We start from the raw sequence: 72089 nt of genomic DNA on the forward strand, positions 1-72089 counted from the left end.
TGTGCGATGACTCAGAGTTGACTTGTCATTGAGCAGTGAGTGCATGTTGGCCGCCTTCTTTACTGCCTGTTTGAACAATGGTACAGGAAGCTTGGTTTCCCAAAGTGCTGCTAATTCGGTCATTTCAAGTGAAAGTTTTAGGAATTTAGCGTACTGGGAATTGGGACTGTTATGGATTGCTTCCCACATGACACGATAGACCTCAATTTCCTGATTCATCCAGACATCATACCAGAATTTGACAGTCTCATACTTTTTCAGCAGTACTTGGGACTGCAGGCCAAATTCGAGTCGTACTTGTGCGGGTGATAAGTTGTTTGGCAAGCCAAATACACGCTTGTAGATTTTTGTTTGTATTTTATCTATAAGCTGTGCACTCTTACCATGATGTAGTACGCTCCCGTAAGCTATTGTTGGGAGTAACTTGGCTTTCATTACAGTTAGAAGAGGATTAAACATAGGTCCTTTGAGTTTGGTCGCTAAATTGCTGAAAGCATGTAGCAGGGCAGTGCCCTTCTTTTCGATGGCATTGAAATGTGTGGAGAAATTAAGGCGCTTGTCCAGTTGTATCCCCAGATACTAATAACTTTCCACTACTTCCAGTTTACTGTTGTCTATTGTGAAAGTTGGTGGTGCTTTGTGGCGACGTGTTATAACCATGATCTTTGTTTTCTTGCTATTTATTTCTAGCAAGTTCTGTTTTGTGTATCTGGTCAGTTCTTGCAGTAGACGTTGCTAGCCTATTTTCGTTTGGCTGAGTAGAACCACATCGTCAGCATAGGATAGATGTGTTACACGAAGGTTATCTAGCTGCGGTGGATGAGCGCATAACATTCACATACTGAACACAATCACTGTCAAGCTTCATAATTGCATTCACAATTACAGGCCTGTCCACAACAGGCACAGAGCTCCAATAACAATATTCAAAGAGGTATTGTAGCTCGGCATGTCCCTGCTAAACAGCACCCTTCAACGTTCACCCCCTTCTATTTATTTGGCTTTAGTTTGTCACTCTGTTCCTTTCCCTTGTGCTTGTGTTCATGATAAACCTCCTCCTCCAATCTCAAAACGTCCCATCTTCTCTCTGGTCCGTACTACACAAGGTTATATTTCTATGACGTCAGCAATGAGGACCTGTGTGCTGGTTGTGCATTTCCGCCCAAGATGCAGAGCCCTCCTCCCTCTACCAGGCTGGGCTGAGGAGAATAGATGGGAGGAAGTGGTATGTCTAGGATATATTTCCCAATGAATCAGAGACAGCACAGTGCACTCCAAGGAAGGCAGAGCATGATGCAAGATTAGAAGCTGTAATTAGGGTTGACACCTGGTTACATTTTTACCATCATGGCCTGTATTTTTTAAATCCAGGCCCGTAACAATATTGGGAAAAACAAAGAAATTCAGTTTTTTACTCAGTAATATAAGACATCGTTTAAAAATAGTGGGGTAGATTTACAAGCCCCTTGCATCACTTTTACGCTGCTGTTGCATCACTTTTGTGACACACCGACGGTGTAAAAAATGTGGCAAATGTACGACGTGACGCATCTAGGGAGATGCGTCACGTTGTAAGGCGATGCGTGACATTATACCTGCGTCAGGTATAATGTATGTAGCGTAGGCGTTCCCACGCAGGAAAGCCTCATAAAAGTGACACAGTGAAATCTACAAGATTTCAATGCATGACTTTTAGGACGCCACTGCATCAAAAGCTTACGCCTGCTTGAAGCAGGCGTAAGGAGTGACACAGTGTATTGGAAATAGGCCACAACCCGCATTGCTGAAGTTGTGTCTTGCTTGAGACACAACTCCAGGAATGCGTGACTTTTCCATCAACAGATGCATCAACATTTTGGACTTATCTGTCAATCCTTTCACCATAGTGCGCCGTATTGTAAATACGGCGCATCTATGGTGGCACAAGGGTGTTCCACTCAGGCGTAGAAAACTGACACATCTATAAAGATGCTTCAGTATGTTGTAAATCTGACCCTATATTTGCTTTTCTAAATCGTTTCAGAAGGATCGTTAGAGCGGGGCAGATTGCATAATAAAAAACACTGGGAATTTTACACAAATTCTGAACAACAGTATCAGTGAGTGTTCAGAGACAGCAGGAAAGGAATGCAATGAATTCATTAGGAAGCAGTCAAACCTGTTTCTTTACAAGTACTATTCTTTGTACACCAGGGGGAGCTGCAGCACAACGCAGCGCTAGTTTGAGCTCTCTTGTCTGCAGGTGCTCTGCAATATAACTGGGGCCTCATTTATGAAAAGTGACGCATCGCTGCGTGAAAACAGCGATGCGTCACTTTTCAATGCGCACTCCTTGCGACACCAATGATGCGTCATATTTAATGTATGACGCATCATGTCGCAAGGAGTTACAGATACGTCAGTATTTCTGACGTATCTGTAAGCGCAAAAGTGACTCATTGCTGGAGTGTGTCACAAAAGTGACGCAACTTCAGCAATGCTCCCTTTCACATGGGGCAAGCCCCATGTGAAAGGGCATGCGTCAGTCTTACGCCTGCTGTGAGGCAGGCGCAAGATTTTGATGCAACGGCGTCCTAAAAGTGACGCAGTGAAATCTCATAGATTTCACTGCGTCACTTCTACGACCCTTCCTTGCGTCAATATGCCCCCCTTGCATACATTATACCTGGCGCAGGTATAATGTGGCGCAGGGGTTTACAAAGTGACGCATCTACCTAGATGCGTCACGTTGTAAATATGGTGCAACAAGGCACATTATTTACGCTGCTGGTACGTCACAAAAAGTGATGCACCGGCGGCGTAAAAGTGACGCATGGCCTCATAAATGAGGCCCCAGGAATGTTAGGCAATCAGATGGAGGAGGAGGAAGCGGGCCCTGCTGCACAGACGCATTCACATCTTGGAGCACGTCCGCTGACCCCTGTTGACTCTTTTAGAAGCCACTGCATACATAACATCCTCGAATATGTAATCATGACTACGTCATTGCAGGAATAGATGTGGCAGCTGTTACAGTTACTTGTGTAAGCAATATTCCATAAGTCCATGCAATTTATGGAAAGACTGTTATCTTTGCACAAGGAGTGGATTTACAGTGGTAGGCGAGCGTACAAAGAGCAGCCAGTGCCTATCAAGGATCGACGGGTTGATGGAGCTGGGCAGTGTATGTCACTCTAGGCCCCTGACTCTAAGCCACGGCCTACGCAGGGAAGACCGGTGAGGCCGTGTGGGGGAGGATTTCGACGGACGATGATGAAAGAAAATTAAATAATTTATTTTCCCTCTTCATCGTCCTTCAATATCCCCCCTTCACCCGGCCCACCCGCCCCACTGATCTTACCTGCAGGGACTGTGGCTGCTGACTGTGCTCCTGTTCCATCTCCCTTTAATGGTCTGGCTGAAAAGAAGTTTATGACTAGCCCCGCCCACTAAATTTAACAGGCAGATAGACAGAGGGCCGGATTCACAAATGGCTTCTGCACTCATGCTGGAGTCCACCCTGTCGTTGCAGGGGGCCTGTACTCATAACAGGGCCCTACACTTGTCGCAGGACCTCTGCAGTGAATAACTGCAGTGTTGGCCCCCCTTACGACTGGGGTCCTCCGCCAAGAATGCAGAGGCCCTTTGTGAATAAGCCCCAGAGTCTTTTGTGCATCATGTTTGGTTGTGTCACGAAAGCTGTTTTCTGAGCCTCACCCAGACTTGTGTGTTCTGTGTTTAAAGGCAACGGATATATTGAGGAGGTCATCACTGGCTATAATAAGAATCATATGTGAAGCTGACAAAAGTGCAGAAAAGTAACCCTACCTCCCCTTATCTCAGAACTTGGGGGCATATTATCAACAACAAGCGATAAATATCGCTAAACACGTCCAGTGCGTTTCTCATTATGGCCATATATCGCCGGATTACATCACCATGTTAGCGACGATTTGCCAACGGGCGATGTGAAATCCGGTGATATACGTCGATTTCCATCAATATCGCATGAAAACCAGCGATGTGAGAACCGCGCTCAAGAAAAAGTTGTAAATAGGGAGAAGTGGATGTAACCTTATAATCCACCTCCCATTATGCACATGGCAAAGTCGAGAATTTTGCAGAGGTAAATTATCGGAGATACCTGCGGTTAGCAGGAGTTTTTATATCGCTCCTCAAGTCCAGGGCCACCTTGTAAATACAGCGTTGTTGCGGTGGTGCTCTCTTCTATGTTGTATATTCATGGGAACGCCTACTTTGCCTTTGAGAACACCTACTTTGCATCTCATTGGAGATGCGAGGCGAGGCGTTAAGAATCCGGCTGCTAACATGCGCTAATGCATGTTAGTGATGCCTAGTAAATAGGGCAATGTTATTTTTGCCACTTTTCTGCAAAGCGGTGAAATGGCCCTTAATAATGTGCCCCTTGGTGCTAGAGGGCAGACATTGATGCTTCTGTCTGATGGAAAGCTGCAGATCTGCTGTTTTACTCCGTGTAATGTGTTTCTTCTCCTTTGCTATCTTATTGTTTACTCCTTTCAGCTCTGCCTTTATGGTTCTGCTCCACTATAACTAATATTAGGTGTGGCTCTTAGGAACAGCCATTAACCATTAACATGAAATACGTGTTTTAGGTCTGGCCTTAGTCAGAACCCTATGATTTTACTATAATATGCATAATATTCTAATATAAAGGGACTTGCACTCACATCTCTTCATGCGTTGTTTTGGTGTGTCCTACACAGTTTGCTTCGGTCCACTACAGCACATAGCATGTGGCATGGGTCAGCCTACTTAAACCGCTGTTTGACTTCAGGTTGAGTGACTGAAGTCTGCTCTCTCACAAGGAGTAGATCTGAACACCAGCTAGTTCCCGCCAGTACCAGTGTTTTTTTTTAACTTTATTATTGCTTTAGTGTTCCCTTTCATTTATAACCTTATTACAGGATACCACATTCCAACTTTATCAGATCCCATCTCCTGCCAAGGCTATAGTAAATTCTTTTTGGGGTGTTTACCTTCTTCTTTCTTTCTTTCTTTCTTTTTTTCTTTCTTTCTTTCCTTCTTTCTTTCTTTCTTTCCTTCATTCTTCGTTTCTTCCTTTCTTATATTCTCATTTTTTGCCTACTTTCTTTCTTTTCTCTTATCAGAACAAATTTAGGGGCATATTTTCAAGCCCCTATCACCACAATGTCAATTTTTTTGTGACGTTGTGGTGGCGTTAGGAGCTTCACCTTATTTGCAATGCAGCGTTAAGCCACTTAACATGGCTTAATGCTGCCTTGTAAATAAGGCACCCTTTCACGTTAAGTGAAAGGGGTGGGCAATGTGTGTTGTGGTGGGCGTTCCAACACAACACACAATAATTTTGATGCGGCCCCTATTTACAAGAGCAGCGTAAATAGGAGACATGTTTTATTTCTCTTCGTTTTTGCAATCTCCATGTATGCTGCCCTTTCCCGCACATAAACAATCATTTAAAAAATGCGGTTTTGCAACTTTTATGTGTGCTGCACTAAGTAGCACACATAGAAGTTATACAACGGCATTTAAAGATTGTTTATGTGCAAGAAGGGGGATCTTCCTTCAAATAAATAATCTTCTCCTCAACACAGGCACCCTTGCACTATGGAACAAGGCTGCCTGCGTTGGAGCTAGGCAGCTAAATGTAGCACCAGAGCAGGGGGAAGCGCTGGGCTGCACCACATTTTGGTTAATATGGTGCAGCCCTGCGTTTCTAAAGTGATGAAGTGTGTCATTAGCCTTCTTTGCTTAACCACACGTTCGCCACTTTCTTGTGAATATGCCTCCAAAAGTCTGCTCTCAGCAGGTGGGGAGGAGATTTTGTGTTTTCTCATCTTTGGTGGGAGATTTGAAAATGCTCTAGCCAGGTGAGAGCAAACACAAGTTTCCCTGCTTGCAATGGTGCAGGCAGGAAAACTGCTGTGTCCTGGGGGTGGCCTCTCCAGGACACAGTATGTGAGCCAGCCCCAGGGATGGGGTGCCAGGGGTCAATATTGGATCAGGGAAAGGGACTTTTCCTCTTTTCTTAATAGTAGTGGCCCTGGGTGGTGGGGGGCAGATTTACAAGGAGTTAACCCTGCCACAGCATCACTTTATTGATGCTGCTGCAGGTTATTTTTTAGTGCCATATTTACAATGTTAGTGTCACTTTTACACTGCTAGTGCCCATATTATTCTGCACCAGTTCTGCTAGCTGCTTTTCAGAAAAAGAAAGGCATGGTAGGCATTCCCTCACTAAAAAACACTCCTAAAAGTGATGCCGCCATATCTATAAGGATTTTTAGAAATAGCGCTACTTTTCAAAAACTGTTGCTAAGTCCTATCAGCGTCAGTTTTTTACTGCTAAGGAAAATCTAGTTTTAAGAATGATGCAGCGCACTAGTAGAAAAGCAGAACAGACCCAAAGCATTTTGGCAAGCTCAACTACACCATGGATCTACTGCTATTGCAGCTAGGAGCACCACGGATAACACTACCACTACCACCACCCCAGAGGCTGCACAGGAGAAGGGAGCTGGCATACGGGCCGAGGGTAAGCCCCATTGACCTCAAGGAGGAGGAGGTCATAGCCCATTACAGGCTCAGACGAACGCTGATTGTACACCTTCTGCACCAGCTTGTGCTGAGACTGCTGCAAACATTGCAGCACTGCACCAACATCCCTGCAGGCCAAGCTTTTCAAGCCAGCATAGCCAGAGTGGCAGGATTAGCGAAGACATCCTTCTCCAGGTCCCTCTCGTCCTGGATGCCATCATAAGTCTCAGGCACCAGTACCTTCACTGCCCCAAAACATGGCAGGCTTCTATGTCATTGTAGGATTCCTACATGCACACACATGAAACTTGTGCCTCCAGCAGCAACATCCCATATCTACCGCAAAAGGAAGCACACCTATTCCATGAACGTGCAGACAATCGTGGACCATCTGGGTCTTTTCATCAACGTCCTTGCCAAGTACCTAGGCAGTGCGAAGGACTCAGTCTTCTTCTAGCATTCTGCCATCAATGAACGTTTCAAGAGTGGGACCTATGGGTATGGCCTTCTGGTTGGTAAATGCACCTCAAGCACATAGCGGGCCACATGGCAGTCAATTATGTAGGAATCCGTTGACATAACAGTTTTGGGTTGAATGAGACAGTGCACACGTAATTGGTGTGGGCATACATACTTACTCCATAGTACATGGCCTATGAGCAACATAGTCCTCCAAATCACACATGTAAACACCGCCTATGACACTGTAAGCCACAAGTATAAGAGAACTATGTTGATAGACAATCACTATTCATGAGGTTCTGGTGGAGCAGTTTCCCAAATCACATCAATGTGGCAATACAGAGTCTGTCTTCATGACATTGCATTGCTTCACTGGTATGCAATAAAGCAAGCCACCGCCGAGGTCCACACTTTCGTCCTGAAGAATACCTGTCTATCAACACCATATGGGCAGAAACATGTTGACCATGTACAGTGGGATGTAGCTGATCAATTTACCCAGTACACACATCCCTTGTTCTGTTTTTATTCATCTCAGATTGGCCACCTAATAAAAAGCATTTTTTAGAAACAATCTACACAGTTTTAATCCATTATACTTAGCACTTTCACCAATCACTCAAATAAAACCCACTCCACAGTATTCCCAGCGTTAAAGCACACCAGGGGGACATTCGGTCTTCCTGGTTGGAGCCAATGATGAAGCATGTCACCAACTAGGTTGGTGAGTGAGGGCTTTTTATAGAATCCAGTGTGATTCTTTATGCTTTTCAAGGAATCCAGTTTGATTCTTCATGCTTGCTCTTCACTAAGATAAAGCACTCTTTCGTTGTTATGATTAGTAAAGCAAGCCACACCAAAGTGTAACATTCATTCACCCTACATTAACCTGTTGCCTGCTAATGACGAGCTCAGCTCGTCATGAGGCACGGTTGAGCTGAACTCATGACGAGCTAAGCTCGTCGCGGCCGTAGGAACGTTCTCACGCAGGGATAATTTCCCTGCTGTGCTGAACGTTCGAAAAATGGGTGTGTCTGTGACGCGCGGTTTCCTCCCCCCAGCACCGGAAGTGAAAAACCCCCACAGGGAAGGGGTTAATGATGTCTACCATTGGCTTTGTTTTGGCCTGTCCCATCCAACACCAATGACTACTCACACATTTACACATAATCTAGGTTCAGGTACCCTGAGACAGAGTGCAAATAGTGTGCCTCCCTCAAGGAGGTGAAATGACGATACAGAATCACATGTCTCCTTGAATTGTCCAATAACTATGCGTTCAGCAGTCTACACAACATATAGATGGCGAGAATCACATAGAAGGTGTGTCATTGTTGCTGGAAGTGTCCGTTTAAGTATGACGTTATAATAGGACACTAAGCTAAAACATGCACTATGATGCAAGAGGGGCTGGTGGTAGCAAAAGTCACTATCATGTGATGTTGTGAATGTGGTAAAACTGTGGATGTGCTGTATGTAACCTGAAAGACAAAATCTACAAATTATCTTTGGATGTAGATCAGCTCATTAGTTCACAGCCATTGCTGCCATGAGGCGCTGTTTGTGCATTCACTAGTGTCAAACACCCTCACAAATGCAATAAGCAGTAAAATGATACTTGTAGAAGCAAGTGTCTAATCTGTGTTACACATGTAAATCCCATGGTGATGCTAGCCAAGTGTACAGCCTCATAGTTGTGGACGATAGTAGAGGCCACTCATAGTATGATGAATTTAAAGTTTTCCACATAGTATGTGAATGGAAAGACAGTCTCAAAATTACATATGCTACTACAACAACTGTATCCACATGCCAAATCCATTTGGGGATCACATCACGCATAGACAAATGCTACATACTATACTTTGCTTGTCCATTAGTGTTGCATTTGAACACTCACCCCTATGCACAAGCAACTCACTTTTTGATGCTTTGATGCTGCTCACTCTGATTTCTTTGGCTGCCTCCCCTTTTCCAGCCCTGCTTGGAACCGCAGAGTCAGCTACCTTTATTGATTTTTGTTTGATTCTGCATATCGTGCCATTTTGGGGTAATGCTATCGGCTTTTTCTGGGTCCTCCATCTTGTCTGTTTTGGCCTATCCTCTTTGCTGCTGGACTGCTCCTAGCTTGCCTGACTGATCTTTTCTTCTAGTCTACCCCCCCCTATGGTCTCCCACACCTGATGCAGGATTACGTTTTACCATCCGATATCCCAACAAAGCTTTTTGATGGACCTTAATAGAATGAAGGTCCTATATGGGCCCTGTTAGAGAAAATCGGAAAATATGCTAAATTTACCATTTTTTACCATACACAGCAAGTAAGTAACAGCCCACCCATTCCCTGATCCCCCTGCATATAGGCCTAGGCCAAAGGCCACCGCCTCATGTTGCCAGTTTTTGATAATAAAATTAACTAGGCCTTGATGATTTCAAACATGCATTTCTGTTGCACTGAACACAACAAGGTAGCTTGAGCAACCACAAAAGTACAGTAACTTTCCACAATTGCAAGACACCCACACACACACGTACACAGGACCAGCTGGTACAAGTTAGTACATCTTGGACCGTTGCTTCATTATTGTTTTGAAAGATCTCAAGCTTGCTCAAAAAAAAACACAGCCGTATCTTTCGATAGTAACACCTGTTTTAAGTTCTGCTCTCACATATATTTTTAGAGATATGTTCGTGACAAGATGTTCTTTGTTTAAATTTTGCGGTCAAGCTTGGCCAACCAGCCCCCCCAGCACCTGACCATTTCCGTGTCCTAGGACATGCGGTCAGCCACCTGCACCAGAAAGTGCGTCAGTGCAGTTGGATAGTTCTGCATTCAACAGGTATAATAGGTCTGACACCTCACTTAGAAGGCAGAACTCTCCTGCTGTGTCCAACACATGCGTAGGTTCTCCGGCTGGCCATTTATCTGATTTGGGACTTCAAAGCCTTTTTCTCAAGTGGTACCTCCCAATTTAGATAATCTATTTGCCTTTTTTAATCTTTGATTGTTCTCGGTATTTTTCATCCACACCCAATTACTTGCATTTATGATCTCTTGAAATGATAAACCTTGCATGGCTAGTTCTCTTTAGAATGGTTTGCCTCTAGGCACTAGAACTTCACAAAATGTGTTCTGTATCTTTGAATCTCTTACTGATTTTAGTTATGCCTTTTTAACAGATTCTTATTCCAGCCTGTCTTCTAGATTTTTGAGCATTATAAACATGATCATGTGATTTATTCCTGACGGAGTGAAGTCAGGTTCCTAATTGTTTTTGCTTAGTTATATGAAATAATATGCATTTACTGATATGCTTGTGATTTATCGAATAAAAGTGCCACTTCAACATGATTCTTCGTCATCTCATATCTTTCTTCCTTGTTCCTCAGTGAAGAGGTGTTTCGGTGGCTTGTGAACACAGGTGACCACATAAGAAGGGCATTTATTTCCCTTTGTCACACCCCTCCCTTCTTATACTTTCACCGATACTCGGGTCGGTTTTGTCTGTCTTTCACTTTGACTGCTTTGACTGCACTGTTCCCCCTGAAGTACTTTTCCCCCCCTTGCCAGTCTGCCTGGCTCTATCTGCATTCCTTTCCCCTGTTTACCATTTCCCCTCTACCTTTCATTTCCCATAAGACATGTGTCTTGGCTATGCTACGAGCTAACAACTCATATTATTGTGTAATCTCATGTTTTTCTCCTATGTCTATACTTTGCTCCTGTAATTGATGTAATTGTGTAACCTGTAACTCGCTGATCCTCATGTAAAGTGCACTGATACCTCCGGGTCTAGCCAGCGCTATATAAAACTTTGCAAATAAAATAAATAAATAAATGCAGAGTATAGTCATAATGTGATTCACGTAATCTTACTATCAGCCATATGTAGGAGATGACACCAAGGCATGCATGGTGAGCTACCATAGCACAATCCCCATTATTGTGGATAATGTTTGTCACAAATTATGACATTGTCACTTTCCTGTTGGGTATGTCCAATTGACATGGAATTGCTGCACACTCCCAAATTTCAACGCAGCCTTATACCTCCACTGTGGAACATGGCGGCACTGTTTGGCAGTAGGCTGAACAGTCGTAGATGTGGGTGCACTGACCCCATGGAAGTGGTAGGCTCTTGCATCCCTTGGGGAAGCTGATACAATGTCAATGGATGCAGTTAATAACTTAGCACACTTGCAATTTGGTTTTCTTGATTATGGGTGGGCCGACCGTTCAGAGAGCCACTCAACGAGCATCACAAGGGCGATTGGCCTTATTGTCTTAGTTATGGGGGAGGGTCACTGTTGAGGTGGGTGGGGGGTACTGCTGGGGGGAATGGGGTTGAGGGGGTCACTTTTGGGGTAATGGGTTGGGTGGTCATTGGGGTAAGGGTGAAAAGGGTAAAATGTCAGTTCATAGCATGTGCTGTAAGGATTTCGGAGTAATTCTGTTCCTTTTTTGTGTATGTCAACGATCAGCGATTTACTGGGTGTAATGGCTAATAACAGTTTGCGTATATGTTTGTTTAATGTATGTGGGCTGAAGAACATACTCAAGCGTAAACGGGTGATTGTGGAATTGCGGCTAATTAATCCTGATATCATTTGTTTACAGGAAACGCATGTACCTTGGGTGAACCGTAGGAAATTAACTGAGCTGGGATTTACATTACTAGTGGCATCCAGACAATCTACTATGAATAGAGGGATGGCAATTGTTGGGCGCCGAACGATAATTGCTACACGGAGAGAACGGGTGGATACCTTCGGGCGGTGGGCAATAATAGAATATATTATAGGTGGTACTAAGACAACCGTTTGCACTGTGTATGGATCTAATTTAGATGAGGCTGAGACTTTGGAGCTATTGAATGTTGAGCTTGCAACGTGGGGGACTCCCTTGTTATTGCTAGGGGATTTCAATATACATGGGGAACTTTTCACCTGGGACCCCCAATTTATGAATTATAAAGGTCGTAAGCCGAAAGTATTTAGAGCTCTATGTCAATTATTACTTCAACATGGCCTGGTGGATGGGTGGCCATTGGTGAATCAGGGTGACCCTGGGTATACGTTTTTCTCCGCTCCCCATAATAAGTTGGTTCGTCTAGCCTATATATTCTTACCTATATTTTGAACTATTGGGGCAAAAATGCAGGTAATGCCGCATATTACTTCGGACCATGGCCCAGTGGTCATAAATGTGCTCCCCTTTAAAATCATGTGGGAAAAGCTTATAATTGATGAGGAATATGTATGTCATATCCAATCATGGGCTAAGGTGTTTTTAGAACATAATAGAGGTACAGCTACCCAACCAATGGTCTGGGATTCTTTTAAGGCTCGGATAAGGGGCAAAACCTGTAGTGTTTGTTGGGCTAAACAGAGGAAACAGAAAGCCTTAATAGAGGAATTACTTGTAGAATTGAAAGAGGCCGAACATGAGCTTATTCTAGCAGTAAGTGCACAGAAGGATAGTCAAGCCGCCCAGATTAAGGTGCTGTAAGGCGAAGATTAATGGTGTTTGGAGTCAGGAAATAGCAATTCAGTATAAAATACACAAAACTGAGAGATATGAATACGGCCAAACAACTGGTAGATGCTTAGCCCAAAGACTTCGTGGTCAGCAATCATCCCAACAAATTGAGGCATTGGTGAACAATCAGGGAGGTATGGTTGAGACTATGGAAGGTATAATGGAGATATTTCACCTATAATATAAAGAATTATATACACAGGATTTTGTATCTCAGGACCAGACCGAGCAATATTTGCAAGAGCTTAACCTTTCAGAGGTTGGGCCCTCTGAAAGAGAAGAATTAGAAGCCCCAATCTCTATGCTAGAATTAGAGACAGCACTTGATGACTTGGCGTTTTGGGAAAGCAGCCGGGCCAGATAAACTTCCTTTTGAGGTTTACCAAATGCTGTTTTCTGTTATACAGGATGATATGCTTGCCACCTTTATAGGTGCTCATTCTGGAAATCCCCCGCCATCGTGGGATGATGCAAATATTGTGGTCTTTAAGAAGAAAGATAAGTCCCCTACACTCCCTGGGTCATATAGACCTATATCATTAATAAATGCAGACGCTAAAATATACTCAAAAATACTTGCTGCCCGATTAGTTCAAACTGCTCAATTTCTGGTATATCGTTATCAACATGGGTTTCTTCCTGGCAGAGGTACAGTTAATCACTTGCATAGGGTTATAGCGTCACTACATTGGTATAATATTTTTAGATGCTGAAAAAGCATTCGATTGTGTAGCATGGGCATTTCTTTGGTCTGTAATCCACAAAATGGGGTTTTTACCCCAGTTTTTGCTTGCCTTGCAGACTATGTATAAAGAACGAAGGGCTAAGATCTGTGCGATGGGGCAAGAATCAGCTTTTGTCTATATCACATAGGGTACAAGGCAAGGATGCCCATGCTCATCGTTATTATTTGCTATTTATATTGAACCACTTTTGCGAATGCTCGAGTTTACACAGGGTATACAATCAATAGTAGTAGGTGAACATCAAGTGCGAGTCTTAGCTTATGCTGTTGATATAGCGGTCGTAACATCTGATCCTGTGCAAGCACTCTCTGAGATTGAGAATTTGACGCAAGAGTTTGGGAAGTTTGCGGGCTATAAGTTGAATATTTTAAAAACCCAGGTTGTTTGTACTATGGGGCTTTGCCCTGGAGCGTCGAGAGTGGCGCACGAGGCTAAATATCTGGGGATCAAAATTAGGATGTCACTACAAGAGATCGTATCTGTGAATTGGGCCGACATATTAAGATCAGTTAAGAGACAGCTGGAAAGGGTAGAATGTCTCCATTTATCGATGGTAGGTCAAAGGAATGTTTTAAAGATGTGTGTATTACCCTGGGTGCTTTATTATTTTCGGACGGCAACGCTGGAGCTGACACGGGTACAATTATTGCAGCTTCAATCTGTTACTGATAGGTTCATTTGGGGATGGAAGAAGGCCCGGCGGGCTTCAAAATATATCACACTACCTTTGTCAAGAGGAGGATGGCGTGTGCCGAATTTTGTTTTTTACTATTTAGTTTGTCTTCTCCGAAATACGAAATTTCTGGTAACTGGTGAAGAGACAATGCTGTTTGAAACCCCGGATATTTTTTTGATGTTATTAGGATGCCAGTCTCGGCAAGCCCTGCTTAAATTTGTTGAATGAGCTATTTTAAAAGAACGAGATTTAAAATTGTATCTGCAGCATTTTGAGGGTGGAGATGGGTTCGGAAAATTATTGCCCTTAATCACATTAATTACTATACTCCTTTTGACTCCACAGAACTATTTCCCTCAATATTTTGGGATACTAAGATGCGAATGTGGGGGGAAAAAGAGATTTGTCGGTTAGGAGATGTATACAATGCAGGGGATATGGTTTTGTTTGCGGAATTAACTGAACAATATGCAATTTCCAAGAATGATTTCTTTTAATATTTGCAGCTACGGGTCTTTATTTTTAAGCATTGTCATAATTTCCCTATTGTAACTTATGAACTTCTCGAAGCGCTGATTAAAAGGGCCAAGATAGGGACTATGGTCAATATTCTATTGACTAAGCAGCGAGATGATATTGGGGCCCACGATTTGAAATGGAGCACTAGACTTGGCAAGTCTGGTTTGTTTATTCAAGAATCAATTAATATGGCTAGCAAAGTTATTGTGACTGCTAATTTACGTGCTCAACATTACAAAACTTTATTTAATTTATACTATACACCGGCTAAAATGATGAAGTGGGGTGATGTTCATGATGGGAAATGCTTTCGGTGTCAAACTGTGGCTGCTGACATCGTACATATATTTTTGATTGCACTGTGCTGGGACCTTTTCTCTTATCAATTGCAGAATTTGTGTCTCAAACAACAGGTGTTAAAGTCTTGATATCTAGAGAAATGATGTTATTTGGGATCTGTAAAGACAGAGATGTCATACAGCTTTATTATCCATATAGATTTTTTTTCTTTATGGCTTTGGCAGTCGCGCCATTATGCATAGCCACTATGTGGTTGAAACCAGAAGCACCATCGTACGAAATGTGGCGCGCCGAGTTCTATGATGTCTTTCATTTGGAATTGAACCTGTATCGTATTAAATCATTGAAGAAAAAACAGTTAGGGATTAAGATTTGGCAGCCCATGACACATAATATGGAGACTTCACATCTTGTTTAGTGTATATGCTTTGGTTGTTTTGATTTTTAGCCATGATATATTTATATTTGTATTGTTTTTTTTCCCTTTTTTTTCTTTTACAGCACAATGAATACTGAGTGATTTATGCATGACTTTTACTTGTTATATTTGCTATGAACTGAAAATAAAAAATAATATTAATAATAATAATAACTTAGCACACAGAGCAGCTCTGGTAATGTGCTCCATTGAGATACCACAGTGCTTGGGCACTATGCACAGTATGATCTCTGAACAGGATGAACCCACACATATGTTCACTTAATAACACTCATATGACACAAATGCGAAGACTGTAAACAGGTAAACTCAACTAATCACACACATCACTAAATTTACCGTTTATTTTTACATATATTGCAACATCTCAAAACATGAATATATGATTTAGACCTCTTGCTTCAAAAAGAAAATGACGCACCACCGTTCAGCATTGAATTTTTTAGCCACAGCGTCAGTGAAAAATGTACGCTTCACGACCAATGTGCGATATCAACAGCATTTACCATTGTCAGGCATTTTGTGAAATCGACGCACTGAGCGGTAGCAAAAAAAAATGGTGTATTGGCTGAAAACGTGTCACATCCACCCAGGAAGTGAAGTATTTGATAAACGGGATTGATGTAAGGGATTCTGCATGCTGGAAGCCAGGAACTGTGAAGTTGTTTTCACTTTCACAGTAGGTTACAGTTTTACTGTGTGAGCTTGGGAATTATAGTGTTGTGCTTGTGCTTGTGCTGGAGAGTTGTGTTGCTTTTCTTGGAGCTAGTGTGTTGTGTCTGCTGTCCCTATTGTGTACCTAATGCCATTTTTGTGTGTATTTGAGTTTAATATTGTTTATTGTCCTGTGTACAGTCGGGTGTGTTTCTTTTGGGGTATCATTGTTATTGGGGTAGTAGAGTGTCTAAGAGGCTTTTGTTTTGAGTTAGTTTTTGATAATTTTGGATGGGATCATGCCAAGGCATACTCGTTGTTGCCCCATGAATGAGCAGGAGTTTGGGACATTCCTGTGGTTGATCTGCCCAACATGTTAGCCAGTGGGCGCAGAGTCATGCAAGGCTCCTCTGTAAAGGTCTGCTAGCCTCAATGGGAACGCAGATGCTGCGGCTCTATGGAGTTTACAAGGACATCCCTGGGCAGATCTGATCACCCCTGAGTCAGACTTCCAAGAGGGCATTGAAGTTGGTGGGCAACATGTCAGTACACTTATTTTGTCTGCTATTCTATGTTTCTCATGTGCCCATTGAGGATTTTTGGAACCATTAAGTATGGCTCCCAAGAAAGATTGATTCAGATTAGCCATTTCCCCATGCAAAACTAACAGGTACATGACTCACGTTACTTAGGGAACAATTACACACAAAGTGTCCGATTCACAGAATGAACTTAAGACTCAATCCTAAACTTACTACTATTTTGGTATTCACAGAATGCACTTACTACTTTTGGCATTCACAGAATGAACTTACTACTTTTGGTATTCACAGAAGTTTAGGATTGAGTCTTAAGTTCATTCTGTGAATCGGGCCCGAATTGAGATGCATCTAGTGTACTCATTTACTGGTGTTAGCATTTAAGAGTTCCTCCATAAAGCACCGCCTTCCTGAGTATGGTATGTGAATTTTGGCATGGCATCCTCCTAGCGAACTACCTTTGTGCAATTTGGTAGGGATGAGGTTCATTACCTGGTTCTGCTTAGTGGCCAAGAGCTGCATGTTTAAGCCATTCAAATGTATGTTCCTCTCAGCCAGCCTTACCAATGTGTAGAATCAAGGTATGTCAACTGCGTCATGTGTTTACTTACAACCGAAAGGGTTGCATAGCCAATAGCCTTGCATGAGATCAAATTGAGAGCCCGGTTGTGTGTGTGAAACTCTGTTCCTTGCTTTTAAAAAAAACGAAATTTTTACTCGCTGGTTGCCTTTAAAAAAACGAATTTTCTTTTTTACTTACTGATCTTATTTTGCTATTTGCACTACTTATTTTTGCACTTTTTCACCATTTTTGTTAATTTTCACTTTCACGTCCCTAGGTTGGGGTGGGCCTTAGCGCGTCCATTTCCACCAGGGTTTATTTCACTAAAGTCCTGATGAATGCCAGGTAAAATTACACCGTTTCATGGCTGAAACATGTCGACTGATACCTAAGAAATTCCCACTCTATTAACTGTGGACGCAATTTCCAGACACATACTTTTAAGTCTCTCCCTAGTGATCATTCCAATAAAGTTATTATTTTTGATACACTACGGACTGTTTTTAACCATTCAACACTCACTAGTTACTTTTTCTTTTGCACAACACTGCCTGAACTCACTAATCCGCTCCGCAGTAGATCTGGCGTCGCAGCACACCGAAGAGACACTCGGTCTCTTTGGTGGGCCCAATGATGAAGCATGTCATCACTAGGTGGTGAGTGAGGGCTTTTTCAAAAACCACTGAAACGTCTCAATTGAAGCCGTTGGCCTGCTCCCTTTGTGTGGTCGTGCTTGAACTCATAGCATTTGACACTCTTCTATTGTTTATCTGTTACCACAGGGGTATAAGAGTGTCACTCTACGCTCCCCACCTCTCCTTTTGTTTAGCTATGCAGATGACACCCAGCTTGTGTTTTCCTTGGAAGAGTATGATTCCATTCCCCTGGAAGGATTTCACCAGTGTATGACTAGCACCACGAAGTGGCTTAAGAAGAACTGATTTCAATTTAACAGCTCTAAAACGGAAGTGGTCCTGTGTTCTTCCAGAAGATCTGATCAGCCTTTTTTACCCATCTTTCAGTTGTCCCCTACTGGGGCACCTATTACCCCTTCAAACACAGTACGCAATCTGGGGGTGATGGTGGATCAGGACCTCCAACTGAATTCTCAGGTTAACAAAACGATTGGCACTTGCTTCTCGCTAATCCGAGTGCTGAGAAAGATCCTCCCTTTTTTGCCTAACTCCGCTAGAACGCATGTTGTGAGATGCGTAATTCTCAGCAGACTTGATTACTGCAACTCTCTATATCTGGGTGCGCCTAACTACCCTTATTGGGAAGCTGTACAGAATACAAGCCATTGCAGCGAAACTCGCTGTAAATAGGCAGCGAGGGACCTCAACCACTTTAGCCTTGCGAGATTTGCATTGGCTGCCGATCCACCAGCAAATTCAATTTAAAGCTCTATGCACTGTCTTTAGGGCAGCTCATGGAATGGGCCCTAAAAACCTGCAAAGAAAATTCAGATGGTATTTTTCAACTAGAAACCTTCATTCTGCTTCTGCATTTCTGATGAATGTAGTCAGGTTCAGGCAGTCCAGAACAGGTGGCAGATCCTTCTCTGCCATTGCTTCTCGGCTATGGAACAAACTCCCTTTGGATCTACGCCAGGTCCAAAGTCTTATGGATTTCTGGAAAAAGTTGAAAAGTTTTTATTCCCTAGGCTGGAGTAATTTTTCCTTCTGATATCCTCTCTTTTTCTCAGTTTAGTTTAGTTTATTTTATTTATGTTTTGGAACTCATGACAGAGGTCCACATAAAATCATCAAACAATGATATTTATACAATTTTCAACAACTTACAAAGAACAAATCTAATATATATCCCAAAAACTTTTTAAAAAGTTAAAAATTGTACAACAAAACCTCTCATTTGGCGGATTACAGATAGCGTCTAAGAAAGCAGAGGCAGAGAAGATATTTAGTCCTAGGCAAGTAGGTCTCAACCATTTAAGACGGTGTTGTTTTAAGGCCGGACATACAAATAACACATGTTTAGCATCCTGTTTAAAATTGTTACAAAAATTGCACATCCCTGATGAGCCATACCATTTTGACAATAGGTTATTTAAAGGTAGTAAGTCCTGCCTCAGAAGAAACAAAAAACGACGTACCCCATGGGGGAGATTCCAGGAAACATAAGGTTGAGAAATCCTAATTTGATAGGAATTAATGACTGGTAGGGGATCTCTTTTTACAGTGAGGGCCTCCTTATCTATTTCAAAGCTTAGGTTCCATGAGGCCAATTTCAGAGTCAGTTTTAACTGATAAGCAGATAGAGAAAAAAGTGTCCATTCATCTAATTTTAAAAGTTTAACTGCTAGTCTAAAATTCTTTACAATTGAGGAGTACTCTTTTAGGGTTCCGAGAAGTTCTTTTTGAATGAAATATCTTAAGGTGCCAGGTTCACCCTTCGCTGAGCTGGAAACCCACTGTACTACCCCGGCAAGGCCCTGGACCCAAGCACTTCGCATGCCAAATTCCAGCCAAAGAGCCGCTATATTACAAGCGGTATTAACCATAAACAATTTCCGTAAAATTTTTCCTTCTGTGGTGTTTAGAAAACCCCATTTCCCCACTTCGAGTAATTCTATGCCATATAGTAAGGAGGCTGGAACTTTAGCTCTAAAAATCTCCAAAAGATAAGCAAAATGTCTCTGGCCAGTAGATCTATAGAGGGTGTTCAGACCCCTCTCATGAGCCATTGCCTTCCGAATATTATTAGCTATGTGGGCCTTATCACTTAGTGTGCTGGAAATTATTTTCTCTTTTTCTCCCTTCCTGTATCACACCTTGACTGCCCCTATTAACTTCTGGTGGGGACTCTCTTTTTTAAGCACCAGGATACCCGTCGGGTGATAGACCGCTATATAAGCACCTCATTACATTACATTACATTACATGTGCTGTTGTTTCATATCAAATATGTGTAGGAAGTTTACTGATGTGATTTAGATGTTAGGTCTTGTAGATGGACTCCCTTCATTCACAAAAACTGAGGTGGCTAACTAAAACCCCAACTTCACTGGTGAATGCCTTCATGAGTGCTAACTGCATAGTGCATAGTGCAAGGAGTATTTGTGATGTTAGATGATGTGAGAATTGGTAGATTCAATGTGCATCCTTTTCACAAATGAACTTTTGTAAGGGGATAAATAGTTAATGAAAAGTTGAGGTGATGTGCTGTATGTCTATCAGCATCTGACTACTGTCAAGGAGAACTATTTGCCAATCTGGGATGGTCCACATGATAGCTGCTTTAAAGGGGAGCCACGAGCCCAGTGGTAGACAATGCAAATGTATATGGTGATGGATACACATCTGAAAATGGATGTGGCTGTGAATAATACAGAATGCATGTCAGTTACACATTCTATCAATCAATCAATCATGGACATTTATATAGCGCACTACTCACTATGGTATTGTGAGCATATTTTGAGCAGTAGCATGGTCTACTATGGACTTACTACTGGTCAAATATGAGAAGTTTCATATGCCTCTGTATGATGTGAGGTACTAATCCTGCGACCATTGTTACATGTCATACGTGCCAAATTTTCCGTTTAGGTAGCAATGTGTCCTAAAATTGCTCCTTGCCTTATCAATTACAAAACATTATGAGACAATACATGTACTGTCAAAACATAGCACTTCTTAATGTCTCAAGTTCCTAAGGCATCAAGTTGTTTTCAGGATGCAGAAGGTACGCTAATATACAGTGAAGGTGAAACTGTGTACCATTCCATGGGAACCAAAGATCTTTGTTCCCAAGCATACTCAGTTCTGACATGGCCATACCTCCATGTGCCAATGGTGTTGCAATTGCATAGTATAATAATTGGCCTGCCTTTGTAATCAGGGCTGAGGACATCTAATATGAAAACACAGTATCAACCCCTGATTAGGGGATGTCCCCCGGTGCTCAGCTTTGAGCTTCGAACGAAGCTTGTCCACAAATTAATATAAATCTAAAATAGGTGTGTTTTAAACAAAAAGTCTTTTTAATGAGATTTTTGTATCCACCCCTTATCCAATCTGATAAACATCTCAGATGGTCAGGTTTTGAATGCACATCAATATTTTTACAGCGAAAACAACTCCCGATGCATTTCGGGCAGCTTCGTGCCCTTCTTCAGGGGATTTATCTGTGTACGAAACCAAAAAACATAGTATGCGCTAATCATCTAAAGCTCAATGTACATATTATACTCATGCAATTTAGCGAAATAATTCATATGAACACATGCATTAATTCACTGTTTGTCACATGTGAATGCTTTGCCAATTACAGTACGACTGATATAATGTAAAAAATAATAAACCTGGTGACCCTTAACTGAGATGAAAAATGTGTTTAGCCATATGAAAATTTGTGTGTGAAAAAGTGATAAGGTTAAGGTGAACCCGGGTAATGCCGAAGATAAAAGCAGGAGTGCAGACTGACAATCGAAAACCAACAAAAATGTACTGGAGTCACGGAAAATGTGCATACTGATAGACATTCTCAACGCGCAGTTGTTAATAGTGCATTCAAGTGAATACGAACAAAAAATTGATAGGATTCAACTCACGACGTAAACCAGATAATGATGTGTCTCTGTATTGAGTACAAGAGTGAAAAGTGAATACAGGTTTAACGTGACGCATTTGCAACGTTAATTACGATAGCTTGACTCACTAAGGATGACTTACGTGGGGTTACGAAAAAATCGTCACTCCAATAGGTGATAGCTCGTTATTGTTAATCCACTAGTCCCGGGGTAACAGAAAGCTGATTACCGGATGTCCCGGGGGACATCCCCTAATCAGGGGTTGCTACTGTGTTTTCTTTTTATCTACACTCAAAGGATTGGAGAGTGAAACCTTGGGAGAACGCAACAACATAACAAATGATTCAAATTGTACAGGTTGTGCGTGGCATAATTTAATTGACATCTACTATGATACATAGTACATATGCATATGGTCTGTCCAGGGTGCTAGGTGAATTTAGGCTGTAGGGGCTGCTACCTTAGATGTAATGCAAATAATGATATTTCATGATGTTGATACCTGTTCCTAGTCACTCTCTGAGTGACATTAATACTCATTGACAACCTTCAATAAACAATATGATCTCTAATGAGCTGAGGCAGTCCAACAAAAGAAAGAACTGCTTCTACCACTTTCGACAGGTCACCAAAGCACACACAGCAAGAGGAGATATGAGGAAGAAAAGGTCCAGGAGGACAGGTCTAGCTTTCCTATGGGACCACCAACCAATCCTCCCTGGACCCACACCTCAGGCCACAGGAGGGCCCACCAACTAAGAGAAGGACATTATCGGAGCAAAAGCTGCATGTGGCAGTCCTGGAAAATGAAATGGATCAGGCTTTATCCCTGCTGCAGGAGATTAAGCAGGCAGTGGTCAGACCGAGGAGCCCGTAAACACAGGACCCTTTCTTACATTCCCCCTGCTCATATGGTATTGTATTGTATATATTGTGTTTTCAAAATAGTTGAGGTTAGTGTAGTCAAATTTAAAGTATTGAGATGGAGATTTTCGGTTTTTGTTAAGATGTGGCGTATATTGATAGTGGGTAGGGGTAGTTTGGGTTATTTAAGGGTATGTGGTTGATGTGTTTTATATGTAGGTTTTTTAAAATAAAACTGTTTAGGTTTCTATATGTAGGTAGTTGAGGTTTAGGTGTAGTTTATGTTGTCCTTGTGTGAAGAACTATCTTAAGGGGGTGTGGGGATTGGTGTTTGTCATGTTGTGCCCAATGTGTAGAGTAAGCTGAGTTAAAGTATTTTTAGATAGTAGGTGGGCTAAGATAGTGTGGGATAGGTTTAGGATAGCTGGTTAGTATAGGGTAGGTAGTTATTTCTTATTTAACTTTTCTACTGACATTGTTTGCTACAAACAGGTCTACATCATGATTTACTGTGTGGGAGTAACAATGTGTGCTCAGGGATAGTATAGTACATACATATGTCTTTGCTAGCAGTTTAAGGCAACATGTGTGAGTAGGTGGCTTACCTATGGACAGGAATATGCCAGGCTAGCCATGACTCTACATCATCTTGCAATTAGACATTGTTGAGCAAGGGACCAGGCAATCATGATGGAATTTAGACACAGTGCTAATCATGTGCTCACATGCAATATCTGAGTGTGGGTTGATAATGCTGCATAAGTCAGAGGGATGTTATGGTCAATATCATATGCCCAATTAATCTGTTTTTGTACTCATACACTGAAGGCTTCCTCTTACCCACTCACACTTGCTCCATCAGGACTATGCTATATACTTACAGTAGTTATGGGAGGACCCGGTATTTGTAGGGTGACTTTATTCACCATTCACATTGACTGCATGAGTTGAACATATTGATTGTAACCTTGAATAAGCACTTGCCTGTCATCACACAACTAGTGATAACGAAATATGTTACACTGTCACTGCCTAGCAATTCCCCGGACTCCACAAAACATGTGTCTCTTTGGCAATTAGTTGGCTCTCATAAGGGCCAATGGTCATCCTGGTCCTGATTCTTAGACAGACAGGTTGTCATTTGCAAGGTGCAGATGTTTAAGGGGCTCACAGGTAAAATTAATTGGCCAACAACCCCAAAGGATGTTAGAACAAGTGGATGTGCAGAGTCCATGTGTGGCATGTCATGGGAAATGTTGAGGAGAGGAATGATTTAGTCAGGAGGATGACCAAAATGTTCTTAGGGAGGATAGGCCACATTGACAGTCCAGAAATGGTCATGGTGAAGAGAGAGAAGTCAAAATAAGGACAGTGAAAGTAGATGTTCCTTGGCATGTGAAACAGCGCTAAGGAGAGACTGGTTTTATGACACAGATGAATGCAACCTAACACTTCTTCACTGGAAAAAGGTACCGCCAACATCTTTCTCCTTGATGTGTGCAGTGGCTCCAGTGAGTGTGGTGTTGTAGATGTGGTAGCTGAGGGAGTAACACACATATCAGGGGTGAAAGATGTGGATCCCATGCCGGCAGCAGCATTCATCTGAGTCACACGAGACATCACTGCAGTGCGGAGGATCTGCTGATTTTGCAGCACAGTAGCAAAGTTGCAGTGGTAGACAGCCATGTGGGAGCCATACTCCATGGACACCAAGATGGTTCTAATTGCCCCCAGCTCTATGGGAAAATCGCTGATGCTACCATGTTAGGGCAGTTGTTGAGGCCTCTGCCGCATGACACTAGCAATAACATACAGAAGCAAAGAGTAGGTGCCTCAGATTGTGGCAGTGTTGCCCTTATTGGGACTGAAGCACCCACAGACTCCCTCTGGGGTGGCCACCACAGTCTCCATCCCCGCCCATGCCTGATCTGCCAACTTCTGCTGAACTCCTACCACAAAACTTTGGAAGGCTATCTGTGGGTCCTCAGAGTCCAGGGGTCTGAGTGGGGGGCATGTGGTGCCTGTTGGTTGTAAGCAGGGGGTGTGGAGAACCAACTATGCTGCTGACAATCCCAATGTCCAGGAATTGTGTAACAATGGAGTACAGGAGTTCTTGGAGTGGGCCATGGTCAATGGTAATTACATTGACATCATCACCATCATCACTAATGTCTTGGACAGGGTGCTGGCCATGAGGTGTGTTCATCCTCTTCAATGAGATGTGGGAATCCTACTACAGATGTCTTCTACGGTAAACTGACATTATTGCGAGTTTTTTACTTCACGATACCATTACAATGCATGCATTACCACGCATGCGTTGTACATCGCGAAGTAAATTACTACACATTTTTTTTATAATGCATGGTCATTTATCACGCATGCCTTTACAACGAATTCCATTGTAAAGGTATGTACAGTAAATGACCGTGCATTCTAAAAAAAATTAGACCACCAACGTCATTTTAAGGAAAGAGAGGCTGTTCCGTTTCCTGAGAATGACGTGCACTGCCCCTCAGAGAAGACGTGAAGTAGGAACAATGAGGAGAGGGGAACCACGAGGAGAGAGAGGTAAGGGCGTTTGGGCATGGGGTGGAGGTTACTTTTTAAGGATTTAGCGAGGTTGTGGGGGTTTAGTGGTTTAGGATTTAGGGAAGTCTAGTGCTGTTTGTGTAGTGTGGGGGGTCGTGCGGGGGTAGTGTTTTAGGGTTTAGGGTAGTGTAGAGGTATATGTGCAGTGTGGGGGGTTGTGCTGGGGTTAGTGTTTTAGGGTTTAGCGTAGTGTAATGGTGTTTGTGTAGTGTAGATGTCATGCTGGGGGTAGTGTTTTAGGGTTTATGGTAGTGTAATGGTGTATGTGTAGTGTAGGGGGTCGTGCTGGGGTAGTGTTTTAGGGTATAGGGTAGTGTAGTGGTGTGTTTGTGTAGTGTAGGGGGTCGTGCTGGGGGTAGTGTTTTAGAGTTTAGGGTGGTGTAGTTGTGTTTGTGTAGTGTATGGGTCGTGGTGGGGGTAGTGTTTAAGGGTAGTGTAGTGGTGTTTGTGTAGTGTAGGGGGTAGTTCTTGGGGTACTGTTTTAGGGTTTAGGGTAGTGTAGTGGTTTTTGTGTAGTGTAGGGGGTCGCATTGGGGGTAGTGTTTTAAGGTTTATGATGGTGTAGTGGTGTATGTGTAGTGTAGGGGGTCGTGCTGGGGGTAGTGTTTTAGGGTTTATGGTAGAGTAGTGGTGTATGTGTAGTGTAGTAGGTTGTGCTGGGTAGTATAAATATAGTGAGAGGAATGTCACTTACCTTAGAAACTTTTACCACTACTATACCTTTACCACGCATGTTTTTGTGTTGTAATGGCATGCGTGGTAGAGGCATAGTCGTTGTAAAAGTTTGAGTTGTAATGGCATCTCATTGTAATTGACAACGCGTACCAATACCCGTGTTGTAATGGATGGTGTTGTATAGGTACTCGTTGTAACGAGTGCTATTCATCTTCTACATGTTGACATAGTTAAAACAGTTAACAAAGTGCATTTCCTTACACTTTCAGTTTCTCATTGATGTGTAGGACAGCTGTCATGCAAGGGTGTGGATTGCCGATAGCACTGTATTTCCCTTTAAGATGACAATATCTCAGCTTTATCATCACTACCACTGTGCGCCTACTCTAAGTGGATGGGCCCTGTCATAGTAGTCAGATTCAAATCACAGAGGTTCATGCCATTTCCTCATGATCAGAGCTATCTGCAGGGTGTAACACATAATTTTTATAAGACGCATGCACTTGTATGTGTACAAGGTTGTTTCAAATGTGGTAGCCAACTTACTGCCACACAGTGATGGTACACGGATCATACATTTAAACATTTGTGCCTATGACATCCTCATTATGTGTTGCCATCTCCAATGGGCTGACATGGCAGGCTGTTACAGAGTGACTTGTCAGGCAGCGCCCCAGATGATAGTAGTGCCATGTACCTACTGAGGTGCATGTTCAAATAGAAATGGCACAACACAGCGGAGCTAGCACTTTAACTGTCATTCCACAAATACAGGAATGCACTGTATTCACAAGGATACGATTCACTCCATGTGTTTTCCTTGCGCTGGCACCGATAATAACAGTGAAGCACCAACACACAAACCATTGTAAATATAGCCCATCCATGCATTTGCAGGGCTGCTGGTTTGTTAGTATCAACACCCATATGTTTAGTTTTATTTGTATTTTATTTGGTTTGTTGTTTTATATATCCAGGTGACTTAATGATATGTTGACCTGCAACATGCATAACCATTACATGTATGAGTGCACATGATATTTGCATTTGGATACAGTGATTCAGCTATAGTTGCGATATGTGTATTTTAACATTGGCATGAGTTAATGTTAATGTTAATGCTATTTGTAAATCGCTCTGATACCCTCGGGTGCCCTGGCGCTGAAATCCGATGTCCTGCAGAGGCCTAAGCTAGGGTAAAGTAGCTGTTTAACTGGACTGGAAAAGCCACGTCTTCAGGGCCTTTCTGAAATCAATGTCATTAATTATACCTCCCAGCTGAATTGGTATGTCATTCCATGCCTTAATGGCTTCGACCACAAAACGTCTACCACCCCAGTTGGATTTCCTTACCAAGGGCACTGATACCTGTTTTGCTTCTGACGAGCACAGAGTTCTCCTAGGAACATACCACTGGAAGTTCTGTCTAAGGTGAAGGGCTCCATATCCATGAAGGGATGTATGGACCTGATGGAGCGAGATTTAGAAGTATATTTATTTCAACTCGCAAAGTTAAACTTCCATAATAGAAATAATTATATTCACGTGAATGGAGTGAATATTACTAACCAACCTAGATTACATTTCAGATCATGACACGTGGGAACTAATATATGTGCTCATATATGTGCTCTATGTTGTAAATGCTTGTTTGTGAAACAATAATAAACTAATCTTGTCTATTGCCTTTGTCAGAATTAAATGCGGCTGTTTTATTAATGGCATGTGCTTATTTCTGTGTGCTCATGTTTTGTCTTTTCGTCTTTATGTTGCACAAATCTGTTTGTTGCTTTATTTGCTTCTGCTAGGTAACATAGATTAATGGGATAATAATTAGCAAAGGTGGGTGGGTAACAGAATGAATTCGATTTCTTTCATTAATCGATGTCTTGTGTTTGTTTATATATTAGTTTTACGAATGGGCCTAAAGAAAATGTCTGGCAGTGCTTCAGTTTATGAAACTTGACGAGAGTGAAGCCTTCACTCATGCGCAGAGTATTTTGCTGAGCTGAAAACGTTTAATGCAGAAGTAATCGTGGTCGAGTTGAATGTGTTCTTGGTGACATTTCCAAGGACAGGATGCTGAATGGCCTGCCAAGATTAGGAAGTATAAAAGTTTCTCCCCTGGAAAAGTATTGTTTTGAGGTAGCAAAAAGGATGGTGAAACTAAGAACAATAAGGGCTATGATGAGGCCCTGGACTTGGTCAGGAGAGCATGACCTAATAGTGGACTGACATGGCTCAGCCAATGAGAAGTTTGGATTCTCGAAAAAATGTGCGATAAAGATACTTTAGTTAGTTAGAAAAGGTATAAAAACTGTCCCCATGGGAGGGAGGGGGCTCTTGCTGCTCATCTTCTCCCGATTCCTGTTAGGCGTGACATGCTGACGGACTCTTTGTATATATTTGTGAATAGGTTTTATTAATTAGGTCACGTAATTCAGTTGCTCAAAATATGTCACATTAGTTCATGGGCCTTGTGAGTGTTTTATGATTAATGGTGAGTATTGTGGATTTGGGTAGTGTTGCTATGACATATTGTTATATAGTTACTGCTTATCTATATACTGTGTTAAGTTAGCATGAGCTTATTAAATGTTTAAACACCATTTTTCCTTTTGCTGCTTCTGCACACGACACATAATTGTTTATTTAGCTTTCAACCTAGAAGAGCGTTGTGATTTACATGAGAATAATATGTTATTGCTCTGATATCAGCTTTGCTTAGTAAACTATGTCTGTACAGAGAGTGCTGAAGCTACAAGGATAACTCGACACAGAATTGTTGTGAGGTCTGATCTCCGCACCTTCATAGACATAACATAAGTGCAGCTCCTGCCAAATTCTGGCTTTAGGCGCGTTTTATATTGCTTTGCTTAGAGCACACATACACACTTGATGCGGTTTGCATGCAGAGAGCTGGTGGAAGCTGATGTGATCTCTTCATACTAGGATCTTGAGGTATGGGCCCGCCCTGCTAAAACCCAAAGAGACCTTCTTAGATATTAATATAATATGCTAGATAGGGAGGGTGAGAATTAGGTGTTGTTAACCCTTATTCATTACAGCATCTTAGCATGCTATCACCGTTTGCTTTCTATGGACTAGTAACTATGCTGATAACTTTGCTTCTGATAATATGTTTCCTTGTATTATCTAAGATACTGCGTTTGAGAAGACGGCATTAGTAAATAAATATTTCAAATGTGCACGTTTCCTCTTTTACTCCACGTTCTGGTTTGAAATGATTGTATAACGAAAGAGTGCTCATGTGTTCCACGTGACCTGAGGTATCGTAAGTTAATGTTCTGGTTTGTCTAAACATTGGGAGTTTGTTAAGACCAATGAGACATTGTAGCTAGCCTGGTGAGGGGATTTTGGGTACTGAGGTGAGTTTTGGGCCACCCTAATTCGCCGAGGTTCCAAATCTCTATGCACAGTTCTGTAGGAGAACAGAATTCCCACTACAATATTTTCTATAGGGGCGCTGGATCAGACCACACACAGGGCCTTGAACGAAACGCGTTTCTTCATGGGCAAGCAGTGAAGTTTTTTTACCTCCGCTGATATTGAAGCATGTTTGGGTGTTTTAGTGAGCATCCTGGCTGCCATGTTCTGTAATAGCTGATGTCTTTTCATGAGCCCTTTCTGGATGTTTAAGTATAAGCTGTTACAGTAGTCCAGTTTGGACATGACTAAGGCAGTTCAATCAAGACCAAAGAATTTGATCAGTGGCGCAAGTTCAGAGACATATACATTAAATAGAGTCGGACTAATGGAGGATCCCCGTGGTACTCCACATGGTAGCGTGAAGGGTTTTGCTGTAAACTTCCCAAGTGACATAGTCTGAACCCTGTCGGAAAGAAATGATTTGAGCAGCTACCAAGCTGTCCCCTTTACTCCGATCTCCAGCAGCCTGTCCATCAATATGTTATGATGGACAGTATCAAAAGCTGCTGAAAGGTTCAGCATGAGCATAGCCTCATTTCCCCCCGATCCAAAATGGTCCTAATCTCTTCGGTGGATTTGAGGAGAGCGGACTCAGTACTGTGTCCTCCCAGAAATCCATATTGAGTTGGATCCAATCTCTGGGAGTCTTCCAGAAATGCACTATGCTGTAAGTTCATGTTTTTTTTCGATTATTTTAGCAGGTAGAGGAAGTGTAGAGATTGGTCTGAAATTGTTGGAGTCCTTGGGATCTAAATGAGATTTCTTCAGGAGGAGTATTATAGATGCTCTTTTCCAAATCTTGGGGAAATAACCTTCCTCAAGCATTGCATTGATGATATATGTAAGAGTGAGTGCGACAGGTTCCACCACTAATTTGAGTATATATAATGAGCTTGGGTCGGATGGTGAGCCCGATTTAGCCAACATGATAATTTTCGAAATGTCCGTGACCTTCACCGGGACAAAGTTGTCGAGTTGGGCGAGGATGCAGGATGTCAGACCAAAGTCTGTTTCCGCCTTAGGTAAAATCTTTGTCTCGGGGCCTGACAGCGAGGAAAAGATACCATCAACTTTATATAAAATAATTCAGCTACACAGATCGTGGCTAGCAACAATGGGGGGGGACTGGATGAGCTAGAGCAACAGTTGTAAACAGTTCCTTGGTCGAATTGTTTGCTTGGTTGATTTTGTTTACAAAGAAGTCTTGCTTTGCTTTCGCCAGCAGCTGTTTGTATTGTGCCAGAATCTGTTTGTATTCTTTTTTAGCTATCTCATTACATTCCCTCGTCCATGCTCTTTCAGAGCTCTTACAGGCAAGTTTTCTGTCTTTGAGCTCCTGGGTGTACCATGGGGCGGATGGACGAGTTCTGTTGGGGTGGCTAACTTTATTTGGGGCTTGTTTATTACCAGCTGATTCAAGCCAGTTGTTATAGGTGGAAGTAGCCACATCAAGATTCGCGGGCACAGGAGGCAAAGAAGAAGGTAAAAGATCTTGGAGTTCATTAGTCTTTTTTTATTCCAGGCTCTACAGTACGTGGGCTTCATTGTTGATTTCATCACATCCCTGTGGGGTGGGGTCACTTTAAACAAGACAGTCTTGTGGTCTGACTAGACCACTCGTAGCAGATCGGTAAACTCCAGCTGTGTGTTATTGGTAAAGATCCCGTCTAATGAGTACCCAGCCTTGTGTATAGCCCTCTTGACTCGTTGCTTCAGGGCTACACTGTTCATAAGGTCCAGAAGGCTGGATGTGTCGGGTACTGTGGATCGGAATGGCGGCCCGGTTACACGTGAAGTTATAACGCGCATATGAGAAATGCTGTAATTTATTTACGACCGACACATTAAGAACAACAAGAAGCAAGGCTATCTCAGTTGTATTGACGCTGGCAGTCCGGATTGGTGGAAGCTTTGTAACAACAGACAGACTTGGAGCTGGAAGAGACATAGGATTCAATATGAAGATGGCGCCGGCGGGACCTTGAACGCCCCGGTCCTGATGAGGCCTGGAAATTAGAAAGGCTGAAACGCTTCGACACTTTTGTGGAAGGCACCATTTCAAAATTTTGAATATGTAAATTTAATTCAAAAGGAGTATAAGAATACTAGAGGCTAATGAGTGTACCTCCTAGGCTCCTATTTTCTTCATGGCGACCTTTTTTGTAAGGAATGTCTTTGGTTGTACATGATTTAGAATCATCCTTTGGTTAAAATAATAAGGGCGTGGACACTTAAAAAGGTTCAAGGATATATTTGTTGTACGTGTATTGATATATTGGGGTCGATTCCGATTCGGGAAAAAACACTCTGAATAGCCGTTCGGAGCGTTTTTCCCGTACGAATCGTACCGTGCAACGCCCCCCGTACATATGACACAGTAAGATTCGTACCAGGAGCCGTACTCCGTACGAGTCGTACAGAGACTGTACGACTCTAATCTCCGTACGATTCTCCCTCGGAACCCGCTGTACGCGACATCTGTACGGTTCGCGGCTGGTTTTTAAGACCCAGCAAGTATGATACGTGTCGGGTACGCACCGTACGACCCTTTTTCTACGGGAGCTGAAAACAGCCGTAAAAGCAGAATTTGCGCCGAAACAGGTACAGAACGCCCCCCCCCGGGTACGGTGCGTACCCCCCATGATCGCAGGGGTACTCACCGTACCCTTTGATGGGTGTACGAGCCATACCCCATCGCACAATGGGGGTACGGCTCGTACACCCCATGATCACAGGGGTACGGTGCGTACCCCTGCGATCATGGGGTGTACGGACTGTACGGTGTGTATGTGTTTGTGTGCTTTTCCGTACGACTCGCCCTTACCTGACGTGGACCGTACGAATCGCGTCCTCATACCCCGGTCTGGATCGTACTCGTCGGGTCGTACGGCATGTGTACAAGTCGTACGGTATGTGTACGAGTCGTACGGTTCACGGTTTCAGCCATGCAATACGTACGGATCGCGACGATTCGGATGGATTCACGGAATACGGATATTACTTCGCGACTTGGACGGACGGGTACGATTCGTACGGAGAGGGCTCCGGATACAAATCGTACGGACGTTTTTTTTCCCGAATCGGAATCGACCCCCTAGTGTTGTTTGTATATTGTATATATATGGGTATATGTATAATCTGTGTGTGTATATATATGTGTTTGAAAAACAGAAAAACAGCAAAAGATGACGTATTTTCAATTTTGCAAAAGATGGTCTATTAAATAGAAAAGAAAGTTGACTTTTTGAAGAAAAAAAATCTTTTCTGGGTTACTATTAGTTGAAGAGACTTAAAGAAGTTTTGATTTGTTCTGGAAGAGAGTAAACTCAAATAGGTAGAGATAATTAATTGTATCTTTATCCTTTAAATGCTCACACTATCTTTCCCTAGGTATCATATTTAGTATTTCCTGTATCACTACCCAGATGCCATGTGGTTAATTGGGGCCCCCCTGTAGTATATAGGATGTGTCAGGGTCGGCATCAATTTCCAAATGTAAATTAAAATCACCTCGCATGGTGTAGGAATCAGCACTTAATTTGATTTCCAGTAAATTGCATGCTTGAGTCAGGAATCGATTCCTAGGACTGGGGGGCCTGTAAATAGGGGTCCCTTTAAATGTGTATTGATGTGGGAGATGGAAGCAGAAGTCCAAAGCTTCACAGTCCTTCATAGAGGAGTTAACAAAAGATGCACTTAGTGACCGTAAATAAATAACAGCTAGTCCGCCTCCCTTTTTGTGAGTTCTATTTAAAGTATGAACCATATAATTGGGTGGTGTAGCTTTAACCAGGTCTGGGCCAGACGCTTGGTCCATCCAAGACTCTGTGATAAAAGCAATGCTGATTTATTCTTCCTCTATTAAGGAGGCGCAGTCAATGCTGTGTTTCACCAAGGATCTTGCATTTAGCATGACACATTTAAACTCTTTGGGACCGACTTGTTTCTGAGCTTTATGATTATTAAAAGCATTTATCCTTTGTTGGAAGAGGTATTCAGGTAGTATGGTTTTACATCCCTGGCCCACTATAACACCCCGATGGAGCTCTGTTCCGGGGATGATACATATACAGTTCTGCTTGGGCTTGGAAGTGTTAAGGCTATGTAGCTTACCCCTTGAATAGGGCTCCAATCTGGAGTGTCCTACATCTAAACGGGCAGGGGGGGCTGGCGCTGTGTGTGTGCCATGTGCGGACAGGCGCAGACGGGCTTGCCTTAGGCGCCCCTTTGGCGCGCCCGCTCCGTGCCTCCGCTGCGCGCTTGCGCAAGTTCTGCTTATAAGTGTAATTGGGGAGAGTGACTAGTACGCTAACCGTGCCTCCTCCTCAAAATGGTGGTCGCATGTGGAAAGCAGACCCAGGGGAGTCCGGCCCTAAGCACTGTGCAAATACACAAAGCAAATAGTTTTTAAAACCAGTGTCATGCTGGGAACAATGAATCAGTAAGTTAAAACAAATTTCACAGAATACCTAAAAATGGTGGTCTCTCCCGGCTAAACCTCAGGAGCACATCGATGTGCGCGCTCGCACCGGTTCTGATTTTAAGTGCTATTGGGGAGAGGGACTAGCGCTCTAACCCTGCCTCCTCCCCAAGATGGCGGTCGCCTGTGGAAAGCCGACCCCGTGGAGTCTGGCCCTAAGTGTGAGTGGGTCCAGGTGCGGGAAATTTTAAAATAAACATTGTACCTTTGCTTGATGTGCACACATTTTTTCTGTTTCAGTCACTGTCAACTTATTGTGTGAAGGTTATGATTGTTGCAATTAATCTGCCTGACAATCATTCTCAATACCTGCATAGGATGGGAAGCAGAGGAGCTGGATCCTCTTATGTGACATATCATGAAGGCAGCAATGATGGAAGAATCGGTCATTGTATTATCCATGAAAAGGGGGCTGAAACCAAGTACATCTAAAACACTAAGGGCCCGATTCACAGAACTAACTTAAGACAAATTCCTAAACTTACTACTTTTGGTATTCACAGAAGTTAGGATTTTGTCTTAAGACAGACTTAAGACAGACTTCAGACAGAATCCTAACTTAAGTCTGTCTTAAGTCTGTCTTAAGACAAAATCCTAACTTCTGTGAATACCAAAAGTAGTAAGTTTAGGATTTTGTCTTAAGTTAGTTCTGTGAATGGGGCCCTAAGGGCCCCATTCACAGAATGAACTTAAGACTCAATCCTAAACTTACTACTATTTTGGTATTCATAGAATGCACTTAATACTTTTGGCATTCACAGAATGAATGTACTACTTTTGGTATTCACAGAAGTTAGGATTTTGTCTTAAGTTTGTCTTAAGACAAACTTAAGACAGACTTAAGACAGACTTAAGACAACATCCTAACTTCTGTGAATACCAAAAGTAGTAAGTTCATACTGTGAATGCCAAAAGTAGTAAGTGCATTCTGTGAATACCAAAATAGTAGTAAGTTTAGGATTGAGTCTTACGTTCATTCTGTGAATCGGGCCCTAATTTTTTCGGGTTCTTAATATGGCGGGAACTGCGGAGATGTATCTTTCCTTGAATGTGATGATTTTTTTGTAGGCTTCGGTATTCGTTTTTCAGACTTTCCCCTGTCCACCTCAATTTCTCTATTGATACCCAATTATCCTTATATTTCTGCTAATAAACTTACTTTCTAGAGTAGGTACATTTTTTATTTACTTGGTTGGAACCTTCATTTGGTTCTATTTTTAACACCTACTGTTATAAATGCTCAGACTTACCCACAACCTTCACTTAGCATTAGGGACTTTGCCTCTATGGGAACTTATGGACATGTCCCTCTCTGCAGGGTCATCCCAAAAATGTTTGCCTTCACTCGCTTTACTAGGGCTTTACTAGGGCTAATCAGTACTAAAATATGTCTGCTCTCTCCCTAAACATGGTAACATTTGCCTATACCTGATTGCCATATTTGACTTACTAGTGAGTCCCTAGTTTATGTGACTACATGTACCTAGGGCCTCTAAGTTAAATGCTACTAGTGAGCCTGCAGCATTCATTGGGCCACCTACTTAAAATAGCAGTTTAAAACATATCTCAGGGCTTGGACGACAACCTGACATGCAGTTTTAAACTGCCATTTTAACATGGCATATTAAACCTTTTAAAAGGCCTGAACCTTCCTTTTTAATGCGTGTAAGTCACACCTAAGGTGAGACCTAAACAGCCATAAGGTAGGGTGCATTGTATTTAATAAGCAGGTAATGTTTTACGTTTCACATGTTCTGGCACTGAAAAACTCTTACATTTGTTTATCACTATTGCAAGGCCTATCTTTCCCATTAACTAACACTGGGTTACCTTATTACATTTAATAAGTGATATCTTTGGATGGGAAGTAGGTAAAGATATGGTGTTTACACTCAAATAGTTGACCTGGTGGTCTCATTATTTACCTACTCGTTCCCAAGTTTTATGTGTTCAATCACTCTTGTGCTTTTTTATTAATTTGTATCTTCATCTTCTTTTTTCACCTATTTTTTTATGTTGATCCTCATATTACTGCAAAAAAGGTTGTTATAAGAGAGAAACTGAAACGATTGTGCTGCAAAGACAACCAGCAGTTCTGGTAATAGTAAAACCTTTATTCAATTTTGCTTGAAAACCACAAAAGTATACAAATTAAATACATAACAAATAGCTGAACTTAATGGTCTCATTAATCCCCAACTCTTTTCCCATATTTTATGTGTGTATTCACTATTGTGCATTTGTATTCATTTGTGTACTCATCTTCATTCTGCACCTATTCTTTATATTGCGCCTCATATTACTGAAAAAGGTTTTTTGAAGAGAGAGACTGAAATAATTGTGTTGCAAAGACAACCAGTCAATTTCAACCAATACAGAAGCACTATTGTTTCAGTATCTACATCCCATGATCCGTCTAAGGGAACCTTTTACATCCCTGTTCCTCAAACTGTAGATAAGGGGATTCAACATGGGGATCACGGTGGTGTAAAATACAGAAACAACTCGATCTCGATCTTTTGAGGCACTTGAGACTGAACCCAAGTATATGAAAAAGACTGTGCCATAGAAAAGAAGCACACATGTAAAATGGGAGCCACAGGTAGAGAATGCCTGAAGCCTCCCTTCTGTTGAGCGGATTCTAAGCACTGCTGAGATAATTGATACATATGAGGCAATAATAACCATAACAGTGCTGACAGTAATGAGTGATGAAAATGTGTACACTAGGATATTGTTGAAGACGATTGCAGTGCAGGAAAGTCTCAAAAGTGGCAGTACATCACAGAAGAAATGCTGGATCACATTGGGTCCACAGAATGAAAGTCTGAAGATGCATCCTGCGTTGATGGCAGAGGTCACTAAACCCCCACTATAGGATATGGCCACAAGCTTAAGGCAAGCCCCCTGGTTCATGATTGCCATGTAACGCAGTGGGTGGCAGACAGCTGTGTGGCGGTCAAAAGCCATCACAGCAAGTAGAAAGCACTCTGTTGTCCCAAAAACAGCAAAGGAAAAGAACTGAGCAGCACACGCCTTAAGAGATATGGTTTTCTTTTCCATCAGCAGATGGCTCAAGCTCTGTGGCGTGATGGTTGTTGAGTAGCAAATGACAGGTTAGCTAGAAAGAAGTACATGGGACTATGAAGGGAAGGTGACATCCAGACAATGACCAGAATTCCCCAGTTTCCCACCAATGTGATGCTGTATATCATCAGAAAAAGGAAGAACAGAAAGATCTGTAGTTCTGGAACTTCTGAAAGCCCAATGAGGATGAATTCTGTGATAACAGTGAGATTTTTCTTTTCCATTGTGGTAACAAGAATTCGCCAAACCTGTTAATTAGTTAGAGGTTTTAGTTAAATGAATTCCGAACTTTACAGACATATGAGATTCATGTGTGTGTCTCAAGGAATAAGTTGATAAATGTAATAAGATCTTGACCCAATTCCTTTGGATGTCTCTATCATGTGAAGGTATCTGATGCAGAAAAAATACTTTAAATAGTGATAGCTTCCAAATCCAAAACTATTGTCTAGGGGCTTGATTCACACATGTTTTGCTATGAGTTTGTGTGACTTACTTCTCTAGTACTACTAATATATTCCTCATTTTCAGAGTACAGCAGCTTACTTCTGTCTTATTTCTAGGCTCAGAAGTGAAGGTAAAATCTATATGCTGACAAGTGTTTTGTAAAATTATTAATCTTTTAAATATTAGAATTTTTTTGTGTATGTGCATCTGTTATTGTTACAAGTTTTTAATGAAGTTTGCATTGGTTTATGCCGTACTAACAATAGTACACCTATTTTTTCATGTTTTACCTTATTAATTTTTTTATTATTTGTTTAATATGTGTACACCATGTTTACATTGGTGTACACAATGTTAAAATGTAAATTATGTTTTAATTACCTTTATTCAAATTCAATGAAATTTATTTTTTAGTTTGCTGTACATGTTGATATTTATGCATTGTGGTATAAAAGGATGTCTGCAGTCTCCAAAGCGACACAATGATGTTTGTCTTTTATTTATTTCATTTGTTTTTACGTATTCTATTTCTTAATGATAGTGTTCTTTGTTACCTCCAGTGATTTGCATGTGACGGACTCCCCTGCACTATCTATGACTTGGTAAGCGTGGTGTAGGACTTGATCCAAAGCTTGAATGGAGTCGATTTGACCCTGTTTAAGTTGTTGAACTACAGGGGCAGATGTGGGTGTAACCTTAGTGAATTACAACTGTCTTTAGTACGCCTTCTTTTGTGCTCTCTTACTCCTGGAATTTATGAACACAGCAAGAGTAAATCTTTTTGAATTAGGCCCTTTGTAATTTGGGACTTATGTTTTGAAAAGGTGTAGGTGATAATATCGACCTGCAGCTCACTAAATTGCATTTAGTAGCATGTGTAGCAGTAGTACAAGAGTACTATCATAAAACAAAAGGTGAGAGACCCATTTGCAAGCCGAGAGGACAGGTTCACTGAGAAAAAAACACAACAAGCTCCTCCCCTGAGTCTAGAAGACATTTGAAAGTACAGAGAAGAGATTAGAAAAGAATTGTGCAGTCTTGCAAAAATAAACATATAACAGATCTACACATCAATATATATTAATTGTATTATTTGCAACCAATCTAAAATTCCTTAAGCATAGAAGACAAGACAATATATCTGCATATTCCAGAGTAAAATTCCATATAGAATTGCATCAAAATTTATCACTGAACGTTTCATAAATCATCGTAAGATCATACATTTATATCCTTTAAAAATGTCAACAGCCAAACGTGATGGAAAAGATACAAAATGTTCTCATCACCCCATACTAGTGGGGTCACCTCTCTAAGCTCCAGTTATAAGTGGTATGTGTGTCTGATCCAGCTAGACACTCGGCTTCATTCCACCTTGTGGAAGAGCAGTGTTTTGAGAGAAGTTGCATTTAAGTGTATGCTATAATAACATTGGGAGCTTTAGGAGACATCATTATTCTCTTTTTTTTAGTATCAGTTAATATTAGACTAAGGCAATGATTTACAATTTGGTGGATGGGTACTCCCTTACAAGCTTTATGGCACTGAGTGTGCTACAGTTTGAGAGTTTGTCCTGCTCAAACTTTTGTTAATTTTTTTCTGGTACTCCAAACTACTGACAGACTGCTACAACAAATTTTCTTTGTTGGCTATAGATTTCACCTTTCTCCAACTGAAGGAAAACCAAACCAGAAGCAAACATGTGACTGAGCCGAATGTTAGTCATGGAAACGACGTGTGGTGAATGCGTTAAAGCATTCTTAATGGACATACAATCTGACTTTCGTCCTTTCAGAGCTTTTTGCACCAAAACTGATGGATTTATGAAGAGCTGAAGCTTGAGTATCAGTATTAGGCCTCACCCCACTGAAACATGTTCAATACCATGCTAGAATCAAATACCAAAGGTTACATTTTTGGAGCATATTTAGTAATAAGTTATATAGTGATAAAAATACATGGCTCTGCTGCTATCAGCCCCTGCTCTGGCACACTTTGTTGCTGCCTAAAGCCTAGTCCTGCCACACACACACACACACATATGGTCATAGTTGAGCAAATGTGTCTTTGTGAGTCTAGTACAAAATTCTATGCTCAGTCAAGGTTCAAACAATTTCCCACTATATATGCATTGATGTACAGTACAGTACACATGTCAGTTAGACTAATGAGGAGAAAAGAAAATGTTTCCCCAACTTTCTGCCTCATTCGACGAAACATACATTTTTGGGGCAAAGCCCTAGCTCCAGATGTTAGCAGTTAGGGCTTTTCATAGAAAACCATGGGTATTAGCATGAAAAATTCCATGTACGACCCACTGGACTCTCCCTTGAGCACTACTTTACATTAATTAGGGGCTATTTCTTGTAAAATAAATCCCAAAATGACACACACTGGCATAAAAAAAGGAAAGATCATTTAATTTCTCCTAACTTTTTCCACTTTGTACTGTACAACCCACATTCAAAGTGGGAAAAGTTTTAAAGTTTGTCTAAGCATAGTATTTTGTCACTTTTGACAACTTTTCACCAGCACAAAGTGTTAATAAATGTTGCACTTTGATTGGTGTGATTGTTTAGGCTTACCTAACTGACCTACATTCTTTGTCAGTCAGTGTGAAACTGATTTGATACTCGTGTACCAAAAACATAGACTTTCAATGGTGTCCCACATTGTCTTGGTACCCTTTTTCATAGGACATCAAGACTGAATATCTCCTGTTCGTCTTATACAGTTTTTAATATTTGATGTGTCATTTTATCTATTTTGCATTTATTGACTATTTATGATTGGCCTCCCAATGTCATTGCGTTGTTTTCATAACTTTAATGGTTTTTGGTAATGCTTTCATCGATCTTGTTAACATCTACTCATCTTTCCACACATTTAAGGATAAACAATGCTATTATAGCATTACAGCAGATTTACCTAGTGGTTTACCAGTAATTTAAAATAAAAATAAAAGTTTTATTTTTTCTTCTTAGGCATAGGTCTACCTTGTGGTGCTACATGGCTGTACATAAGCACAGGTTTTGTTCCAATTGTGAATAGAGAATGTTTTCACTGTAGGCTCAGACATGGAATTAAGGATGGGGTCTTTCAAGAGCGATGAACCAGAACAAGGACAACCGAGGATAAATACGTGACTGATACCACTTTTCAGTGCGATATAAAGGCTACAACTGTATTTATTACAATATTTACAAACAACAAACATTATTTTACTGGACTGTCAACATGCAGTATAATTCTGCTCATATCAACATTATTACAGTGTCTAATAGACCTAGAAATGTGTTATCATCCTCCTACATAATGGGTAGGCTTCTGGCTGGCTCCTAAACAGGTCCTCCCAGGGACTCTGCCAGAATGAAGAACAACACTCATTCCCCCCCCCCCCAATTAAGAGCAAGGCGCACTCAGATGTGGCCCCGAAAAACCATGAGAGAAACATCCTCCTCAGCACCTCCTAAGTGTGCCAGTTAACAGCGCCATAACTTAGTCCTTTGATGCAAACCTCATTAGAAACAGGCATGTAAGCCCAAACCTCAGCCCTTTGTCATGCATAGATCTTCCCAAGTCCACACCTGTGATAGAAAAAAATAACAAGAGTTATGGAATTTTCAATGCAAGATGCCAAGGTGAAGACCAGAATAAATGCCAGCACTGAGCCAACCACCAACGCAAGCCGCCAATGGTTTACCCGCCATTTAGTGTTCCCCCCACGGACTCTGGAGGGCATATTTACAAGTGCATTGCCCCGCCGGAGCTTCACTTTTTCTGGTACTCATGTGATGCAATGCCCTGGTCCATATTTACAAGGCAGCACTAAGCCACTTTGCCGGCTTAACGCAACCTTGTAAATATGACCCTCCTCCCTGCGGTTTTCTGTGGCAAGGGGGTATGTAAGTGGTGTTGCTATGGGCATTCCCACGCAACACCCATTGTTTTTTACACTTCCCCTAGATTTAAAAGAATCTATAAATCTGAGGCAGTGCCAAAAAAACAATGCCTTTGAAATGGAAGCTCTATCGTGGGACAACAGGAGAAATACTTTTATTTGTCCTAGATTTTTGCTACAGGTGTCCCTTCCTGAACAAACACAATCATCCCTGCAAAGCAGGCACCTTTGAATCGTTGTGTAAGGGTACCTTCGCTGGTGCTAGACATCCTTTGGTGGAAGGGCAAAAGATGGGTGCACCATAGTCTTGTAAAAACGGTGCATCCCTGTGTTTTTTAAATGAAGCTGTGCATGACAGCTAAATTGCTTGCAGCGCCAAACTGCTCCATTTCATTGTAAACATGCCCCTAAATGTTCTGCAGCATAGGAAATCTGCTGGAAGGCAATTGTATAGCATGCAGAGATTGTGAGTACTCTCCATACCGTTAAATGTCTCAACTAAGATAATCTTGGAAATTTGAAGCTGGATCAGTTGTAACGGATGGTGCTATATAACAAGACCCCTGAGGATATTTAGGATGGGAATAAGCTGTATGATGATTTTGATTTTTCTTTTGGTCCTGACAGAGTCATTGGGTGATACATCTTAAGATGAAACACATGTTGGCGACAGGTTCATTTTGTTCTTTGTTTGGATATATACGAAGACCGAAAATAAAGTGGAAGTATTAACGACTGCCTCCGGTGGACATTTGAGTTTTGGATACATCTGGTGCTCAGTATATCATTGACTATTATTTGGAGGCAATTCTTGTCTTTGTGCTGGAGGGGTTGAGTGGCCACTTCCATTCCTTGGAGAACCATGTATAAATAATTAATCTTTGACATTTAGAGACAAGATTGTGAGTGGATTTTACACTGCCAGTTTTTGTCTATGTATACTTTTATAAGGTGTTCCCTATCTGTATGGAAAAACTGCACTTTCTTCAGGTAGCCTTGTGGGATGGACTTCAGACAACTAGTGTTGTAAATGTTGATTATGTAGCTAATCGTGTGCTTGATAGAATTGTTAGGGCCCTTTACATAGGACCTGTCCCTTCAAACTCTTCCGAGGGTCACAAGTGGCGGTGCAATAACTTCTCCAGGCGATGTGTGTGCTATCAAAGCCAACCAAGAAATATCTGCAATAAAGAGTTCAATTTAGTCCTGCAACCATGTTGTAAGCCATGATATTAATTGTTTTTCAGTGGCGACTGAGCTGTCAATGAGTTTCCGTTCTTTTCCTCTCTTTTTTCCTAGTTTTACCAGGTTGCTTGGAATGAGTTTCAATTCATTTAAGTCAGCTGCTATCATCTTTACAATGATGCCTCCTCAGTCACTATGTTAATGTAGTAGCCATAATGGAGACGTCTTTCAAATTATGATGCCATGGTCTGACATCACACACCTGACGACTTGAGCATTGACCTGAGGTGTCTAATGCTCCACTACTTGTGCGCTCACAGAAGCACTTTAGGGCATAATATCAAGGCAGGCGAAATTAAATTATCGCCATCTTTGCGGACGTTTTTGGCCGCAAAGCGGCGATAATGTCATTGCCCTATTAGCAAGCTGTCGCTAACATCAGTTAGAGACAGCTTTTAGGTGATAGCGAGCGGTTTGGGGCCCGCTTTGCTTGTCAGCGATATTTATCGCTAATCACATGCAAAGTGCGCGTACCCAACCAGTTAGCGACTGAAAGCAGTCACTAACGTCGCTATCGCCTATTAGCAAGGCAGGTGTAGCGATAAAAAAATTGCGCTAAGCGCAAATATCGCTAAAAACTAACGCCTTCTCAGATCAGTTCTTAACCTGTATATCTAATGGGAGGTGGATATTCAGGTTAAGACCCTATTGGCATTAATGCCCGAATATCGCTGGTTTTCCAGCGATATTCACGCATTTTGCCGCTATCGCCGGATATTTTATCACATTGGAGATAAACGTTGCTAATAGCACGTTATCTCTGCGATAAAATCAGGCAATGCTTGGCGATAAAAAAAATTTCGCTATGCTTCTTTAGCGATAAATATTGCTACTTGTTGATAATATGCCCCTCTCTTTTCTCAGTGTTGACTGCTCAGTCATCTGTTACCTTTCCAGTACTTGAGCTTGAAGTTCGTCGGTTAAGACAACATGATGACGTGCGCACCTTCTGATGTGGCTCTTCTCTCCCCTTCTCTTTCCACTTCCATACTGGTGTCATTATGCCACTTAGGGGCTGCCTATCAGTACAACTCTAGAATCATGCTCCTCATGGAATCTTGCCTTCCGACCACTGGGGTAAGTCCAATATGAATTATATGTGCATTCCTTCTTCTGCTCTAACAATTTTCGTGCTTGCAGTGTTGCACATGGAGTGGTATGACCATGCACAAACACTGTGTACGAGGGTTGTGATTATTTAATATGTTTGTATGAATAAAAAATATTTCTCATGCCTGTTGCTTTGGTTTTGTTTATATTTGATAGTTCTATAGAGGCAATTCAGAAGCAATTGTATCTCTCTCACTATATGTTGTCATTGGTTTGTGCACTTTGATCCAGTTCGTGAGAAACATTTTGATTAGGAAAGACTAGATGGGACAACTTAACCCACCAAGTCTGACTCCTTAACCTTACCAGAAGTAGCAAGATAACTAGCAAATACATTAATGTTTATCCCCAGTAAATCCTAATTCGGGGGGGACATTATCAAGAATGACGTTAAAAATTATCGCTGGTTTAGCGGCAGAAAACTGTCGCTAAAGCGGTGATAATGGGCTTGATAATATGCCCTGCAGAATTCCAATAGAAGTCCATGTTCTGGTGTGAACATGGGTCTCTATGGAAATTCACAAGGGCATATTATCAAGCTCAGTATCGCCGCTTTAGGGGCAGTTTTCTGCGATAATTTTAACACTGTTCTTGATAATATGCCCCTACATTTTACAAGCCCTTTCTAGGTACCCCACACAGGGCTATCTTTGACAATGTAAATTTGCTATGCACACCACCTCGTGCTGCTCTTTGGTACTTGCACTTGCCCAGCCATTAGCAAGACCTGAGGAGGAAGCATGCCACCTTGGGCGGTAAGTGTTTTAGCCACCTATAAATAAGACTTCTGTGAACTACAGTGGAACAACAATATTATGTTGCAACATGGATCAAATACTTCTTCAGTCATTTCTGACAACCTCCAACAAAGCACCCAGGCCTGAGCGTCACAGGTGCAGGGGAACAAGATAATGGGAGAAAAATAAATACAATGGGGCAGATTTACAAGCCCCTTGCACCACTTTTGGATCACTTTTCCCATGTTAAAAGTGACGCAAAAGTGGCGCAAGGGGCCTGTAAATCTGCCCCAATGTGTCTCTTGAGCTTCTTGTAACAGATCTGCCATCCAAAGTTTTCTTCTGTACTGGATATGAGGTACTGGGCATAAGATGTCTATGGGGCAAATCAACAGTATAAACAATCATTACTTCACAAATGATAAGTCTATGTTTGCAAAAGAAAATTAAGTGCACTCGAGTTCTGAATCGCTGCTTATTGGAAACTCACTGTAAAGACAGCAATGTGGAATTTTGATCATGTTCACTAGCTATAGGTCCATATTTCCTAGATACATGCCTTCAGAGTCCTGTAACTGGGTGGAGTGGCTCAGTGGACTAATGCATCCACTGCAGGGGTCTGTGTTTGACCTCATGGTCACAGGTTCAAATCCTGGTGGGTCCACCGAGCCTTTCGTCAATCTGAGGTCGATAAAATGAGTACCATTGAGTTGGGTAACAATAAAAACGTCTTTTGTTAAGCGACCAAGTAGGGGTGAACGTGTGCTTTACAAATACCTATGTTATGTTAGAATTCCCAACATACCCCGGGGTCATTTTTCAGTATTCCCACTGTCGTACGACTCTAAAAGATCTTGATACCCCTTTCAGATCACATTCACCAGACTTCCTCCTCAGGATCAACTATAGAAAGTGGGGAACACCGCCTCTCACTGCTCTGAAACTTGGGGTTTTCAAATGAAAGGGAGGTCTGTTGCATAAACTCTTTATGACATTAGGAACCTTTATGAGCCAATCTGTTGCTTCTCCTCCCACGTGCCCGTACCATGTTTGCTTTCCTTGCTGTATACCTTGCTGGGTTGCCCTTTATTAAAAATTGGAAAGTAACTTTAAGGCACGTTTCTACAGTTTTTCCAGTCTGAACTGTAAATATCTACTTTATTTAACACCTGGGCCTGTTTTGGGGGGAAAAAGTAGCTTGTTCTGCAAGAAGGTGTGTATTCCGTCATACAAAATCAGTTCTGCTTGTTGGACTTCACTTCTCATTTCTACCAATTGTGCTAGCATACTTATTCCAGAATTTCCAGCACTAAAACATATGTTATTCCTGTAATTTTATATCAGTCCATAACAGTTCATTCATGTATTATTTAGAACAATATTCCCAATTTCGGAGGATGCCCATCCATCAGGAGAAATTAAATAACAATCCCTAGAACATAAAAAAAATAAAAACATATTAGCTCTCCCTTACAAATGAACGTACAAGATATGTCCTATGTAGATGAAACAATATGAAAATCCATCGTCCCCTGCTCACAAAATGTACACTCAGAAATGTTCCTATTGGCCATGGAACTGGAAATATGGGAGTAAATAGTATATGTATATCTTGGGGCTTCCCACACTACTGCCAAAGCAATGGAATGAATTTCACTTGTTATTACAACACACTACAGATTATCACAGGTATGGGTGGTACAGCATGTTATTGAGGCATCTGGAAGGTACATTGTCAGGCTAATATAGAGAAGGGTGAAGACCCAGAAAATCACAAACAGTAATTCAAAGATATAGAAGACATTTTTTACTCTTTGTGGACCGCATCACACTGAACCAGGGGTGATATGCAGGTCCCTGGAGTTCCTCACTGCAAGGGTGGGTAACTCTTTAGGGAGCCCCCAACCCTTCTGAGGGGCCCCTGTTGTGTGGCATTTTAGATTCTGATTGAATTTTCCCGGGTCATGCCCTTATATAGGTACAATTTATGTTGCCCTTATATGGGCATAGAAATCAAGCCATAATTGCGGCATAGCCCATGCTACTCAAATACAGGCATTGCTTCTGTTATCCATTCACCAAAGGTCACAACGATTTCTTGGAAAACTAGCTTAAGCCGTTAGGGACTTTCCCTTGCTTGAATATTGATTTCTCCAAGAACTCAGTTACTTCACAATGAACAACTATTCCCCAGGGGTTCACTCATGACGTTCATATGCCCGCCTTCATGTCAACCATGCCATTCCTAAACACCTTCAAGGTATAAATATACCTTCACTTGCTATAGCAAGATACAGTGGTTCGGCGCAGTTCGACAACCTACTTGCCCGACGCAGCTTGCTACAGCTATTGCCAAAGGAAGCCGACTCTCCAGCTGACACACTGATTAGGAAGCTGCCCTTCTCTGACGAGAATCCTGCTTCCGTGTTTCCGGCTCCCCATGCGGGTTGTTGGGAAATCGAGTCCCGAGACAGAGAAACCAGACCTCCTTCATTCTAAGGTATGGAGCTGATTAGAACCTAGAGAAACCTTTGGTAGATTCTTGGCAAGAACTAAAACTTACGTAAACAATACTTCCTTCCTTCCTCGTACCAGACCTAGGTTAGGTACATTGGGGTAGGCGTATTTTAGAAGCACCAGTTGAGTATTTTAGTCTATGTTATTTATGTATGTATTTTTATATGGCTTAGAAACCATACAATGCTCTTACAGTATTATTTGATATTACTGTTTACGCTGTACGCATTATACTTTGCATTCTGCCTAACGATTGTAGCAGTTTACCTCTCTTGCATGAGAAAGAAGACTTTTCAATAAACCTTCTATTGAAAACGCCTGACTCTCTATTTCTCTGCAACTCTGTAGAAACGAAACATGCACGATTGACTGAGTAAATAGTTATCTATTGTTTCCACGACTCTGAGAGATATATTCTTGGGAAACAAAGTTGTCATGTTTATGCAGTTGTCAGAAACTAATCCCTTCTTGTGTATTCAAGAAAGTTTCTAGTGACCTCTGAGCTAGCTGGCACTCACTAATAAGTTTAGTATATTTGATAGAGACCTATTAGCGTGAGTCCTACGTCAAACCTTTAGAATATATTATTCAAATGCGCAGAGCCTATTGGGAATATAGGAACTACACTACACCCCACTGAGACCAACACCTATGAATATCTGTGAGATCTAGGAGACTCAGGGGTCCTTATCACATTCTGAAGGGAACCCCATCAGTTTATCTTACCCCACAACTGAACACAGGTTTTGCCCTCTTCTGCTCTATTTTGCCTTCTGTGCTAATTTTTATGCCCTCTGCTTTCCTTTTTCTGCTTGTTTTTCTGCCCTCTTTTTGTCCTCTTCTGTTCTGCCTTACCTGTTCATTTTTCTGCCCGCTGTTTTGCCTTTCAGCAAATTTTTCGGTCCTCTGTTTTGCCATTTCCGCTCTTTTTTCTGCCTTCTGTTTTGCTCTCTTGTGCTCTTGTTTTGCCTATTTTGCCTGTTTTTCTGACCTCTGTTTGCCTTTCTTCTCATTTTTTGCTCTCTTTTTGTGCCTCCCCTGCTCGTTTCTTGCTGCTTTGCCTTTTTTACTTGTTTCTTGCTCTGTGTTCCCTTTTCATGCTTATTTTTCTGCCCCATGTTTTTTGTTTTCCTGCTACTTTTACTGCTCTCTTTGTTTTGCATTTTCTGCTTGCTTTTCTGCCCTCTGCTTTGACTCACTGTTTGTTTTTCTGCCTTCTGCTTTGCCCTCTCCTGCTCTTTTGCCTTACGTGCTTTTTCCCCCACTGTTTTGCCTTTTCTGCTCATTTTGTGCCATTCACTTTGCCTTACTGCTCATTTTTCTGCTCTTTGAGTTCCTCTCTTTTGCTCTGTTTTGACTCTTCTGTTCGTTTTTCTGGCCTATGTTTTGGCTTTTTCTGCTTGTCTTTCTGGCCTCTGTTTTGCTTTTTCTGTTCTTTGTTTTCCATTTTCCTCTGTTTCCCTCCTTCTTCTATTTCCCCCTCCTGCCGCCGGCCGGACCTCCCCCCAGGACCTACTAAATGGAGGCCACAGTACAACACCATTGAGCATGTCCTTGTGCCAGCTCCACGGGCAACAGTTCTCTAGTCTTGCTTGCCCACACTCAGCTGTCCTCTGCTCCCTGTCTACGTGCTGTCCTCTGTTGTGCCACCTCAGCTTGTTTCTTGCTCTGTTTTGCACCTTTTGCTAATTTTTCTGCCGTCTATTTTCCAATTATGCTAATTTTTTGCCCTCTGTTTTGTCTTTTCTGCTTGTTTTTCTGCATTCTGACTACCTTTTCTGCTTGTTTTTCTGTCATCTGTTTTGAATTTTCTGCTAGTGGTTTTGTCTTTCATTTTGATTTTTCTGCTCGCCCATTTTTCTGTCTTCTGTTTTACCTTTTCTGCTTGTTTCTTTCCTCTTCCCGTTTTTTCTTCAAGACCTGTCTCAGGGGGAGCTGACACAATAGAGACCTCACACCACAGAGCCAATAAACCCCCAGGGGTGATAGTGCCATGTTCAATAAATGCTGATTGATTGATTGATTGAAGATTTCGTAAAATATCCTGTTGAATTTATTGTGTTTAAAGACGGAAGACTCTGTATTTCACAAAGAACATACATAAAATGAAAAAACGGTTTAGCTACCCAGCTTAAAACATACAAGAATGAAAGGTTGTCAAATGCATTTTATAAAAGTAGTCATGTGTACACCATACCAATTTAGAAAAATAGAGTATATTTTAATCACACCAACATGGAGTAAATCCAGCCAATAGAATTGGAGATATGAATGTTGTGTAGTGAACGCCGGTTCCTAAAAGATCAATGTGCCATCCGTGGTAGTCTGGTTGCGCGAGATAGGGGCAAAGTCAAACATTCGACTTCGACTTCGTATACTTAGAAGACAGTGCCGGTCTTGACTTACCTTTGGACTTAGAAGAAATTTCATGAAGGACATCTAGTAACCACCAGTTGAACTGCAGCTCTTTGTAGAATTATTTTGATATTGGATACTATATAATATTCAATGCCCACTGCTAATCTCATCCCATAATGCTTTGCAGGGCCTTTGGTTGGGAATTTTATTTTGCCAATAACTGTGCTTGGGGTGGTCCTAAGAGAATGGGACCACCACCAAATCATTCAATAAGATGTGCTTTTTTGTTTTCAAGGCATCTGTTTGGTACTAGGTTAGGGAGGATCCCAAAATCATCACCTCTCTCACTGCTTGCTAATTTTTCAGTTTCATTTTCACATTAACATAGAAAGATAGAGATACTTATTTTATCATAACTGGCGTTGTGCAGGATGCCATTTGTAATTATTTTGCAATTTTTTCACAGTGCAGACAAGTACACAGTGTCATCAACTACGCTATGCGTACTACGTGAAGTTCAAAGTATACTGCGTGAAGCTACGTGTAGTGCTGCTACACAAACTACGCCCAGGCCTAGAAATAACACGCAGCTCCACAGGACTACTGTGAGGAGGCACTGGCACACCGGTATCCCTGCACTGAGGCCCGACATACCAGCTGAGTTGCTGAACATGGACCAGCCCCGCCAGAAAGCGGTGAGTGACCCCAGATACCGGTAGCGGGCGTTCAGGCACTACAGGCACAAAGGGCAGAGACGCAACAGAGCCTATTACAGGTGGCCCGGGATGGCGGAGGGCCACAGGGAGCAGCGGTGTCACCGGGGGGGTCATCGGTAGGTGACCTGTCTATCGCCGGCAGACTGGTGACTAGCTATATTCACAGATGAAGGAGCTAGGCCTGCGATAGGTGAAAGTGCACAGTTAAACGCATGGCACCGCTAGCAACACAGGAGATGGGGCCGGTTGAATGCAAAACTGATTGCCCCGCTGATTGCTGTTGCCACTACCTGCTACGGGGGAGAGACAGCAGACAATCATTGCATGGCACATGTACATAACCGCACATACACAAGCAGACACCCGGCCGCTTCACACCGGCATAGGAACTTGTGATCACTACCCCAACTACTGACAACTAAGAAGTTGTTGCCTGCAAAGACCATTCGCACCCCCACTATCAAAAGCAATCAAACTCCAGCAATTGGTACACCAAAGCAGAGTACACACTGCCACTAACGAATGAGCGCCTCGTGGTGGTGACACAAAAAGCAGCTGTTCGGGCCTGTGACTTGGTGCATAACATGACGGCGCCCTGGTGAGCGACAAGCCAACAGAAATGTTTGTTTGGTATCTGACATAAGTCCCCACATCGAGATGATACCAGGAGGGAGCTAAGCAGTGGAACATTGTGTGGATGTGTGGCGACCCTACTACACTGACGAGAGTCATACAGTTACAATGTTCTGGAACATTGTCTTGCACCAAATCGACTACAGCGTGCACACCCTACTACTAAAAATCAACGCAGCCTTAGTTTTAGTGAATACCTCGTCGAACATTGATATATGGCGCCAAAGGGGGAAGCTACAAGAAGCTGCTTCAAACACCGCCCAAACCCTGGAAGATCTGGAACATACCACTACTTTGCTGTTGCTCAATTGCGTGCCACCTACTAATGAGTAAGACCCAATAGATAAACTGGATTTAATCCTACAAGAAGTCAGGAAATCCAATAAGGCCATAGAGCAACAAGTCAGTGCACTCACAATTGGTCTCACATTGCTCAAGGCAGATCACGCGAAGCTGGCAGATAAGGTGAAAACTAATACTCTGGAGGAGATGACCCCACAGCATAAAAAGCACACAACACAGCTGCAGCAATTGCAAAAACAAGTTACTAGCCTCCTAGAATGTGTTGAAGATGCAGAAGGGAGAGCGACACGGAACAATTTTCGCGTCATAGGCCTGCCAGATAGAAGCGAGGGACCTGATGTGGCTCGACACATGGAGCAATGGTTTGAAGACATTACTCCAGAGGGAATCTCTGATAAATTCTGCATGGAAACGGTGCACATGATACCTACTGGCTGGCCAAAACCAGGCGCCCCTCCTCAGCCTCTCATAGTCAGGATGTTGAACGACAGTGATCGGGACACTTTACTCCTGAAAGCAAGAGACCTTACTCAGCTCAGATGTGAGAACTGTTGATTATCTTTGTACCTGGGCTATACGCTTCTAGTGCAACAACAAGGATCTTCTTTCATGGATGTCAAGAAGAAATTTCAAGGCAGCTGAAATATGCACTGTTATTCCCGGCACGATTGAAAATAATGTATGAGCAAAACAATTATTTTTTCGTGAGTCCAGAGGATGTGGAGGAACGGTTAGAGGTGAAGGAACAGTCTAAATTAACGGAAGCTACCTCCCAAAGCTCATTTAGTAGTTCAAGACGCTTTGAGGATACAGGCCACTGCCGCGTCAGGAAGACGAACAGTAGGAAGCAGCTGCCAAAACCTACGCCACCACAAGTGAACCAGAACAAGAAACAGGCACTCGAGACACCTCCACCTTTAGAGACAGTACACACACTGTGGATACAGCCTCATCAGACGACAACACGAACAAATCAGGCTCTGAGGGCAGCAGGGCCCTGTTCTCTACAATGATGCCACTGACAGCAGATGGTTTATTCGATTCAGAAAGAATAGACACAGCTGGCTCTGATGCAAGAACTCAAAGTAGTTCACATATACTTTTCTTTGTAACTTAAAATGGCGTAACTCTGTATTATCGTTTAGCCCCAGGCTCCCTTAGAGCTCAAACGCATGCATTAGTGTCAGCATGAGCGGTGCTGGCGATGACCCCTTATTTTGCGAACACACTTTATGCACATAACAAAGTTTTACAGGTTATATTGGGTTGTTTGGTCGGCACAAGTTCCTCAACCGGGTCTAGTATTAGGTGTTACTAGGAGGGTGTTGGTCCTGGACTAACTGCTGGACTTGATAGAATCAGTGGGTCACATTCACCACAGCCACAACTGGGGCTCATCCCTTCATTGTGATGCCTACGCCTAATACATCTAACTTAATAACATAACTTAATAACATGGACTGTTCAAGGCCTAGGATCCATACAAAAAAGAGGGTGCATGCGCAGTTACTTAGACGCAAGGCACAGATAGTATATCTGCAGAATTCTCACATCACAGATCAGGAAGCGGTGAAACCCTGAAAGAAATGGAGAGGTCAGATATTCATCACCAATTACTCCGGGTTTGCAAGAGGAGTCACAGTGTGGATTAGACATGAGGTACCCTTCACGGCATTAGAACAAAGAGTGGACAAACAGGGTAGATACATTATTATACAAGGGATGTTAGATGGTCAACATATTGTCCTTGGCAATATCCATGACCCAAACTTTGACCAGGATCAATTCTTGTCTAACCTTAATCTGGTACTGGTGGGTTAGGAGATGCATCCATGGATCATAGGAGAGGGACTGCTATGCGGTAATGGATTAACCATTAGATCCCTCTCTCTCCCCATTGCACGGTACCAGAGTGACTAAACACTCAAAAGCTCTTTGCAAGTGGACAGACGGTTGGGCCCTGTGCGACATATGGAGAATGCGTCAACCAACGCACAGAGAATACTCCTACTATTCCCCGGTACACCTACTACACACAATAATCCATAGAATCTACTGCTCTAGAACAATGGCAATGCAAGTGACACACACCACTTATTTGGCCAAGATATTCTCAGAACATAACCCATTGGAAATACCTGTGAATGGGGTAGAGTCCCTACCCCAGTACCCACCTGGAGAATGAGGCAGCAAACGCTAGAAGATGCGGTATTCTGCACCACAATCCCTGATACAAGCACACAAAACGTCTTGGAGAATAGCAAGACCGCTTCCAGCATCTTGATCGAATGGGATGCCTTTAAGGCAGTTATATGGGGCAAGGCAATTAGTGCGATAGTGGGTGCCAGGCAAGAGATGCACAAAAACCTCATAGACACAGAGAACAAAATGAATATATTGGAACGTGAAGCCACGCATGACACTGCCAAACAAACCCCATTGCAAGAAATTTTGCGGTTATCAGAGCGCTTTACAGTAGGTGAGTTTAGTTATATCATACATTAACAGATATGCAAGACCATAATGCAAAGCATTAAGTAAAACAACATGATGCAGAACAGGAACGGCCTGGTGAGTCACAGTAGTAAAAAAAAGGATAAGAAAGTCCTTATATAAATATATAGCAAATTGTTGAGTATACAAACAAAGCAGTAAGGTGCAGAGCAAGGGCTGGCTGACGAAGCAAGGTAATGGAAATCTGGGAATATGTTTAGGTGAATTTTGCTATAAGGATTCCTTTTACTTCCAACTTGAAGGATGAGGTGGAGGGGTTCAGTCTTGTTTCCGGTGGAAGGGCATTCCATATCCTGGGTGCCATTCCTGGGAAGGATCGTTTGTACGTTTTTTTCTTGTTGAATTTTTGTGGCTTCAAAAGGAGGTTTTTCGCACTTCTTGTGGATCTATTCCCATCAGATATTGTGAGTTTTTGTGTGAGATAGCTAGGAGCATTGTGATGTAAGGCCTTGTGTGTCATGCAAGCGATTTGCAGGTGAATTCTGGCTTCAAATGGCAACTAGTTTAGAGATTTTAGGTCAGGGGAGATGTTGGAGCTTCTTTTCGAGAAAGTGATGAGTCTCACTGCCGTGTTGATAGCGGTTCTTGGAGGAGCTGTAGTGGCTTTGGGGAGACCGCAAAGTGAGACACTTCCATAGTCCAGACGCGGTAGAACTAGAGCTTAACCCGCCATCTTGATGTCATTGGGAGGTGGGAAGGGTTTCAACTTCCTTAGTGTATTAATCTGAAAGTTTGCTCCCTTTGTTGCGTTATTAATGTGTTTCTGCATGTTGAGCTTGCAGTCCAGAGTTATACCCAATGATTTCGCGGAATCCCCACTGGTTGGTTGAATGTTGAGTGCTTAAAGGTGTTTGATCCAATTGTGCATTAACAGGACTTTGGTGGGTGGGGCAATTAGGAGGAATTCGGTTTTCAAAGCATTCAATTTGAGGTGATTTTCTGTCAGTCATGTTTGGGTGGACTTAAGAGTGGTGTTAAGCAAATTAATGTTGTCAAGGGTGTTGATCTTGAGGTTCAGTTGGGTATCGCCAGCGTACATGTGAAATTGCACATTGGACGCTTGTAGCAGATCGGTGAGCGGTTCCATGAATAAGTTAAAGAGTGTAGAGGATAGCGAGGAACCATGTGGAACTCCTACCGTAACTGGAACGGGTTTGGACAGGGTATTGTTGACTTTGAATTTTTGAGTCCGGTTTTGCAGGAAAGAGGTGAACCAGTTGAGCCCTGTTCCTGATAGACCCATTCTGTGCTTTAACAGATCAATCAAGTTCTCGTGTTTGACAGTATTGAATGCTGAGGAGAGGTCTAGTAGGATCACAAGGCATGCTTCGTTTTGATCCAGTATTTGTAGTGCATCATCAATGATGTGTGTCATGGCTGATTCCGTGATGTGGTTTGCACGGCAGCCGGATTGGTGTTTGTTGAGAAGGTTGAAGTGATCAATATAATTTGTCAGTTGATGGTGAACACATTTTTCCAGAAGTTTGGCCAGGGTGGGAATATTGGAGATAAGGCAATAGTTGTTTAGGTCCGTGGGGTCAGCTGTGGGTTTCTTAACCCCATGGATGCTCAGCATATTCCCCTCCTGTGCTGAGAATTTGTAAATCCCTTTATTCATGACGAGCTGGGCTCGTCATGAGCGTGCGAGGAGGCTACTTCATGACAAGCCCAGCTCGTCATGAGTGTGGAAGGGGTTAAGGATGGGAGATACCTGCCCCACTTTTACTGAGTCAGAGATGCAACCTTGTAGAAGTGAACTGTTTATGATTTTTGTCCAGAGAGGTAGTAGCAAAGGGGTAAGATCTTTAACCGCGTTTGTGGGGAGTGGGTCACTGAGGTGATTGGAAGGCAGCAGGGCATTGAGAAATTTGCCTATAGCTTCTTCAGAATAGGTGTGAAAGTATGACCATGCCGCGTCGTTTTTGAAGCAAACTTAGACGGGATTTGTTGTGTTGAAATTGTGGGTAGAGAAGTTTTGGTGAGCGGGCAAGAGTGAGAGTTTAGATCATTGATGAGATCTTTCTTGATGTTCTCAGACTTTGTATTAAAGTAGTTAGAAAAGTCTTCACATGTGGGTTGAGGTTGTGTTAGATCTTGTGGGCATTGAGGTTGGTCCTTAGATTGAGTTTTGATTAATTCAAACTGTTTTTTGGATGGTTTCTTGCCTGGTCAAGTTGTTGACTGAAGAAGACTGCTTTGGTGTGCTTGACCTTTCGGTATTAGGCATTTATCTTTCTTTTTAGAGTCATGAGGAGTTTGGGGGATGGTACCGATCTCAGTTGCGTTCAGCAGTTCTAGGAGAGCGTCTGTCCTCGTTAAGAAGATCATTGAACCAGGGTTTAGAGTCTTTAGTGGAGACTCTCTTTAGTTGCAGGGGAGCAAATTAGTTAATAATCGAGGTCATAGAGTTGAGATAGTGGTTGGTGAGATCATGTACATTGGAGGACCCAGTGGGGGGTAGAAGTAGATTCTGCTAGAAGTAGGTAATTTGTTTGGGTTGAGATTTTTTCAGTCTCTTTTCCACACTTTAGGTTTTGTGGATTGGGCCACATTAAGTTTGACTGTTTCCTTGATGAAGAAGGTGATGATGTGATGGTCTGACCAATCACAGGGGAGGATCGTCTCCAAGTGAGTGGAGTCGCTCTTAGAGATTATTAAGTCCAGAGTAGGGCCTTTATTGTGTGTAGGGCTGTTGCAAATTTGGTTGAGGTCTAAGGCGTTAAGGAAGCTCTTGAGACTGTTGAACACTGTGGGCCCGATTCACAGAATGAACTTAAGATTCAATCCTAAACTTACTACTATTTTGGTATTCACAGAATGCACTTACTACTTTTGGCATTCACAGAATGAACTTACTACTTTTGGTATTCACAGAAGTTAGGGTTTTATCTTAAGTTTGTCTTAAGACAAACTTAAGACAGACTTAAGACAGACTTAACCAGTTGGCTGCTAAGGCTTTTCCCCTCCTGTGCTGACATTTATTGAATCCCATTATACATGACAAGCTCACCTTGTCATGAGCACAGCTCCAGTGTGCCTCATGACGAGCTCACCTTGTCATGAGCATGCAAGAGGTTAAGACAAAATCCTAACTTCTGTGAATACCAAAAGTAGTGAGTTCATTCTGTGAATGCCAAAATTAGTAAGTGCATTCTGTGAATACCAAAATAGTAGTAAGTTTAGGATTGAGTCTTAAGTTCATTCTGTGAATCGGGCCCTGTGGGCCCGATTCACAGAACTAACTTAAGACAAAATCCTAAACTTACTACTTTTGGTATTCACAGAAGTTAGGATTTTGTCTTAAGTTTGTCTTAAGACAGACTTAAGACAGACTTAAGACAAAATCCTAACTTAAGTCTGTCTTAAGTCTGTCTTAAGACAAACTTAAGACAAAATCCTAACTTCTGTGAATACCAAAAGGTGTAAGTTTAGGATTTTGTCTTAAGTTAGTTCTGTGAATCGGGCCCTGTGTCTTTGGGATCGTTCCAGTGGAGGTTAAGGTCGCCCAGGAAAATTTGGGTGTTTTTTCGACCAGTGTGAGTTATGATCATGTCCACGAGGAGTTCAGTGAAGAGGAGGTTGTCACCAGGTGGGTGATAGATGATGTGTAGCGAGCAGACAGGTTTGCCATTACTGCTGATGTTGAGGCTTATGTATTCACATGAAGGGAGTGTCGCGGATATAGCTCTGTTTACGGTGATGTTGCTCCGGTGTATGCATGCAATACCTCCTCCAATCTTACCAGTCCTGTCAAGCCTAATGATGTCATAGTTACGGGGTACTAGGATGTCGATGAGAGGCGAGGAGGATTCTGTAAGCCATGTTTCGGTGAGAAATATCAGGTCCAGATCAGTAGAGCAGATCAGTAGAGATAATGGGATCGGCTATGTTAGTGGGTTGTTTAGAGGCGGATCTGCAATTCAGGAGTGTACATTTACGTCGGGGTGTGGCGAGGGAAAGGGTGTGTTGATTGGGACTTTACAGAGATTATAGTCTGTGATTCCTCTGTTTTTGTGAGTAGAGGGCCTGTGAGGGTTGGCAAGGATAGAAGGGATAGGCATGTGTGTGAGTGAAACGGGGGTCGTACAGAAGGGTTCATAGGAGAGCAGGAGAGTGCGTCGATCGTCTCCGAAAAAGAGTTGATGGTACGCATTGGACAGGAGGATAGATTACGGGAGGGTATTGATTTCCAACTGGGAGCATTGTGTTTGGGGGTGCTGGGAAGATGAGTAGGGGATTTGCTAGGTAAACAGGTTCTGAATGATCTGGGGAGCCATGGATGACTCGATAGCATCACTTTTAAAGTGTGGAGATCCTCTTTGATTATGTGAAGCATGGACATGATCTCATCTAATCTAGTGTCAGGTGTGGTTATGATAGGGGTGGGAGGTGGTGAGAGAAGTGTGTGTGTCTGGGGTGTAGACTGGTTGGGTGTATGGGCTTGTGCCGGTGTACGTGAGTCGGTATGTGTAGGTGAATGTGTGTGTGGGAGGGATGTTGATGTTGGTGGCTGAGTAGTGAGTTTGGAGTGTTAGTGTGTGGGTGAGTGAGATGTGGTTGGGAGAAGTTGGTGTTCAGAGGGTGGACTGGTGTCTGAAGAATCAAGGGGTGACACGCTGAGTGTAAGCGACTGAGCTGTGGGTGATTGGTTAGTGTTAGTAGAGTTCTTGATAGTTGTGTTGACGCGAGTAGGGGAAGAGGTAGGGGACGTGAGTAGACGAAGAGAGAGGGTACTGTTAGAGGGGTGGGAGGCTATGGTGGTTTCCGTGGTGGGTTCAAATGCTAATGTGGGTGCAGAGGTAGAGTGGGTTATGCTGTATGTGGATTCATTGGTCTGGGCGGAGTTCGAATTGGGCGTGTTAATGAAAGGAGGGGGTGTATGTAGATTTGGTCCTGTTAGGGGGGGATAGTTTGAGGTGGGAGGAATCAATGTTGAGTGTGGTATTGTGAGGTATGGTAAGAATAGGGGGAGAGAAGATGAGGGAGGAGGTGGTGAAGGAGGGATGAGGAGCTATGGTCAAGTCTTGAGTGGTTTCAGTTGCTAGGTGTGGTGCGGATGTAGTCTCTGCCATGATGGGTAGGGGAAACCTGAGATGTTTCTGTGAGGTGCTGCTAAGTGTATTAGTGGGGGTAGACGTCAGGGTAGTAGGGGTAGAAGAGGTAGATGAATCTGAAGCCCTTGATGGTCAGGAGAATGGATTAGGGGAGAAGCCGAAGGGGGTTAGAGCGGGAGCACAAGGTATAAAGGTGGTGGGGGTGGATAGGAGAGGCAGCTTGGGTATTGTCCACTTGTCCTTTAATGATGGGGAAGATGTTGTCTAGGCCAAATTACTGCTGGATGACCCCCCATCACCATCATTAAAGAAGTCATCACCCCCATGGGCGTTACAATTACCACCCAACACAACATAAAAGATGCCTTTAGACGCTACTAGGCTGCATTATATATCAAACACGATATAGCAGAAAGTACTAACGTTGACAAATTCCTGTCTGCCCTACCATATCCACAATTGACTCCAGAGGCATTTATAGAGCTAATAGGCCCTATTACTAACTTTGAAATAAAAATCGCAATAAAAGGACTCACGCGCAACAAAACCCCTGGGTTGGCCGGGCTCCCGGCCGAATTTTATGACACATACGAGGAAGCCCTCGTCCCTCAACTGGAAAACCTATATAATAAAGCGCTAGAGTTGGCTAGCTTACCCCTTTCCACAGTGCAGGCGCTGGTGTTCTCACTCCTAAAACCAGGCCGAGATCCCACAGATATGTCAGGATACCGCCCACTGTCTTTACTAGCGATAGAGTTTAAAATACTCAGCAAGGTACTAGCAAATAGGCTTCTCCCAAATTTAAAAAAGCTTATACATACAGACCAAAATAGTTTCCATCCAGCCTGTACCACATCATTAAATATCAGATGACTACATCATTTAATGTCGACCGCCCCAGAACACCATGAATATGCAGGATGTATAGCATTGCACCTGTGACAAGCGTTTGACACGCTAAAATGAGACTACATGTTTAAGGCACTAGGGAAGTTTGGTTTGCCCGCAGAATACCTCAAATGGCTAAGTTTACTAGACGAAACCCCTACTGCTCGAGCCCGTATGGAGGGACACATCTGAGCTGAATACTCGATATATAGGGGGACACCCCAGGGGTGCCCGCTGTCAACACTCTTATTCATCCTTGCACTAGAACTGTTAGCACTTAAACTACGTACAGAGGCACATCGACAAGGTCTACAGATCGGTGCTACAACGCACTTATTCTCAGCATAAGCGAATGATATCATACTCTATGCATGGGATTGCCGGGATACCCTGCATTCTATCCCTGATATCTTTTAGAGATTTGAGCAGATATCGGGCCTGGTTATCAATGCAATAAAGTCACATGCCTTTTTCTTTCGGGAAGTTGCCCACTCTATGGAAATCACGTTTGGGTCCTATACACTCACAGTAGAGCAACACACGTTCAAGTACTTGGGTATACCAGTATACTGGGCACACACAGATCTACTAGAGGGGAATCTTAATAAAGCGATCAGATCCATCCGCTTGAGTATCGCCTTCTGGATTGCACTAACGCTCTCGGTTATAGGCCGGGCAGCCATATCCAAAATGTTAGTTCTCACACATCTGCTGTATTAATTTGCCAATTCGCCAATTTTAATACCACATACTACCTTTAAACTCTTGAATACCATGCTCACAGATCTTATATGAGGGACAGGGAGACGCAGAATAATCCTTAAAAAGCTACAACTCTGAACTGACAGAAGAGGCCTGGGAGGCCCTGACCTTAAAGCATACTACTATGCGTGCCAACTGGAGTGGTTATCTTATTGGGCTGCTGGCCGTAACTTACACGAAATAGGATATACTACACAAGATATAGATCAGGGTACTTTACACACTCTGTTACTTCCTTGTAGCAAAACTTACCAAAAGCTACAGCCACTACTACACACAGCAATACAGTGCTGGAAATCAACGCTACAATACACTTTCCTGCACCCTCCATATACCAGAAACATTCCGCTTTTGGGGATTCCATTGGCTACCAAAAGAATAACAAAGCAAAGAATCACAACCTGGCTTGAAGAGGGTATCAGTTTGGTGAAAGATTTATTCAATAACGGGATACATATGGACCACTCTAGTACGGCCTAAGGCCGTGGGTCTCGCACAGTTTAAGTTCTGTTCTGACTAAACTTCCCTCTCTACTTTCCCTGTGGCTATCTAGTACGGCCTTACATATGGACCACCACAACTTTGTGAGGGAAACCGGGGTGCCCGATCACTTTAACACAATAGGCCCCTCAATGGGCCCCTCAACGACAGGAAACCCCTACTAATGAGTCAATGCTTTATACTACATGGGCAGAGGAAGACATCCTATCAGGTGGCTTTATCTGGGAATATGTGTGCATGCTGCAATGGAACTCACAGCACTATGAAACACTTGGGCAAATGATATCGGGCAGGACCTGTCAGCAAAAAAATGGGCGGTAATAATAGAATACCATAAGAAAGTATCCAGAAACACAACATTTTAATTTATACAGACCCTGCTACTTCACAGATCTTACCTCACGCCAAAACGATTAAACCCTATGTTCCCACACACACAACATCATTACCCCAAATGTCAATTTGCTGCATGAAGTTTGTTTTTCTTTCTTGTATCACAAAACCTACCAAAGCACTTTGGCCGTTTAAAGAAAAAAAATGTGTTTAAAAAAAAAAAAGCAGAGCAGCCCTTCTTCTGAATATTGCACACGTTCAGGAGTCTACTGAAGAGTGGTTCTGGGGGTCCACTATTGAGTCCTGATTCCAGTATTTTTATATGGGAGGACATCCTGTATTTCCCCACATCTTGTTTCCGAAAGTTCTTCCCTTCCCTTGTTAAGGCTCCAAGTTGTGATGACACAAGGCTGGGGTAAACTTCGAAGTGTAAGAAGGGTAGGCCGCAGCTCCTCCCTAAACCATCCTGTACAAATCTAGTGCCCTTTGTGTCTCTGTCTTGGAGGAGTACACAAATTCCAGCTATAAAACCATTCACAGTCATGTCACAGAGGACAATCGCAGGAAGCACAAATGCTTGGGACAATCTACAAAGTCTACATAAACAAGGTCACAGTGGTTCAAATTGAATTCAGAAATTACTGCCATGCCAGATAATCACAATACCAAGTTGTGAAGAGATCCTTGTATTCTGCAAAGGGTCAAAACATTCTCGGCACTTAGTACAAACAAACTGCTTGCTATTTCACAATTCATATGTACACAGGCAACTATGGGCCTGTTCTAATGGATTAGCAAATATTCCATTGCTTGTATACCAACGTATCTTTGAGTTTTTCTATACTGCATATTCATGATTTTGTTTGTGGTTCTCTCAAACAGAGGTCACTTTGCACTTATGTCTTCAGAATAACCAGTTGAAGATGTGATTCATGATATGAATACATCTGTTCTTGTAACAGCAACTTGCAGTTCATATGTGCTTATAAATTTGCTGAATTACATAAAAAATTGTCATTTTTGCTGTCTTCTCCGAGCATCTTGCTTTAACTAAGTTATATGTAATCACTGTGGGGCATATTCTCAGGAACGTGTGATAACCATTGCAAAAGTAACTTAACGCAACCTTCAACATCACAGTCCATTGCGGGAAAATTACACCATGTTAATTAATTATTCACAACACAGCGCTACCATGCGATAGTCTCCAGATAACGCGCCAAATGACCGCAGTAAAATCAACGCCACACCGCAAAAAGGCCAAACGCGAACGCAAAAAAACTTGCGATGAGGCCAATCTCAATACAAAAAGCAGCCAAAACCCGCGACAGGCCTGTAAATCCCACACGTCTGGTGGGAAAATGCACCATAAAAGCAGATTAAATAAATGGTGAGATGACAACGTATGAGCAAAACCCCACAGCTGTGACGCAGAACAAATGACCAGTGTCCAAATCAGATAGGCATTTTCTCACAACCAGCCACAATGTACATGCATTCAGTATGTAACCTGCACCAATGCGGAAACAGACATGGAACACACTGTGAAAACGCATCTCCTCTTCACATTGCAGAGGGACAAACATCACCCACTGCACACCGACGTGCCATGTCCATCATCAAACACTAATAAAAGCATGGACCAATGTAGGGGCAATGACTCCCTCTTACGTACAGGACTTGAGTCACATGGTGCATCCCTGCATCATGGTGGTACATATCAGAGCCCAAAAGAAGCCCTGTTGTCACTTGTAGGCCACAAATGACAGCAAAAGTGGAATTAATTGGGACACGTGAAACGCCGAATAGTGGGATACCGTAACAACTGTGACACACAGAACTGGCAGTTCGAATACGTGACACCCTAAACAGCCTCACTGCACAGAGGTGACACACCCACCATCCATCAACAAATTTCCAAATTGACAGCACATGTCGCACCAACACTTGTCTGAGTGAAGTGCCTGTACTTTTGAGTGACATGCTTGTTGATAATGTGATAATTGTGATAATGTGTAATGGAATGCATTTATTTGCACATGCTGTGCCTGTGGTCAGTCATCGTACTGTCCCAATAATGCTAAGGACACTCACAATGTGACATCAAGCAGAGAAGAAATTGTCAATGAAGTCGTCCCTATGGGCTATTCCTCTCCGGCTGCAGTGGAGTTTGGTCCACCTGCTTCATCTTCATCATCATCGTCCGGTGCATCTGGAACTCCTATCCATGGGGTTTTGCTGCGGACACAAAAGTTGTGCATCACACAACATGCAACTATCATCTTACACACGAGATCTGGAATGTACAGGAACCTTCCACCTGTGAAATCCAGGCACCTGAAACGCGACCTCAACACACCAAATGTGCACTCCACGATGCCCCTGGTGCGTTTTTAGGACAAATTGTACTGCCTCTGGGCCTGCATGTTCGGGGCTCGGGGGGTGTCATCATCAAAGCTCAGAGTACATATCCTTGGTCACCTGTGACAGTGCAGAGAGACATGAGTCAAGACTACGTGCTGCATGATGTGTTGGCAGGCTCATTGGTTCATTGGTGTGTGATATGTTTGACTTAATGATTCCTGTATGACATGTACTGTGTGTTGCAAATGAGCGGCATCAATGTTTACTACATAGCCTCAGGGCCCGTCCTCGGACTTGTAGGGCCTGGGCGAAAGGGAAGATGTGAGGCCCCTCTAATTTGCATGTGACATCACAGGAAGTGACATCATAGAAAACAAACATCACAAGACTATTGATCTTTGTCATTGCTGAAGAGACATTGTGTTCATATCAGTAACATGAATTAAAAGATAATTATCCAAATGAAACACGACTATCTAATTTGAAACTGTATTGAGTGGATTACACAGTCACATTGGATGGGAAAGTTAGACGCAGGTCTCACAAAGATGGCTACTCTAACTCCTAGTTAACTGTGTGTTACCAAATTAGTGCATAGTAATAAGTAGAGAGCTTTGCAGAAAATAAATTGAATGGCATCCCTGGTAAAAAAATATGCAACAGGGTATAGCGAGATGACATTGAATTCAAATACTAATACATTTTTAGGCCTCGCCTACGCAGCGCGCATGCGCTGCTTAGGAAAAGACCAATAGGAATCGCTTAGGCTTTTCAGCCAAAAACGTGCACACATTGCATTGCTTTCAATGGCAATGCGTGCACATATGCTCGCTCCCGCAGGGGAATTGCTGTGTGTTCTCTCCCACTCCTCCCACACCTCCCACCTGTTAGCCTGTTTAACTTTTGCGACCGCGGGGCTGCGTTTGTGATTACAAACTTAATTGCTTGATGTCTTAACTCTGTTGGTGTTTTCTAGCGGTAGTACACTCAACAGTCTCACTTTCTCTAAGGAAAGCCTTGGGCTTGACCCAAGCTACCAGGTGAGTCTCGTTTCTCTGACAGAAACCAGGTTAACTCTGTTTGGGCCTTACGGATGCTCAGTCGCATATCACTAGGACTGGCCTCTCTTCCTCCTCCACATAGCCCAACTTTTCCCTGTACTTACCTTCATTTAGAGACAAAAGCTCATCTGGGAGCTGATTGATTCCAGCCCGGAGCGGAAACTTGCTAAATATACTTGTTTAGACGGAAACGAGCAATTTGAGCTGGTACAAGTAAACAGACATACTTCAAATTAAAAGTGACATTTGTTAGATATCAATGAGTTAAAATGTGCTCCGCAGGGATTCTCCGCATGCCACAGTTGATTGCAATTACAATTTGAAGTTAATTATTTGACTTTGCCGCCAGACAAACTTAAGACAAAATCCTAACTTCTGTGAATACCAAAAGTAGTAAGTTCATTCTGTGAATGCCAAAAATAGTAAGTGCATTCTGTGAATACCAAAATAGTCTTAAGTTCATTCTGTGAATCGGGCCCAATGATCTGTATTTTAAAAAACACACAAGAATGGAACAATTGCGCCCTGACAACATCTAATGAGTTGTAAGCTCTAGGTACAGGCACTGCTGAAGTTTAATGCGCTAGAGTTCAGGGGAGTTCCACTAAAGTATGGGCGAAATTTGCGAATTTGTGATCCGCATAATCAGCGAATTCATGCGAATTTGTGGATTTTTTTTGCGTGTTCACAGGGTTTTTTTCGTATTCGCGGACCGCTTGCAGCCCATGCGGAGGGAGTCGTGGTTCGGCGCACCTACGACCAAGCGATGCACCGGTGGGCCGACATCCTCGACCAGGAGCAGGACCTGCTCCACCTGCTAGGTGTGGAGATCCCTGGCCTTGGTGAGTAGCTATTTAATAATTACTTTGTATTCTTCCGCTTTGTGTTATATTGCTAATATATGTTTTTCCCGAAGTGCAAGAATGCTGCAGATGCGATTACATTGCAGATAAAATAATGTTTAAATAGCTTCCGCGATTGCAGGTGCTCGCCTCCTCAGTGGCGTTGCTACTATGCTTACTTGTTTGCAACTTTGTGCTCATTTCGCCTGAGAATATTTATGAGTGTAGTACTTTACAGAACTGTGTTATGCTAGAGAGACTAGAGACTCAAGTCTAGTCCTTCCTTTGTACTCCTGCTGCCACTAAGAAGAAGAGATAGTGATGGATTGATAGGTTGAGTATATTATGACTTGTTATTAGTAGTAGGACATTTTTTAGTGCTCTGCAATCAAGATGACGGACTGTGTCTGTCACGTTGCGTGCTGCTGAGTGCTGGCAGTCGTAGTAGACCCTTTTTGTTGTTGGTTTAGTTAGTGATTTACATAGCTTTCCAAGTAGACTGTCTGCGAATCCAGCAATACTGTACTAGTATCTTCCTAGTTGAACAGATCAGATAGTTCAATACATGTAGTGCAATTGTTGCTAATTTGTTTCCCCGAGATACTTTTAGATTGTGGTCAAAGAAATCAAATATTTCAAAAAAACAATCATCCATGTTGTGTTTCTTTATTTCATGATCATCAGCACCTCCCAGGGGCAAGGCGACTAGCACCATTGAGACTCCGGTGGAAGAAGGTGGACAGTCACAGGATCGGTCCCTTGCAGCCTCTTCAGCTGGCCCCAGTAAGTTGTTTTATTGTTATATTAATACTTCTACTTCCCTAACTTTTACAGCTCCTATTCATTACAAACTGTTTCCTAATTCTATTTTTTACAAAATAGTCTTTAATCTTCTTCTAATCTAGACTACTTTCTACATTCTTATCCTGCCTCTACCATCACTCTCTGTGCTACTACTATTTACGATTATGAGTGGGTCTGTGTAGGTAGCTAAGCTTGTCCAGTCGGCAAACTGTGTTAAACAAAACTCTGATCCCGCAATAGCTCTAGGCACCGAGTGCAGTCATCTGGGTTGCCCTTGCTGTTTATTCCAGTCTTCTTAATGTAAGTGCTTTGACAATCTCCAACAACAAAATGTCAATATTTACACCAAGAAAAAGGTAGCAGTTGCCTGTTTGATTTGCTAGGAGCACATACCATACCGCTAGTGTTTCAGGGACTATTCTGCACATAAAGAAGTATGGACAAGAGAAATAGGACATTATTGATGATAGGTGCAGTTCAACTTTCCACATACCTCAGTCCGAACAGAAGTTGATCCCCCAATCCCCTGAACGACTATCTAGTGTGTCTGACCAATGATTTTACGACCCAGAAGAACAGAAGAAGACGACCGCCGAGTCCCGGCCTATCTGAGTCACTGAAACATGACTGCCATGTGCAGTAGTTCAATTCCTTCCGCTCACTCACTCGTGAACAAAAACCACACAAAGGACCCGATTCACAGAATGAACTTAAGACTCAATCCTAAACTTACTACTATTTTGGTATTCACAGAATGAACTTACTACTTTTAGTAATCACAGAAGTTAGGATTTTGTCTTAAGTTTGTCTTAAGACAAACTTAAGACAGACTTAAGACAGACTTAAGACAAAATCCTAACTTCTGTGAATACCAAAAGTAGTAAGTTCATTCTGTGAATGCCAAAAGTAGTAAGTACATTCTGTGAATACCAAAATAGTAGTAAGTTTAGGATTGAGTTTTAAGTTCATTCTGTGAATCGTGCCCAGTGTTTGTTAGTTTTAAAGTTTTATTTTCAATTAAGAAATGAAAAAATTATTTCTTTATTTTTAATAGCGTAGTATTCGGAGCGAGCACTGCTTATAGATGACGTTAAAGTTTGAACAACATTCCCATGAATCAAATTACTTTAACGTAATAGGTAACATACACATTAAATTATTAGAATAACTGTGCGGGAGCCCCCACCTTCTTTACAGTAAGTATGGGCGAAATTTGTGAATTTGCGTTCTGCAAATTCGTGCGAAATCGAATTCGCAATCCGCAAATCCGGGAATTCGTGCAAATTTGCGGATTTTTGTTTTTTTGCGTGTTTGCGGGGTTTTTTGCGTGTTTGCGGGGTATTTTGCGTGTTCGCGGGGCTTTTTGTGTGTTCGCGGGCCGCTTGCATGGCGAAGTTACCCATGCGGTTGTGTATGGGAACAGCACCCTCTGGTTCACCACTGCCACCCTCTGGTTCATCATTGCCACCCTCTGGTTCACCACTGTCACCCTCTGGTTCACCCCTGCCACCCTCTGGTTCAGCACTGCCACTCTCCGGTTCACCCCTGCCACCCTCTGGTTCAGCACTGTCACCCTCTGGTTCACCACTGCCACCCTCTGGTTCACGACAGCCACCCTCTGGTTCATCATAGCACCTCTGGTTCACCACTGCCACCCTCTGGTTAACCACTGTCACCCTTTGGTTCAGCACTGCCACCCTCTGGTTCACCACTGCCACCCTCTGGTTCACCCCTGCCACCCTCTGGTTCATCACAGCACCCTCTGGTTCACCCCTGCCACCCTCTGGTACAGCCCTGTCACCCTCTGGTTCACCAATGCCACCCTCTGGTTCACGACTGCCACCCTCTGGTTCATCATAGCACCTCTGGTTCACCACTGCCACCCTCTGGTTAAGCACTGTCACCATCTCGTTCAGCACTGCCACCCTCTGGTTCACCACTGCCACCCTCTGGTTCACCCCTGCCACCCTCTGGTTCACCACTGCCACCCTCTGGTTCATCATAGCACCCTCTGGTTCACCCCCTGCCACCCTCTGGTACAGCACTGTCACTCTCTGGTTCACCACTGCCACACTCTGGTTAACGACTGCCACCCTCTGGTTCATCACAGCACCTCTGGTTCACCACTGCCACCCTCTGGTTAACCACTGTCACCCTCTGGTTCAGCACTGCCACCCTCTGGTTCACCACTGCCACTCTCTGGTTCACCACTGCCACCCTCTGGTTCACCCATGCCACCCTCTGGTTCACCACTGCCACCCTCTGGTTCACCCCTGCCACCATCTGGTTCATCACTGCCACCCCCTGGTTCACCCCTGCCACCCTCTGGTTCAGCACTGCCACCCTCTGGTTCAGCACTGTCACCCTCTGGTTCACCCCTGCCACCCTCTGGTTCATCACTGTCCCCCTCTGGTTCATCACTGCCACCCTCTGGTTAACCACTGCCACCCTCTACCGAGACCTTTTGTGACGCAGCGGCAGCACAAAAGATGCGCCATGGTGCTGGGTATTAACAACGTCACGCATCTGAGAGATGCGTCACGTTGTAAAGCCCTGCACCATCAGGAGGCGTTCCTGCGCAGAGGAGGGCGTTCCTGCGCAGGAACGCCTCCTAAAAGTGGCTGAGTGAAATCTACAAGATTTCACTCAGTCACTTTTAGGCCAATACTGCGTCAAAACCCTGCGCCTGCTTGAAGCAGGCGCAAGGCTTGATGAGGCATTGGGAATATAGGGCCCCCCAGAGCATTGCTAGAGCTGCGTCGCAAGCGCGAAGCAGCTCCAGCAATGCGCTGCTTTTACGGCACAGATGCGTGACGCATCTGTGCCGTGTTTGCCACATGGTGCGCCGCATTTACAATGCGGCGCACCATGGGTGGCGGAGCTGTGGCGCACAATAACTGGCGCATCCCTGGGGATGCACCAGTTATTGTAAATCTGCCCCTATACATTTAGCCAACGAGGGAGCACTTACTGATTAGACAGTAGAAAGTACTCCAGTTGAGTAGAGGTATTGCACAAACAGGTGGCATCTTCGTGGACAAACACGCAGGGCAGGATTCATTCTGCCCCCTGTTAGACTCGTTTTTTGTGCCCTTCTGCCCTCTGTTAGACTCGTTTTTCCCTTGTTTTTCTGCCCTTCGGCCCTCTGTTAGACTCGTTTTTCCCTTGTTTTTCTGCCCTTCTGCCCCCTGTTAGACTCGTTTTTTGTGCCCTTCTGCCCTCTGTTAGACTCATTTATCCCTTGTTTTTCTGCCCTTCTGCCCTCTGTTAGACTCATTTTTTGTGCCCTTCTGCCCTCTGTTATTCCCTTGTTGTTGTGCTCTTCTGCCCTCTGTTAGACTCGTTTTTTGTGCCCTTCTGCCCTCTGTTAGACTCGTTTTTGGGCCTTTCTGCCCCGTTAGACTCGTTTTTTGTGCCCTCCTGCCCTCTGTTAGACTCGTTTTCCCTTGTTTTTGTGCCCTTCTGCCCTCTGTTAGACTCGTTTTTTGTGCCCTTCTGCCCTCTGTTATTCCCTTGTTTTCGTGCCCTTCTGCTCTCTGTTAGACTCGTTTGTTGTGCCCTTCTGCCCTCTGTTAGACTCGTTTTTGTGCCTTTCTGCCCCGTTAGACTCGTTTTTTGTGCCCTTCTGCCCTCTGTTGGACTAGTTTTTCCCTTGTTTTTCTGCCCTTCTGTTCTCTGTTAGACTGTTTTTTTGTGCCCTTCTATCCTCTGTTAGACTCGTTTTTCCCTTGTTTTTCTGCCCTTCTGCCCTTTGTTAGACTGCTTTTTGTGCCTTTCTGCCCTCTGCATCACCACATCATCACTCAGCGCTACCCCAGCATCACTCAGCACCACCACATTATCACTCAGCACCACCATATTATCACTCAGCACCACCACAGCACCACTCAGCGCCACCACAGCATCATTCAGCGCCACCACAGCATCACTCAGCACCACCACAGCACCACTCAGCACCACCACAGCATCACTCAGCACCACCACAGCATCACTCAGCACCACCACAGCACCAATCAGCACTACCACAGCACCACTCAGTGCCACCACAGCATCACTCAGCACCACCACAGCATCACTCAGCACCACCACATTATCACTCAGCACCACCACAGCACCACTCAGCACCACCACAGCATCACTCAGCACCACCACAGCATCACTCAACACCACCACAGCATCACTCAGCATCACCACAGCACCACTCAGCACCACCACAGGACCACTCAGCGCCACCCCAGCATCAATCTGCGCAACCATTCAACAACAACTGGTTCAAATATGTTCTCTCAATGTTTCCAACTTTATTACAAATGTCACAAAAAGATGTTATTATTTCACTTCTGTTCTTGGATTTCGTCACAATAAAATACACTGAACATAATCTTCACAAAAGTTATTTACAATTGTTTAAGCTATTGCCATTATAAATTAAAATCACTTTTATTTAAGTATTAATTATTTTAAAAAATTAAAAGCCATTGTAATTTGTAATATCAATACAGCTAAGTCACGTAAATACAAAACATGTTGCATTACAAATGCTATAGGTGTCACATTTGCGAAAGTTATAACTATTGGCATTGTAAATGACAAAGCTATTAATTTAGCTATTTTCAAAACCAACACATAAATAAAAAAAATTGTAATTTACAAGACCAAAAGCTCAAACTTTCCTAATGGGAGACCTATTGCATTGCAAATGCTTGTTTTTATATCTGTCATTGCTTCCTGTTGAGGTTTAATTTTCGTGACAGGAGCCTCATTGCCTACTTGTAACTATTCTCTGACCCTGCTTCAAGGGTCAGAGCAGGGTCAGAGAATAGTTGCAAGTAGGCAACAAGGCGCCAGGAAGCACTTACAGGCTTACAGCAGCAGGTGCCCAAGTTGAAGTTAATTTCTTTGTAACCCTTTTGTAAAAGGTTACAAAAAATTTGCTTCAACTTTTGCACCTGCTGCTGTAACCCTGTAAGTGCTTGGCTGAAAATTTGTCCCCGCTCATTCGCGGATTTTACCGCAATTTCGCGAGATTCGCGGATCGCAAAATCGGGGAAAATCCGCAAATTCCGCGAGCGGAACGAATTTTCAGCCCATGCTTACTTTAAAGTACTTAAAGTACTGCTGGTGATGACTTACTAGTAGTTGGTGAATCGTCCTGTTGGCAGAAGGGCAATGTAATCCTCTTTATGTAATTAGAAAACTGGTGCACGTTAAGCAAGCATTCATCAGTTGTCCTAAGAAGTGTAGCATTTAATGGAATAAGCATATAAAAAGTTAACACCCTCCCCAAAACCGTTACTTTTTTCAATCCCAGTAATAAAAAATGTGTTATGTAACATTTTCTTCCATTACGAGATGAAATAGGGGGTTGTGTATGGCATCTGAAAATATGACATGTTTTTTCTAGACGTCACAACATCTGATGACCACCAGTGCCAGCAGTGCGGAGGGCTCCACTCTAGGGGCGGATGCGGCGGCGCTACCAGGAGGAGCTGGGGGGGAAGGCTCAGAGGCGGCGGGCGGTGGTAAGTTATTATACTCCTTACTTATTGAAATTTTTGAGTAGGCTTGCAAAGGAATGTATGATGTACTGTACAGTACACAGTACACTAGTACAAGTACACTGTACTGTTAAGAACAGTTACTAATTTAGAACTACTTTTTTGGCTATCACGGAGAAGACAGTCAACCTTGACTTGTAATAGCATTAGCGGCGGTACTTCTCGGGTAAGCAATGCCCCCTCTATTTGACTTCAACTCAGCTGGCAAACTTTTATCGTGAAGCCAAGTCATATCAGATGTACTTTAGGGATGTGAAGAACGAAAAGTGAAAGAAGGAGTGAAACGAAGGACGAGCGAGTCTTAACATTTATGACTGTAAAGAATGGTGTTTTTGAATGCAAGTCAAGAGTAGAAGACGGTGGTTTCCAAAATATATTGAAAAGGGTGTTAGTTGGTTGTTGAGAAAAAGAAAACTTGGTACATTTGAGACATTAAGAAGAATGATAGACGTACTTTGGAAGCCTGGATGTTATCTTCTTTTTCCTCATCGATAGCAGAGGTGTATGATGTAGTAGAGCAGACGCTGAGTGGATGAAGATTGTTACTTTGAACAGCATGTCCGTGCCAGAGTAGCAAAGCTGAGGAAATCCAAATACTAGAATTTGTGATTGTTCACAAATACTCCCTGCCTTGACTAACAGTACAGTACTTTACTTTGCAAGCACAGCATATATTGTGTATGGATTGTATAGTTGACAACATTATATCAAGTCAAGTCCCTTCCTCGGCCAATTATGGGTACCACACTCACTCCCTATGTTAATAAT

At 42.8% G+C, this 72089-nt stretch overlaps 1 pseudogene; it reads right to left on the reverse strand.

Moving 5' to 3' along the window:
* Positions 1-28233: 28233 nt before the first annotated feature.
* LOC144760507 (olfactory receptor 5AP2-like) lies at positions 28234-47548 on the reverse strand (annotated as a pseudogene).
* Positions 47549-72089: the final 24541 nt, after the last annotated feature.

Source organism: Lissotriton helveticus, chromosome 1_1 (genome assembly GCF_964261635.1).
Source record: "Lissotriton helveticus chromosome 1_1, aLisHel1.1, whole genome shotgun sequence".
Lineage (NCBI taxonomy): Eukaryota > Metazoa > Chordata > Amphibia > Caudata > Salamandridae > Lissotriton > Lissotriton helveticus.